The following is a 72,089-nucleotide window of genomic DNA, read 5'->3' as shown; positions in this document are numbered from 1 at the left end:
TTGGAGATTCAATAATGCATTGCTGACAGATTCCAACTTTAGGAAAGAATTTCAATTGAAAATAAATGATTTTTTTCAGACTAATGCTTCAGAAGAAATACCTCTGGAAAAATTATGGGATGCCTTTAAAGCCACCATGAGAGGACACATAATTTCATATTCAACATATATTAGAAAACAGCTAAATAAAGATTTTCTAATCTTAGAACAAAATATTAAAGAACTGGAGTTTAAATTAAAAGCAAAATGGGAACAAAATACCTTTCAGACTCTTCTAAAAGAAAAATATAGATACAATGAGATTTCTTCACAGTTGGCCAGGAAAGAGTTGGTATCCCATAATGCTTTGTATTATGGAAGCTCGAATAAGGCGGGAAGATTACTAGCTAATTATCTTAAAGCAAGAAAAAAAGAAGAGTAAACATAATGGTTATTGCAGATGAGAATGGAATAAATCAATCTCAAATTGGAAATATCTTAAAACAATTTTTGAAATGTTATAAAAGCTTGTATTCTTCTGAGCATTATTCAACTAAGGAGAAAGATGGTTTAGAGTTTTTACAGTTGATTGAGGGGCCTAAAATTCCTGAACATATGAAAGGAAGTCTCAAAGCACCTATCTCACAAAAAGAGATTCAGATGGCTTTAAAGTCCCTTAGAGTTGGATCCGCTCCGGGAGGTGATGGATATACGGTAGAATTTTTTAAATCCTTTCAAATTACCTTGTTACCTCATCTATTCAATTTATATCAGTCTCAACTATATAAAGGTTGTATTACAGGTACTATGGCAGAATCTTTAACAATAGTTTTGCCAAAGCCAAACAAAGATCCTATGTTGGTTTCAAACTATAAGCCTATCTCTTTGATTAATGTGGATGGAATATTGTTAGCTAAGGTATTGGCTTTACGTTTGAACAAGGCTCTCCCTTATATTATTGGTATGCACCAAACAGGATTCGTTGCTCAAAGACATTCTTCAAATAATACCAGATTAGCTTTTCATATGTTAAACTTAACAAAAGAAATGAAGGATCCGGCCTTCTCTGTATCCTTGGATGCATAAAAGGCATTTGATCAAGTAGAATGGACCTTCATGTATCAGGCAATGGATTGGTTTGGTATTGGTTCTGGATTTATACAAATGATTCAATCCTTGTATAGTTCCCATTCTGCTAGATTATATATAAATAATACTTTTTCAGAAAGGTTTTGTTTAAAAAGGGGAGTTAGACAGGGTTGTCCATTGTCTCATTTGTTATTTGATATTGTTCTGGAACCTTTACTTTTAGCTATTCAACAAGCAGAGGAGATAAGGGGTATTCCTTATGCAGTTCGAGAATAAAAAATATCTGCATATGCAGATGATATTTTGATTCATTTGAGAAATCCTGAATCAACCATTCCACATTTACTGGATTTGATAGACAGATTTGGAAAATTCTCTGATTATAAAATAAATTGGAATAAATCAGAAGTTCTTCCACTAAATGTACATTGCGTAAAAGGATTATTTGATTTGTTTCAATTTAGTTGGAAGGAAGATGGAATAAAATATTTAGGTATTTGGATAAAAAGTACATTGGAAGAATCAATGAAGGTAAATGAAAAATCCTTATTGTTGAAGGTTACGGAATTGTGTGAGCAATGGAATCCTTTACATTTGTCTTGGTGGGGGAGAATTCAAACAGTAAAGATGATTTTGCCTGTGGTTTGTTACCAAATGGGTATGTTGCCAGTTTATTTTCAAGGGTCCTTTTACAAAAAAATTAAATAGTATACGGTCAAAATTTGTTTGGCTTGGGAAAAAACAAGAATTGCTTTAGTATCGTTACAAAAACCAATTGTGGAGAGTGGGGTAAATTGTCCCAATTTTTATAGGTATCATCAAGCCTATATAATGCGTCAAGGTATGTATTGGATCCTCCCTGAGCTTATGGAACATCAACCGGATTGGCTATATCTTGAATGGAAAATTATGTCCCCTATGCGACTATCACATGTACTAAGTATCAGATTACCTAGATATGCTAAGGACAACATAATTTTATTGGATACTTGGAAAACAATTAAATTTATTGATAAATTAACAGAGATTCCAATAATGAATTCTACTTTACAGTCCTTATGGTTAAACTCCAAGATTCAAATAGGCGGTGCTGGGATCACTTGGAAGAATTGGATGCAGGCAAATATTAGGAAATTAGATGACGATATATCTAATGGAAAACTGCTTGAGTTTTCACAACTGCAGCATTCATTTGGCATTTCAAAGTCTCAACAATATAGATGGTTTCAGTTGAAGCAGGCTATTCAGAGTGGGTTCCCTGAATGGAAAATTTTAAAACTTATTTCAGCTTGCAGATCCTTTGCTACCAAACAGATTTAGTAGGATATCATGCTGCCCAGTGGAACAAATTGATTAATGGATTTTTAAATAAGAAGTCAAAAAATAGTCTTAGAGACATGGCATTGGAGTATCGAGATAAAACAGTATATTTCTGTATCTCGTTAGCCACGAATTTGGACTTGGAGGTTGAAATGTACAATGTCAGCATCTATGAGACAAACATGGTTATTTTTATTGCATAGGAATTTTTGGATCCTAGTTTGGTTAAATAAATTAGATAATTCTAAATCTAATAGATGTTGGCATTGTCATATTGATATAGGGACTTTGGATCATCTGATATATTTTTGTCCATTCATACTTAGTTTTTGGAAGTCAATTTGGGGACAAATTAATCTTATTCTTGAAACATCTATCCCCTTGACATATGAGGAGATAATATGTGGAACGATTCTTCATGTTAAATCCACTTTAGATAAAAATAAAAGTCACCTTTTCATGATTTTGACAGAAATAGGGGTTCAAATGATTACCGTATTTTCGCGGATATAACGCGCGCGTTATACGTGATTTTACGTACCGCGCATACCCCTCGCGCGTTATATGCCTGAGCGCGGTATACAAAAGTTTTTAAACATAGTTCCCACCCCGCCCGACGCCCGATTCACCCCCCCAGCAGGACCGCTCGCACGCGCTCCCACCCGCACCCGCATCCACGATCGGAGCAAGAGGGAGCCCAAGCCCTCTTGCCCGGCCGACTCCCCGACGTCCGATACATCCCCCCCCCGGCAGGACCACTCGCACCCTCACCCCGAAGGACCGCCGACTCCCCAAAAATATCGGGCCAGGAGGGAGCCCAAACCCTCCTGGCCACGGCGACCCCCTAACCCCACCCCGCACTACATTACGGGCAGGAGGGATCCCAGGCCCTCCTGCCCTCGACGCAAACCCCCTCCCCCCAACGACCGCCCCCCCCAAGAACCTCCGCCCGTCCCCCAGCCGACCCGCGACCCCCCTGGCCGACCCCCACGACACCCCCACCCGCCTTCCCCGTACTTTGTGTAGTTGGGCCAGAAGGGAGCCCAAACCCTCCTGGCCACGGCGACCCCCTAACCCCACCCCGCACTACATTACGGGCAGGAGGGATCCCAGGCCCTCCTGCCCTCGACGCAAACCCCCCTCCCTCCAACGACCGCCCCCCCCCAAGAACCTCCGACCGACCCGCGACCCCCCTGGCCGACCCCCCCACCCCCCTTCCCCGTACCTTTGGAAGTTGGCCGGACAGACGGGAGCCAAACCCGCCTGTCCGGCAGGCAGCCAACGAAGGAATGAGGCCGGATTGGCCCATCCGTCCTAAAGCTCCGCCTACTGGTGGGGCCTAAGGCGCGTGGGCCAATCAGAATAGGCCCTGGAGCCTTAGGTCCCACCTGGGGGCGCGGCCTGAGGCACATGGGCCAAACCCGACCATGTGTCTCAGGCCGCGCCCCCAGGTGGGACCTAAGGCTCCAGGGCCTATTCTGATTGGCCCACGCGCCTTAGGCCCCACCAGTAGGCGGAGCTTTAGGACGGATGGGCCAATCCGGCCTCATTCCTTCGTTGGCTGCCTGCCGGACAGGCGGGTTTGGCTCCCGTCTGTCCGGCCAACTTCCAAAGGTACGGGGAAGGGGGGTGGGGGGGTCGGCCAGGGGGGTCGCGGGTCGGTCGGAGGTTCTTGGGGGGGGCGGTCGTTGGAGGGAGGGGGGTTTGCGTCGAGGGCAGGAGGGCCTGGGATCCCTCCTGCCCGTAATGTAGTGCGGGGTGGGGTTAGGGGGTCGCCGTGGCCAGGAGGGTTTGGGCTCCCTTCTGGCCCAACTACACAAAGTACGGGGAAGGCGGGTGGGGGTGTCGTGGGGGTCGGCCAGGGGGGTCGCGGGTCGGCTGGGGGACGGGCGGAGGTTCTTGGGGGGGGGCGGTCGTTGGGGGGAGGGGGTTTGCGTCGAGGGCAGGAGGGCCTGGGATCCCTCCTGCCCGTAATGTAGTGCGGGGTGGGGTTAGGGGGTCGCCGTGGCCAGGAGGATTTGGGCTCCCTCCTGGCCCAATATTGTCGGGGAGTCGGCGGTCCTTCGGGGTGGGGGTGCGAGTGGTCCTGCCGAGGGGGGAGAAGAATCGGACGTCGAGGGGGGGCATCAGGCTTTCAGAATGGGGACAGGACTTCAAGGGGGGACAGGCAGATCTTCAAGGGGGACAGGCAGACCTTCAAGGGGGACAGGACTTCAAGGGGGGACAGGCAGACCTTCAAGGGGGGACAGGACTTCAAGGGGGACAGGCACGGAGAGGCGGGGCAGTGCACCGAAAGTCAGGGCGGGTGAACGGTGAGTCGGGGCAACCAGAGGAGAGTCGGGGCAGTGCACCGAAAGTCAGGGTGAGTCGGGGCAACCAGAGGAGAGTCGGGGAGGGCGAAAGGAGAGTCGGGGTGGCCAGAGGAGAGTCGGGGAGAGCGAAAGGAGAGTCGGGGTGGCCAGAGGAGAGTCGGGCAGCATGCGCGTTATATGCCTGAGCGCGGTATAGAAAAGTTTTTGTACATATCATCGTGATTTCTGCGCGCTATACCCCTGTGCGCGTTTTACAATGGTGCGCGTTATATCCGCGAAAATACGGTACATATAATTGGAAAAATCATAATAGGATTAATTTCAATTTTTGGTGTGCAACTGTGTGTACAACGTATAAATATGAAAAGATGATGGCAGAACGTTTAGGTATTAGCAAGTCCTTTAATGAGATATGCAGTCCATTGCCTAATTTTATTATGTTATAATTAAAATTATGATTCTCCTTTTTTTGTTAGATTCCTTTACACATCCAGGGAGTGTGGAATATTTATTTGGAAGAGTAAAATTATTATTTTTTTTATTATATTGATAGCATATAGATATAATATTATTGTTTATAACTAGGATAAGAAGGGGAGGAAAAATTGTTTAATGTAATAATTGTGGTGATAACAATGTATTTTCATACAGTTTTTCTGATTCTTCAATTGTATACATTATAAAAGTTTGAAATGTCAATAAAGATTTACAAAAAAAACCCCAAAAAACAAGGGGAGCTGTGAATCTATTGTTTATCTGATGTGTGGATCCACATGTTATACTCTGGAGAACCCAATGGTCTAAATCTCCATTCCCTAAGAGCAATTTATAACTATTATTTATTTATTAAAAACTTTTTTATACCATTTACAATAAACTAAATGGTTTACATCAATAAAAACATACATAAGATAAAAACAAACCATATCATAAAATCTACACAATAAAATAATTTCTTCTCTTCAATTGTCAACTAATAAATGTTTCAGTATTGCTCCATGGTGCAACCTCACCTTGGGTATTGGGTTCAATTCTGGTCACCTTATCTCAATAAAGCTATAGCAGAACTAGAAAAGGTTCAGAGAAGATAGACCAAAATGATAAAGGGGATGGAATTCATCTCGTATGTGGAAAGACTAAAGAAGTTAGGGTTCTTCAATTTGGAATAGAGACAGCTGAGGGGAGATATGATTGAAGCCTACAAAATTCTGAGTAGTGTAGAACGGGTAAATGTGGATCAATTTTTTACTCCATCAAAAATGATAAAGACTAGGGGACACTTGATGAAGTTTACAAGGAAATACTTTTAAAACCAATAGAAGGAAATATTTTTTCACAGAGAATAGTTAAGCTATGGAATGCATTGCCAGAGGATGTGGTAAGAGTGGTTAATGTAGCTGGTTTTAACAAGATCTTGGAGAAAATGTCTATAGTCTGCTATTATGATAGACTTGGGAGAAGCTACTGCTTGCCCTGGATCAGTAGCATGGAATGTTGCTACTAATTTATTTATTTATTTTGTTATTATAATTAATTAATTAATTAATTATTATTATAATTTTTTTTTTTTTTTTTTGGAGGGGGGGTGCCAGGTACTTGTGACCTTAATTGCCCACCATCAACACAGGATACTGGGCAAAATGGACCATTGGTCTGTCCTAGTAAGGCTATTCTTATGTTCTTATTTAGTTGAAGTTCATATTAGAGTACAAGAGGTTGGCCCAATTGCCTAGGAAGTTACAATGGACAGTTTGACACAGACATTCAATAGAGTTGCTGTTATAGGTAGATTAGTACATGTATTAATACAGTTAGGTCATAGTTACATAGTTACAAGTTCAAGTAGATCATTGTTGGTTCATCTTTATGTGCCAGGAGTTGAATTAGACCAGGGATCTCACAGTCCCTCCTTGAGGGCCGCAATCCAGTCGGGTTTTCAGGATTTCTCCAATGGATATGCATTGAAAGCAGTGCATGCACATAAATCTCATGCATATTCATTGGGGAAATTCTGAAAACCCGACTGGATTGCAGCCCTCAAGGAGGGACTTTGAGACCCCTGAATTAGACAGTTTAGAAATGGACTTATACAATTACCATTTCATTCAGTTCAGGGTTGGCTCCCTGTCTTGGTATAGAAATTCTTTTAAAAGTTTTCTGAACCTCAGTTAGTGGTCACAAGATCATGTTGGACATGGTTGATGGTTCCAGCTTTTTGCTAATTAATATTGGATGGATAAGGTAATTTGCCTGGTAACCTTTATATTGGTGCATGCAGGTGGTATAGCAAATAAATAATAAACTTGAAACTTGATACTTAAGTGGAAAAGATTTCTGGTGGAATATCTGTTGGAAGGTGCCATGGAGTAGGATAATAATAATAACTTTATTTTTCTATACCGCCATAGTCAAACTGACTTCTAGGCGGTTCACATAGAAAGAAGGCTGGACAATCAGCGAATTACAAAATGCAAGAAAAAGGATGTTACATAGTAAATTGGAGAAGCATGGGGAAAGAATATATGAGAGAAGAAAGATGTTACATAATACATTGGGGTTGAAAGGGGAAAGAATACCTGAGAGAGGTCATCTGATTAAGCAAGGAATTTGTCAAATAGAGAGGTTTTAATTGATTTTCGGAATATGTTGTAGGTCTGTCTGACTTTATTTATGTGGTTTCCCAGCCAGGATTGCTGTCTGTTTGCCAACACTGTTAGGTAATTGGGGGCATTGCCTGTCAGGAACCTAAATGCAGTGATGCCTAATTTAGACTTGATCCTTGCAGTTCCTGGAGGAAAAGTCCAGAAACTGCTGTTGAGAAAGACATGGGAGAAGCCACTGCTTACCTTGGTACTGGTAGCATGGAATGTCACTACTATTTGGGTTTTTGCCAGGTACTTTTGACATGGGTTGGCCACTGTGGAAACAGGATACTGGGCTAGATGAACTATTGGTCTGACTCAGTATGGTTATTCTTATGTTCTTATGGAAAAAGGGTCCTTATTATGTTGAGGGGATTCAAGTGAGTGCACAGAACTTGAGGGGTCTTGTTATATGAAGGGGGCCCAGATGAGGGATTGGAACATGATGGGGACAGGTCAGGAAGGAGAGGAACAGGGCTAGGAGATGCAGGCTACTACCTGGAAGCTATACAAATGCCAGCTTTATGTATTCAGTATCAGAACCCTGCATAGTTAAGTGACAAAAGTTAAGAAAGCCATTTGTGCATCCTATTTGGTAGCTTATCTATGTAGGATGGTGCTACTGACTCAAGGCAACATGCACAATGAGGAATCCACACTGTGATGTTTCACAGCAGAGTACAAGAGTGACTTGCTGTTGCCCTCTATGCAATGTCCAGCTCCACTATGTTTCTGCTGCCCAAAATGGGGCCCCTCTGCCTTCAGCTCCTGGTATTCTTGAGCAGTGTCCCATCCAGGTATTAACCAAGGCTGACCCTGCTTAGCTTCTCATAGTAAGGGTGGGCCTACTCAGGGTGGCCAGGCTGTAGGCTTGTTACTTATGTAGGAGCCAGCACTAAATATTTCTGGCACCCGGTTAAGACTATGTCCCAGAACATCCCTATCCTGCCCAGATTCAATATGGCTGGTTAGTATTGATATTTAGCAAAACTGCACAGTTAACTGAAACTGGCCAAACTGATTAGCAGCTGATGGCCACTTAAGTACAATTTAATCTGCAGAGCCTATCCTGCATGCTTAAATTGCATTGAGTATTGGGCCCTTTATTACCCTTTGAAGTTTTTCTACCTCTGCTATTTCTTTTTGAGATGCAGCCATGGGATTTTCATAACATTGGGACTCATACTTCAGCCATTCTCTTATAGACTTCTCTTATTTCTTACTAAATAATTCCATGACACCATTTAAATGGGCAAAAGTTGGCCGCAGCTTTATTTATCATTATATTTTATATTAACTTCATAACTTTCTTGAACATACAACAAAGACCCAAAGTTTACAACCATTTTTTGCAGATCTATCTCCAGGAGATATCTGGTATCGAAACTAGCTCCATTATCTCCAATCCTCTTCTCTTATAACCTCTGTTGACTTACGGTGTCGTCAAGTCACCACAACTCGTGGCGGTGCCGCCCATGAGGATATCTTTAAAATTCATCTTAAACTTCAATCCACTTTCTTATAAATGCTCTTCTCAAGACCCCACCCCAACATCAGCTGCAGCCTCCCCACAAACCCCACCAAACCTGATATTCCCAGAAACCCCCAACCCAAAATCTAATGGGCTGGGAGAGAGTGAATTGCTAAACTCTCCTGCACTTCACTCCAGCTCTTTTCGCACATAACTTCCTTTCCCCGCCAATTCTCTTCAATTTTCCTTGGTCCTTTTCACACTCCTCCTACTCCCTTCCTTCCACCATTCCCCATTTGTTCCTGTCTCCTATCCATCTTAACCTCCTTGTTGCCACCTAACTCTTTATCACTCTACTCCCTCCAACCCCCACCCTCCCAATTCCTTTATATCAATTGCCCTCTATGTCATCCAGTGTTATTAGCCACCCAGTTAAAGCTGTGTGGCCTTTTATACTGAAGGTGCAGTTTCACCGTGGAGTGATGCAGAGGCATTATGATATTCTATGTTTTAAAATATTTCTTCATTTTCAAAAGGCATTTGCAACTCAGGAAATTAAGAGTCACAAGATAGGAAACTATGCCTTTTTCAAAATTCCAAACTTATTAAAATGCAAGAAACAACGATTAAAACTAAACTGCTCAGTTAACCACATGAAAAGGTTACCAGTGAAGTATCTACCGTAAATGGTCTGTATTGGGACTTGTTCTGTTTAATGTATTCGTAAATGATCTGGAAATGGAATAGCAGGAAGTCTGAACTCACTGAAGTCATATTCTCAGTTTTGTTATCTCTCTTTCTGAATAACAGGCAGCTTTCTATATGCTTTTTAGTAGCTGTGACTGTAATTTTTTTTTTCTTGAGTGGTGACATAATGCAGAACTCAGAATTTTGAATCTGTAGTTGGAATTATTTTTTCCCTATGTGCAACATTCTCAGTTCTCTCTCCTTTGAATATTTTTGTATCATCTGCAAGTCTGATCACTTCATATATCATTCCTATCTTCAAAGGACAGGCAAAGCCTTTTCAGACAATGCAGATCCCAAACACAGAGCAATAGGGTAGTCTGAACTAGCTGGAGCCTTATAACTTTAGACACATAAAAATAATATCACATTCAGGTAAAAAAAATAGTGACAGCAGCCTGTAACAAGTCTTCGAAGGGCCACTGAAAAGTTCTCAGCCTAACCAACAAAGTTGGGGCAGTTTCCATCGAGGGTTATACACTTTGTCCAACAATTTTCCACTTTTTTCATTACCATCAGAAAAATACAGAACAAAAAAAGTGGAAATTTGCTGGACTAAGTGTATAGCCCTGGATGGAAACTGCCCCAACTTTGTTGGTTGGGCTGAGAACTTTTCAGTGGCCCCTCATAGTTTGAGGATGTAAGAGAAGCAAACTACAAGGGGCACTGCTATGATTCTTGTTCTGAAAGGTGGTATAACAAGGGTTTAATAAATATAAAAATAAACATCTAGTGACTCAGCCTATTTTGGATGACGATGCCATCACACATGTGCCCTTCACAGTGTGGCTTTTAGCTTTTAGAAATACTTTGCTTAATGCTGTTCACCCTTTGTTAAATTGCCACAACGCCAATTATCATAAGTTATTTAATAGCTCCTTGATACAGGCAGACAAGACGAAACACATTGGGTTACAGTGCAAGATCAGACATGTTAGAGGCTGTTGTCACCATTTGTACCTGAATGTGATATTATTTGTATGTGACTAAAGTTTTAAGGTCCCAGCTAGTTCAGACTACCCTGTTGCTCTGTGTTTGGGATCTGCCTTGTCTGAAAAGGTTTCCTGTTCTTTTGATATAGGAATGACATGTGAGGTGATCAGATTGCCATATGATGCAAAGTTATTTAAAAGGGAGAGGGTTTGCAGAATGATCTTGTGAGACTTAATGTGGACAAGTGAAAAGTGATGCACATAGGGAAAAATAATCCCAACAGCAGGTCCAAAATTATGAGCTCTGAGTTCAGTGACAGCACCTAAGAAAAAAAATGTAGTCACCATAAATAATAGAATAGAATTTTCAGTTCAGTGTGCTTCATTATAAGTACTTGGAACATCTAGACCAGTGGTTCCCAAACCTGTCCTGGGGGACCCCCAGCCAGTCAGGTTTTCAAGATATCCCTAATGAATATGCATGAGAGAGATTTGCATACCTGTCACTTTCATTATATGCAAATCTCTCTCATGCATATTCATTAGGGATACCTTGAAAACCTGACTGGCTGGGGGTCCCCCAGGACAGGTTTTGGAACCACTGATCTAGACCTATAGTTCTGGTCACTTCATCTTAAAAAGGATATAGCAGAACTAGAAATGGTTCAGAAAAGGGTGACAAAATGGTAGAGGGGACAGAACACTTCCTTTATGAAGAGAGTTTAATCAAGTTTGGGCTCTTCATCTTGGAAAAAAAGACATGTAAAAAGGGATATGATAGATGTTTATAAATTAATGAGTGGGATGAAATTGTTTAATAGGGAATGATTGTTTAACACATAAAAATGAAAAGAAAAAACTCCATGAAACTAATGAACAGCAGCTTGAAAACAAACCATAGATTTTTTTTCCACATAGGCCCTCTTTTACTAAGCTGCAATAGAGGTTTCTACCACAGCCATGGAGGGGCATAATCAAAAAAACGTTTAAGTCCCCTTTTGGCCTAAGCCCCTAAATGCTGAAAGTAGCAGCAGGGAAATGTCCATTCTCAAAAAAGTCCATCCAAAATGAGTTTATTTTTTAGAATGGCCTACTTCTACGTTCAGCAGTTTAATCACCCAGACCACCACAATGTCTAACATTAAAACACATTCCCAACCCCAAATCGCACAAGTCCCAAACGCTGAAAACAAGACCTTTTAGAATCATGGCAGGAGAGATGCCCAATCTCTCCTGCCGAGGCACACCCAAGGAACCACCCCCTCGACAACACCAGCAGGCGTGATCCCAGGCCTTCCTGCCAAGGCGTACCCCCGGAACCCCCCACCCCCCAAAAACACCGGCAGGAGGGAGCCCAGGACCTCCTGCTGAAGATGGCTTCCCACCCCCTGTGAATCCCCCACCCCAAAACAACCCACCACCATCCTATACCTCCTCCCTACCACCCTGGACCCCCGCACAATGACCTTAACATTGTTCTGGCTGGCTGAGTTCCCGGTCCATCCGGCAGGTCTGCCATCCTCAGAATGGTGGACCTGCCCCTTCCCAGTGCTTGTGGGATGCACCGGGGAGGGGCCTAGGGCCTGATTGGCCCAGGCACCTAAGGCCTGCCCATAGGAGGGGCCTTAAACATAGAAACATAGAAATAGACGGCAGATAAGGGCCGCGGCCCATCCAGTCTGCCCACCCTAATGACCCTCCCCTACCTTTACCTTGTGAATAGATCCCACGTGTCGATCCCATTTGGCCTTAAAATCAGGCACACAGCTGGCCTCAATCACCTGAAGTGGAAGACTATTCCAGCGATCAACTACCCTTTCAGTAAAAAAGAACTTCCTGGTGTCACCTCGCAGTTTCCCGCCTCTGATTTTCCACGGATGCCCTCTTGTTGCCGTGGGACCCTTGAAAAAGAAGATATCTTCCTCTGTCTTGACGCTGCCCGTGAGATATTTGGCCCAGTTGCCCTAGTCCCCTCCTATGGTTTGGGCCTTAGGCACATGGGCCAACTGGAATTGGCCCAGTTGCCTTAGGCCCCTACTATGGGTGGGGCCTTAGGCACATGAGCCAACCTATCCCATGTGCCTAAGGCCCCACCCATAGGATGGGCCTAAGACAATTGGGCCAATTCTGGTTGGCCCAGTTGCCTAAGGACCCTCCTATGGATGGGCCTTAGGCACCTGGGACAATTAGGCCCTAGGCCCCTCCCCAGTGCATCCCACAATGTACCAGGAAGGGGCAAACCTGCTATTCTGAGGATGGCGGGCCTGCTGGCCAGCCGTACCAGGGACCCATCCGGCCAGCCAACGTTAAGGTCAGTGTGGGGGGGGGTCTGGGGTAGGGGGATTGTTTGAGGAGGTAGGGGGTTCATGAAAGTTGGGGGCCATTTTCAGAAGGAGGACCTGGGCTCCTTCCTGCCGGTGTTCTCTGGGGGGTTCCGGGGTTGTGCTTAAGCAGGTGGGCCTGGGCTCACTCCTGCAGGTGTTGTCATGGGTGGGGTGTTCTGGGGGTGCACCTTGGCAGGAGGGCCTGGGATCCCTCCTGCTGGTGTTTTCGGGGGGTGGGGGTGTCGGGATGCACCTTGGCAGGAGAGATTGGGCATCTCTCCTGCTGGTATTCATGGCAGTTCTTGGGGGGATCGCGATTACGATCATGGTCGTGGCAGGGCGTGGGCAGGTTGCTGGGGCTGTTGAGCTGATTGCGGAAGCCGCAATCAGCTCAGCAGCCCCTATTCGGAACTTATACCTGTTTTTACTTGGTCTAAATCAGGGGTGTCCAACCTGCGGCCCTGTGAAGTATTTTGTGTGGCCCCGGTTGAGGGCGATGCAGTGTTTTCCTTTGCTGCCTCTGGGTGTTTACTGTCTTGCCGGCTCCCTCCTGTGTCTTACTGCAACGTTTGCATGTTTGTGTGGCCCCAGAAACATTTTTTTCGGCCAATGCGGCCCAGTGAAGCCAAAAGGTTGGACACCCCTGGTCTGAATCAAAACATATAAGTTCTGACTGGGCAACCTCATTAAAGTTTTGGTTATACTTGCAGTACGACTAAGTCTAGGTCGGCGCACATCCCGCCCTTTCCCCTCCTCCAAAACACCTCTTTTCACAATAGGCATTTAGAGGCAGGGGAAAGGCAACAAGGAGGAAATAACAGGCTACACTCCACCTAGAACATGACAGGGTGAACAAAGGAAAATATCCAGAAAACTCAGCAGCTCCTCGTAGTTACAAACAAGCCTCAAAGACTCAACATATATAGACACCAGCATGATAACCACAACTACTATGCTCTCAACGAGTACAGAAAACTATAATTGGCTTATAAAACCAGGAGAGAAAAAAGAGCAGCACCACAAGAAACCTTTTTCAAAGAAAAAACTGTCTGCTCAAAAAACAAACAAACAACTGGTTTAAAAAAATCATCCCCTCCCAATACCATGAAAAACTAACTTATTTATAATAACATACAGAGCGCTCAGAATATTTTCAAACAAAAAATAGTACAGTCACTTAGCTGTATTGCGTTGGAGAGAGGCTTGAAATATATCTGCTAAATTTCCAGCACTACCACATCCATACGTTGATATCTTCTTTTAAGCCAAAATCCTTTTCCACAAACTTCAGAATGGCCAAACTGCTCACATTCCTCGACAAGGGCCTCTTGTTTTGCAGGAAATCCCGCTATGTCAGGAGGTTAAGCTGAGAACATTTGTTATGCCATTTTCATTTTGTTTTTAAACACAAAACAATGGGGGGGAAAAAAATCACAATTACAGATTTTTATTTGTGTTAACAATTTTTTGCACAATACAGCAATATCAAGCACTTAAAAGTACATCTTTGCACACTATCAATAAATAAACTACTAAAGATATTGCAAATGTTTCATTTATTTATTTTTCAAAAAATTTCTCCGCTTCTGGATTACAGTAAAACACACATAATCAAATACATATTGACATATCACAACAAAAAACATCTCATCAAACACCTCCCCACCAACCCACAACACATCTGCTAAAAAATATCACAAAGCTAATAAAAAGCTTTAACAAACAGATAAGAAGCTCCCATATGTTAAGCACTGAAATAGGCATCGTTCAACGCAATTCAAGTAAAATTGGGTGCTGTTTAGTTAATCACGCTAAGCGGCACCTACTTTGGAGGCGCCTAATAAATAGGCTAGTTCTAGGCAAAATTAAAAGTTAGGTGGCCATGCGAGTGCTTAAACATGCTTAAGAGCAGTGATTCTGTGACAAGGCACCTAACACGAAGCCACACCCATGCCTAACATGCATAGCGCCTATTTTTATGATGGCCGCCTAAATTTTTAGAGGCGCCTTGTTACAGAATCGCTCTTTCTTGATAGGCACCTAAGTTTCAATTATTGCTGATTAACAAGTTTAATTGAGCTTGTTATTCAGTTTAGATAGGCGCTTATCTAGGTGGGCGCCTCCAAAATAGGTGCCTAACATTAGACACCGGTTACAGAATTTGGGCCAAGATGTCTTTTACAGAATCTAAAATATCCTGGCAATGCATTCCACAAATGTAAACCTGCTACCAAAAAAGCTGTTGCTTGTGTTTTCTTATAATAAGTCTCACCAAGTGCTTCAATTGATAACCTCATTGCAGACTGAGACCTCAATGGTCTAAGACAATGGTTCCCAACCCTGCCCTGGAGGACCACCAGACAGTCAGGTTTTAAGGATAGCCCTAATGAATATGCATGGGACAGATTTGCATGCCTGCCATCTCCATGATATGCCAATCTCTCTTATGCATATTCATTAGGGCTATCCTGAAAACCTGACTAGCTGGTGGTCCTCCAGGACAGGGTTGAGAACCACTGATCTAAGAGATATATATTTGTTCAATGCCTGCGTTAAATACCAAGGAGTCACCCCTTAAATTGCCTGGTGTACAATTTTCAGAACGTATTACTCAATCCTTACTTGAATTGGCAACCAGTGTAGATGTTTCAATAATGGCGTAATATGATATTGTGTTAGATGCCTTCTCCTCTCTTACTCCTCATGATATGGGCTAACAGGAAATTATTTTTAATTTTTTTCATTTTTATATGCTTGTTTACTACTTATATGTTACTAACACTCCCTTTTACTAAGCCACAACAGAGGTTTCTACTGCGGCCCAGAGCATCCAACACTGCCCATCTGGGTAGCAGTAGATGGACATTGTTGGAGGCGGAAGATTGCGTTTGATGCGACAACAGTGACAACATTAGATTTGTACCGTGCAGAAGATAGGCCTGACAATCTACTTCTGTATTCTGCCACAAAAGCTTGGTGATATCATCAAGTCACTAGGATTTGAACATGAGTCGATGGTATTTAACAATATTAAAAATTTCAATTAAAAATTCACTACTAAAGAATAATGGACACTATTGAGCAATATGGCTCACTTTTAATGATGATGTCCACAAAATGAAAAAAAAAAAAAACCCTCAAATTGAAAAATCCTATTAACAACCTGGAAAACTAAACAAAAAAAAATGTTGGTCTGCATACACAAACATTCAACATGATGGAATGGGGATATGCACCATATAAGCTACTCACAGCTGTGGGTTGAACTAACCCTAGTTATTCAATACCAGGTGTGGCTTCTAGTATCAAACATCTGGATCTCAGTGGTCACCAAGAAGTCAAATGGGCATCAGCCAACATTCAGACCCCCAGTTAACTTTAGCAAATAAGGGGCTCCTTTTACAAAGCTGTAGCAGTGAGTCTCCTGCAGCAAATATACCGAAACTCATTCAGTTCCTATGGGCGTTGGTGCATTTGCCATGGGAGAATCCCTACTGTGGCTTTCTAAAACAGCCCCAAGGTTAGGACTGCCTTTTTGCCGGCAATAAAAAAAGCCTAACACATCTTTGTAAAGGGGGGCAGGTGGGGGGGGAGTAAGTGCTACAAAATATCATATGCTGGGTTGCTCAACAGGGTTTAGCCATGGAGGAGCTTAAACTCTCTTGAATATCAGACAGATTGGATTCTTTCGAGGTCATCCATTTGAATTAGTAAACAATTAACAAGATCTGCTTTCAGTTTTGTTTGCTTTAAGTTGTTTTTTTTTTAGTTCAATCATCTTTATTGAAAATTTTTTAATATACAGAACAATCGCCCACCTTGAGACTGCTTTAAGTTTTAGTACTTCTTGATATTCACCATAAATGTTATTTTCTAGCACATTCTTATCTTGGTGAACCTGTCTTTTGGTTAAAAAGTACTTTTGTCACACTATATAGAATATGTTGTGAAATAAAAGAAAACCACATAAATCTTTGATATGATTGAGATTTGAAGACAGCAACTGTGAAAACAATGTTTAAGAAATAGATGGTTTTGTTGAGTTCAGGTTTTCTTAACACATGAACCTTAGGCAGAATCACACTTTTTTTTCCCCTTAAAACAGCTCACCCAACCATCATCAGAATGAGTTCTCTTGAAAAGAATTGTCACATCAAAAATAAAGAGCTTTGAAGAGCCTTAGGTTCTGAAACTTTTGATCCAACACATGTTGTCCACAGGCTTTCTTAAAGATATCTCTGAGATGGGAAACATCCTTTGAGCTCCAGATATATATCTGGAAAAGAGGTCAGGAGGGAGCACGCTCCGTCATAAAAATTGGAGCGTATAGGTCATTTTCCCACAATATGATTTATTTTCAAAGTTTACCACTCATTTTCTGGTTTTTACTTTTTTTACTTCTAAGTATGTTATGGCCATTTATCTTTCACGTCACATGTTAAAAATAGGAATCCCTATCTTAATAACTGGAGACGTATAATTTTATTTTGCTGGAATAAAAATTCATTACTGTACATACAGTTGTTTTAATATTCAAAGACAAAAAGATCTCAAATTGCCATTTCTTCTTTGCAGAAAATACAATACTCCAATGTGTTAAAATTATTGGAGTTTACTTATTTAACTCCAGTACTGTAATGCAATTATCTTGCTGTTCTTGGCAATGGCAAAATCTGTCTATTAACTGTTAAGGGTGCCCCATGTATGTTCTCGTTTATGGTATATGTATATAAATATATATTTGGTATCTGCTAACTGGTAAATAAGCATGTGGATAAAGGTGAGCTGGCTGGATTTTCAGAAGGCCTTTGACAAAGTACTTCATAAATGACTCCTGAGAAAATTAGAAAGTTATGAGAGAGGTGGCAAGATCCTATTGTGGATTAAAAGCTGGTTAAAAGATAGAGGAAAAAGAGTAAGGTTAAATGGTCAATATTCTGAAAGGAAAAGTTGAAATTGTGGGGTTTCCCAGGGATCTGTGTTAGGAAATCTGATTTTTTAACATATTTATAAATGATCTGAAAACAAGAATACAAGGGGGCCTTTTATTAAACCTAAAACTAATCACCCAGCAGTATATAAATATATAATGAAAAACAGAACTAAATACTGCAAATACCTAGCAGTGCACAGTAGTATTAATAGTCCAGAAAGTTGAAAGGACTATGGCCTCAGAATCGGAGCCCACGCATAACAGTCACAGACTGGAAGTGATCTGCGCGGTGTATTTGCTCCTGCTCCAATCATCGGCCCACACACCTGCAATTTTTTAAAGATTTTTTTCAAGCATTTAAAAGAAATTACCACCCCTATGGGGTTGTATGTAGATAAGTGCAAGCCAGGATATATATATAAAAGACCAAAAAGCAACTTAGCTTTATAATTAATTGTACAGAGAAGAACCGTCACTAGTGTTCATATGCCGACGCGGCCAGCGTTTCGCGGAACTTTACTGATTTAAGTCGTCCGCTGCGTCAGGGCCACCAGGACATTCAGAAAAATCAAGGCTTCACTGTAAAAATAAAAACAAAATAACCAAAGTCAAAAGAATTTACTAAACAAAAAAATAAGACGACGCCGAGGCAAACTGTGATAACAGCTTTCACAGTTCCTCCTTCCATGTCGGGCGCTTCCGCTGCTGTGGAGAGGGAACTCCACAGCTTGGACAGCGAGATGTCTCTCTCGCTGAGCCCACGAGGACCGCATACCCCTCCCATCCCAGGAGAATCTTCGTCGCAGAGGAATTGGCAAGAGGGCTCCCCCGGAGTGTGGGGGGAGGCTCATTCACTCTCCGAAGTGAACCCGGAAGTGAAACACACAGCAGACACGCTGACTCCGATGTTGGAGAGTCAGCGTCCTGGGGGAGAGGAGCCATTGGTAACCAGCGTCGGGGAGGCTGTAGGAGTTCAGAATTCCATCGCAGGAGCAGGAGCCGTACCAAAGCCGGCCGGTATCCCCCTCCTCGGACCGTTGGTGAAACCACAGGCTGTTACCCTGGATTCTATCTGGACTGCGATAGAGAATTTGCACCTGGTATGTTCTAATTTTCTTACTACAACTCAGAATTCTACTTCCAGGATAAGCTCCCTAGAAACTATTACCCAGCAACACCAAGTGGACTTAAAAAAATTAGATAAAGAAACAACAGAGACTAAGAATTTAATTTCTAAACAAACAACAGATAAAATGATGATTTTGAGGAAGATTGAAAACCTGGAGAACCAGCAAAAGAATTTAAATTTGAGGATTCTTAATTTTCCGGTTGCCAAGTTCATGTCTCCTCAAGAACTGTTTAAGAACTTTATGTTGAATGTTTTAAATGTACCTGAAGTAAGTCTTCCTCCGATACAAAGAATTTATTACTTAAAACAAGTGCAGAAAGAAAAAGCCTTAGTGGATGAAAATGCTCAATTAGATGTTTCCGCTATTCTGCAATCTTCTGATATTGAAACTCAGGGAAGAGCAACTTTATTGGTCTCGTTGGTATTTCTTCAAGACAAAGAGATGTTGCTTAAATTATATTTTAATTTAAAGCAGATTACATATTTGGGAGAAAGGGTATATATATTTCCTGATGTTTCGAGGTGGACACAATCTAGGAGGAAAGAATTTCTGCTATATAGACCAAAGGTGATTGCTTTGGGGGCAAGTTTTCAGTTGCGATTTCCTTGTAAATGTTTTATTTCCTATCAAGGAAGTAAATATATTTTCTTCGAACCTGCCCAATTAGGTTTTTTCCTTGAAGGTAAAGGTATCTCTACACAGTCCGAATGATAAAGGTTAATAATGCGGTTGATTTATTTTGGACAGGATAAGATCAGGCTGCTCTACTTCTTTATTTCTATTTTTCTTTTGTATATTTCCCCTTTCCCGAGGGGTTTTTATTTCATCTTGTCTCTTCTCTCCAGGTTGTGGACTGTATTATATGATTTATTTTGAATGTTTAAATTTCGATTCTTGGTTTGTATTATGACTAAGAGACAATATTTCTGTATTTCTTTAAACATCTTTGTATATAGGATGTATTAAAATGATAAATAAAAATAAAAAAAATAAAAAAAAAAAAAAAAAACCGTCCTGTTCGCCAAATTCATTGACTAAAACTGTCCCCTCACTCACTAGGACTTCCCCCCTGTAAACGCCTTTTTCTTCCTCTCAAGAAGCTCCTCTCATGTATTCAGGTATTCTCTACCCATAGAACCCCAATCAACATGTAAGTACTAAAGTATTCAGGTACTCACTAACCATAGAACTCCAATTAATACGTAAGTTTCCCTCTTAGATTATTGTTTGTATTTAGACCCATTGTATGGTATTGTACTTAGACTCATTGTATTGTATTGTATTTAGACTCATTGTAATGTATTGTATTGTATTGTATTGTATTTAGACTCATGGTATGGTATTGTAAGTTGACTTATTGTACTGTATTAAGACCTTTTGTTATTCGCTGAATGTCCAGCCTTCTTACAATGTAAACCGCCTAGAAGTCGCCTGACTATGGCGGTATAGAAAAATAAAGTTATTATTATTATTATAAGGCTTAAAGGCTTTAGTGCAGGGTCATATTTTATTTGGCAGATTAAGATCTCAGGGGGTAAATTCTCTATACTGCGTCTAACCTTAGGTGTGCTTTAGACGTCCGAAGTAAGTGAATAATTACGGAGTTAAGGGTCTTAATTAGTGTTAATTGGGAAATAGACGTAGCTAGACGGCAGATAGACGTCCCCAAAAGATAGGCGACGGACTGACGTCTGTAGAAAGCATAGTTGCGTCTCCAAATCTGGATGTGGGCATTCCGTGGGCATGCCCTAGGCGTGACAAATGGAGACGCTAGATAGGCGCTACCTGGGCGACGGACTGCGTCTAAATATCGTGTATCATGTAGGCGTAAGAAACCCTGGTCTAACTTGGATTTCAATGCAGTTTCAACTTTCGTAATTGCGGCTCTTTGTTAGACGCGAGGCAGACATCTGCTGTGTTTTTTCATCAATAATTCCAATAGTGAGTTTGAATAGGTAATTTTCATCTTTTCTCTGTCCTAATAAATATAATGACACCATATCAATAGAACACATTATATTGCATGGATAACAAACCACATTTCTGCCCAAACAATAATATAATTTACACATGGCTTTTACAACCCCCTTTTTTTTCTCAACAAACAGCACTGCAATCGGCTCTCTTTTGAAAGCAAAGAAAAAACAGCAAACACATATCATTATTGCACATATTATCAGCACTTAAAAAGAGAATAAACAGATACACACCTTAACATTCAGCTTCCCTCATTGCAAAATGGAGGTCTTCAGCTGCATAAAACTGACCTCATTGTGACCTCATCAATCTGCACCTTCAATGTAGTATGCCACAATTAAAAGATGTGCTGGGTGTAGAACTCACAACCTCTGGATGTGAGTTAGGAGCACAGGCTCCTAACACATAGAGCTACAGCTGCTTCTACTTAGGTCCATCTCACCACCCTTTCATATAATACTTGACTGAGCTGCCTATGCTCATTAGCTATCATATCACACTCAATTCAAAGAAAGCATTTCTGTCTCAACAGGTTAATTCGCCTCATCTGACCTCTCAAGGTCACTGGTTTGACTCCCACTCTCACCATCCCTCTTTTGCACTGCTACCTATTAGCTCTCAAAGGAGTATTATATATATGGTGGACTTTGCTGTTTTCATGGTTGTTGGGATGGGGGAGGGGGGGTCTATGATAACAGAGAACAGGCTGCTGAGAATTCGTGGAGATCATTTTAAGGATCAACTCAAATAAGTTTAAGCAAAGGAATGCCTAAAGATTTGGAAGGTTTTCTGGTAGAAAACAAATATCAAATATGTATTAAGGAATTGCAGCACAAATGACGCTGATCGTTAAGGGCAAAAAAACACCACTTTTCTGGGTATGACACCTAAACGGAACAGATTACTTACAGTCATACATCCATTAGTACAGTGCTTAGAATGAAGATTAGCGTGTGAGCATGGTCTGGGTTGGACATTAGAAAAATGGAGCTCCACCTCACATGTATTCAACCATACTTGGGACTATAGGTTTGGGGCTCAGTGAAAGCAGCGCTTTTAACCATTAAGCTACCACTCTTTTGTCTCAGCCTACTATGAGATTATAGCTAAACTCCTTTTCCCTTAGCACTTCACTAAGATATGATATGACAAGGGAGCCAGAGATGTTGGAGCAAAAGGTGCTGTAGCTCATTGAGTAAAGGCACTGTACCAATCTTCCGGGCTTTGAGGATTCAACTCCCAGCCTGTATTTTACTTGTGGCATATCTACCTTCCAGAAGCACCTTGATTATAACATGAGGGGTTTATGCTGCAGGAGTGTGTTGTTGGGGTGTTGCAGGGGTGTCTAGGATGACAGAGAACATTCACTTGCATTTTCAACAACGCATTTGAATTTCTTAAGACGGAACCTTAGTGAGCCGGGGGAGGAAGGTCACCGCAGCCTAGCACCTCAGATGAAAAGGTTCATTTTTTAGGGACCGTGTAAGTTGATCTGGGACAGTCTTCAGCGACTCGGAGCCCTCCTCCCGGCTGGGCAGAAGGAGGAGGCTTTGGCGGTGGTGGTTTTGGTGGTGAGTGAGGGCGGAGGGGGGAGTCGCTGGCTGTGCTGTGTGTCAGCGAGTTGCCTGGCTGCTGCATCTGCACTCCTGCTGGCCACAGACCTACTGATCACAGAGCAGAGATCACAGAAGCACGCAGGTAAGTGTGCATGCGCGGCTAGGGTTTAATTATATAGGATATACACCTATCGCATCTCATTTTCATCACAAACACATTAGCGAGACTATACATAATACATTACAAAGTTGAGCTTGGGTTTGATAAAATAAACAGCCAGACCGGGCCGGCGTGGGAGCCCTGCTCCGCCCCCCCGATCCCGCAGGAGGACTACACAGTTTAAAAGACACAGCGCCGCCATTACCAGCCAGACCGGGCCGGCGTGGGAGCCCTGCTCCGCCCCCCCGATCCCGCAGGAGGACTACACAGTTTAAAAGACACAGCGCCGCCATTACCAGCCAGACCGGGCCGGCGTGGGAGCCCTGCTCCGCCCCCCCGATCCCGCAGGAGGACTACACAGTTTAAAAGACACAGCGCCGCCATTACCAGCCAGACCGGGCCGGCGTGGGAGCCCTGCTCCGCCCCCCCGATCCCGCAGGAGGACTACACAGTTTAAAAGACACAGCGCCGCCATTACCAGCCAGACCGGGCCGGCGTGGGAGCCCTGCTCCGCCCCCCCGATCCCGCAGGAGGACTACACAGTTTAAAAGACACAGCGCCGCCATTACCAGCCAGACCGGGCCGGCGTGGGAGCCCTGCTCCGCCCCCCCGATCCCGCAGGAGGACTACACAGTTTAAAAGACACAGCGCCGCCATTACCAGCCAGACCGGGCCGGCGTGGGAGCCCTGCTCCGCCCCCCCGATCCCGCAGGAGGACTACACAGTTTAAAAGACACAGCGCCGCCATTACCAGCCAGACCGGGCCGGCGTGGGAGCCCTGCTCCGCCCCCCCGATCCCGCAGGAGGACTACACAGTTTAAAAGACACAGCGCCGCCATTACCAGCCAGACCGGGCCGGCGTGGGAGCCCTGCTCCGCCCCCCCGATCCCGCAGGAGGACTACACAGTTTAAAAGACACAGCGCCAACGGCGCGCCGCCGTTCGGCGTGCCGACGAAGGCGCACGACAAAGGCGCCTGCGCCTTAGTGGGCGCCTTCGTGGAGCACCCGAGAGGAGCAACGGAGAGAAGCACCAACGGACCTAAGAGACGTGAACACCTACACCTCGGAGACCACTCCACCAGACCTCTGGCCTACCTCCACCATAAGGTAAGGAGCGAAAGATCCCCCGCTCCTCCCACCACAGCCAGAACTCTAAGAGAAAACCACTCCCTATACCTAACAACCCGAACACTCCAAACCAGACACCAAACATGAAGCCCTCCCGAAATACACACAAAATAGCAGCCATCCTAATAATCCTCCTCATTTCTAGCTGGAATACAACAGCTAACAATCTACCCACCACAACCTCAACCGCAAGCACAACCAACTTCCAAATCCCCAACAGAAGAACACTCACTCCAAGTTACCCAAACCTCCACACCAACAATCAACAACCCATCACTGTTATCCGGAGAAGAAGACCAACACCCCCGAAAACAAAACCTCAAACAACTACCACAACACTCATATACCCGGAAACAACTTACACTCCACAGACCAACACGACCTCCCTTACATGTGCCTATGTCAACATCAGATCTCTAGGACCCAAAACAGAAAACATAAAAAACTGGATAACAACAGAAAAACTTGACTGCTTATTCCTCACTGAAACCTGGCTAACCTCAGACACAGACCCTAGAATAAAAGAAGTATGCCCACCAGGATACAAAATAACAGTAACCTGCAGAGAGAAAAAAAGAGGAGGAGGTCTAGCAATAATATTCAAGAACACCATAACTCTAAACATACTCGAGAAAGTATCCACTCCACAATTGGATTTCCTAGCGTGCCAACTCACAAACACAACACTAAAAAACTCTCTAAATTGCCTGCTCTGCTACATAACACCTGGAAACTGGACCACAGTGAAGCCCGAATTTGAAAACTTCATCTACCAAAACTCACTAACAGCTGACTACAACCTCATACTAGGAGACCTAAACCTACACCTAGAAGATCAAACCTCCACACCAGCAAACAACTGTCTATCCTTCCTCAACGCATTATCCTTCAAGATCCTAAACCCACAAACCACTCATGAAAAAGGTCATCAACTGGACATTGCAGCATTCATGACTCACCAACCAACCAATCAAGAAATCCAAATTCCTAACGGAACATGGTCCCCATCCCTATGGTCAGACCACTACATCTTTAACTTCAACATCAACTGGACCAAAACCAAACACACACCTCAAACAAAAAAAACCACATACACCTCACGCAAACATATCGACCCAACCATCTTCTGGTCAAAGATAGACGAAACCATCCAAGACTGCGACCCAAAAAATTTCATCTCCCACTGGGAAAATGTATCCACCAACACACTTGATAATCTGGCACCCCTACAAACCAAAACCAGAATCAGAAGGAAATCAGACCAATGGTTTGATAATGAACTACTCCAACTCAAAAGACAGTGTAGAAGACTAGAAAGAAAATGGAGAAAAAAGAATCAAGAACAAACAAAAACCGACTGGAAAAAAATCAACAAACAATACAAAAATCTACTAAAAGACAAGAGGAAAAGTTACTACACTAAGCTCATAGGCACAGAAACACAAGATTCCAAAAAAATTTTCCAAATACTAAAAGAATTAACAGACACCAAACCATACACTACCACCACCAACACACCTCCACCATCACCCACCATCTTAGCAGAACATTTCAAGAATAAAATCACCAACACCAGAGCCACACTCATACTCAACCCATCCAACCAAAATCCAATCACAATCCACTCCACAGGAAAAGAGGCAATCGCAGCAGACAGAACTTGGTCTCAATTCCCAAACATAAAATGGCCAGAATTTAACAAATTATACAAAAAATACAGCCATGCCTCCTGTGACCTCAACCATTGCCCCTCATATCTCCTTACCACCTCTAGTATAAAGTTCCGCACCATAATTCTACAATGGATCCAATTCACGCTCACAGAGGGCACATTCCCTGACAACCTCAGCGAAATTGTCATCACACCAATCCAAAAAGACCCAAAGGCACCACAAAACCTCCCTTCCAACTACAGACCTATAGCCTCAATTCCGCTATATGTCAAAATTACAGAAGGCCTAGTAGCCAAACTCCTCACCAATTACATAGAGGACCACAACCTACTACACCCCATGCAATCAGGATTCAGAACAAATTTCAGCACAGAGACACTACTAGGCTCCCTCATGGATACCGCCAGACAACAACTTAGTATAGGGAAAAAAATACTACTTATACAACTGGACCTATCGGCAGCATTCGACCTGGTAGACCACAACATCCTTCTACAGATACTAGATGCAATAGGCATCTCAGACAAAGTATACTCCTGGTTCAAAGGATTCCTAAAACTCAGAACCTACAGTGTAAAATCAAACAAAGAAAAATCAGAATCCTGGTCAAACCCATGCGGCGTACCACAAGGATCTCCACTATCCCCCACCCTCTTCAATCTATACACTGCCTCTCTAGGAACCCATCTGGATAATCTAGGCATAACATCCTACAGCTATGCGGATGACATCACCATCCTCATCCCATACGATCATTCCAAACCTACCATGACAGAGGAACTTCACCAAACACTGGAAGCAGTCACAACCTGGATGGAAAATCACAAACTTAAACTCAACCAAGACAAAACCAAATTCATCCTCCTAGAAAACGACAGGATCCAAACCACAACCATCCTAGACATAAACGCAACCAAATATCCCATCCAAACAACCATAAAACTACTAGGCATGACCATAGACAGATGCTGCACAATGCAGCCACAAATAAACAAAACAACTCAAAAATCATTCGCAATCATGAGAAACCTGAGACAAGTCCGAAAATTCTTTGAAAGCACACAATTCCTACTTATAGTACAATCCCTAATACTAGGAATACTGGACTACTGTAACATTCTCTTCCTCCCATGTCCGGCAACTACGATAAGACAACTCCAAACAATCCAAAATACAGCCTTAAGACTCGTCTATTCATTGAAAAAACACGACCACATCACCGAAGCCTACATCAACTCACACTGGCTCCCAATCCAAGAAAGAATCCAATTCAAATTCTACTGCATATTATTTAAAACACTACACGGAGACAGTCCATCATACCTGAACAATCACCTCATCCAAGCAACCAGCACCAGACACAGAAAAACGCACTCCCCATTCATACCCCCCCCATCCAAAGAAGTGAAAAGAACAAAACTACATGACGGCCTCCTAGCCACACAAGCTGCAAGACTAGATAACCAAATCTCCAACCTTCTGATGACCACCCCAGACTATAAGACGTTCAGAAAAGAAATAAAAACCACACTTTTCAAGAAATTCCTAAGACAGAAATAACAACGCAACCACTAAAAGCCCTCAAGATCTTCATATTACCTCTCTAGCTATTCTCTACAATTCATATAATTCTGTTATTCTGTAACTCTTTAATTCTTTATTCATTGTAATTCTGTCCTTAAACTAACCTTTTGTAATCCGCCTTGAACCGCAAGGTAATGGCGGAATAGAAATCCCTAATGTAATGTAATGTAATGTAATGTAATAATTTTGACTCTGTATTACATTTATTGAACCATACTTAAGAATATGGGTTTTGCATCCGTGACAGCGGTGCTTTACACCATTGAGCTACCAGTCTTTTGCCTCAACTAATTGTGATATGATAGCTAAGTAGAGTATACTTTAGCACATCACTAAGGTATGCTATGACAGGGGAACCAGAGACACTGGCGTAAAAGGTGGTGTAGGTCAGTGAGTAAAAGCACTGTATCGATCATCCGTAGGTTGTGAGTTCAACTCCCGGCTTTTCTTTTACTTGTGGCATATCTACCTTCCAGGTGCACCTTGATGATGTCACAATGAGGTCAGCATTGTGCTGCTGGCTACTTCCTCTTCCTGTGAACTAGAAGCCACATTCAGGTCTGATCTGTGTTTTGATTCTGTTTGTAAGTTGGGCCAGTGTAAGTTATGGGATTTACATTTGTTCTGAAGAATGAGCTGATTGTAGCAATGTTTTAAGACCAGGAGAGTGTTCTTTCGAGCAAGATATCACTTCTAAACTATCCTCTCTGAAATAATGTCTCTGGGAAATCCAGAGAAAGCTTATTGGATGACTTAGGGTGCCTTTCCTGCTAGTCTTTGTGGAATTTAAACGAAGTTTATAAGAAGTCTATATGGTGTTCAAAGTCCTATCCTTTCCACTTCTAATAGGAGGTGAGTATGACATTACTGTACAGCTTTCTGTGTAGCATACATCTACCGGTTCCCACCTTCCATACTGATAATGTAAGTTCAACACCCACTCGGTACGTTTCATCTTCTAGTTCTCCTTTGAAACATAACATATTTTTTTACCTTGTATTAATGGTAAACTGTACAATTCTGATATCCTAGAGGAAAAAGATACAACCCAGCAGTGTTCCCTGTCTGCCATTCCCTACCTCACTGATATTGCCAGATCAACTAATATATAGTTTACAAAATGGTATACTGTGTTTTGATTATCCTTTTCATCATCCTATACTTTGGGTTAATTATGTGAAAGCTTACAATGCTGAATGACTGATAATAAATCAGTAAAGAGTATAAAAAAGTATAATTAAAAAAAAAAACACAAAAAAAACATCGTATCGACGTCTACCTGGCGTCTAGGAAGGGTCCATTGGAGACGGTTCAGAAACCTGCATCTATCCTGCGTCCAGCGGTTGTAGAGACGTCTACCACACGCATAAGCACCATTTGATTGACACTTGCGTTTTCCAGACGTCTAAAGCACGCCTAAGTTAGACGTAATATAGAGAATTTACCCCTCAATGTCTGAATCTTTGAAAATAGTGGGTACAAGAAGAAATGAGATGTTTTCCGTTTTAGCTCCTGAAACTTGGAACGCTCTGCCACTCTATATTAGAAAAGAAAAGGACCTCATCTTATTTAAAAAACTCTTAAAATCCTTTTTATTCAATGATGCTTTTATTAACTAATGATCTAATTATTTGTTGCTTTTTTGCCCCGTCCTTAAATGTTTTTTACCCTTTTTGTCTCTTCCTTCTTAGATTAAGAAAATTGTAACTTTGCCCTCTCTTTCCTAGTGTATCTAGTTAGTCATGAACCTCTTAAGTTTTAATAATGTTTGTTATATATATTATTGTTTTTAAAATGTGTTAAAATTTGTTTTATGACTGTTTGTTCACTTATTAGATGTTTTAAACTGTACATCGCTTAGAAAACTCTGTTTATAGGCGATTTATCAAATAAAATTGAACTTGAACTTGAATCAGATAAAGAATTAACTGTCTCTATTTCCAATGAGGGACAGATTTTATATAGTGTGACCAAAGTTGCATGCAAATCTTCAAATGGGACCTGGCCAGGGGAGGAGCGCTATTCACCCAATCATGCACAACCTAGATGCAGGTAATTAGGCCAGGTTTTCATTGGCCTAAATGGTTACACCTAAATATTAATCATGCATATAGGCTCTAAGTATGGTTCTATAAACTGTGCATAACATTGGAGGTGTTTTATAGAATTGCACTAAGGGCCAGATTCTATAAACTGCAATTAAATTGGCAGGCACCTTGAAAAAATCATGCTTAGGCACTTGCAGAATTGTGCCTTATGGTACCTATCACAAAATTTAGGTGCTGGTAATGTAAGCCAGGGTTTTACTGGCCTACATTGCAGGTGCCTTTTTCAGAATCACACCTATCTTTAACTCCACCCCCCAAACATGTCCATTTAGGCGTTAAGCATAAGAACATAAGAATAGCCTTACTGGGTCAGACCAATGGTCCATCAAGCCCAGTAGCCCGTTCTCACGGTGGCCAATCCAGGTCACTAGTACCTGGTCAAAATCCAATCCAATCCTTAGCCTTATACACTGGGTAATTCCCCAGTTAACAAAAGTTTACTTAAAGTAATATTAGGGAACAAATAGTTGGACAGGAAAGTTCATCTATTACCATCTCTTATTTGTCTTCTAAAAAAAATTTTTTTTTAAATATCTTTATTCAAAACGTGACACAATCTCAATGGAGACAGGAGTTGCTTTTCCAACCATACCCAGTCTGGAAGATTTTCCATGAGTTTACCCTGACGTATTATATAGGCTTGATGGTACCTATAAAAATTTGGAAAATTTACCCCACCCTCCACAATTGGCTTTTGTAAGGATACTAAAGCAATTCTTGCTGCTTTCCCCAGCCAAGTTTGTAAGAATACTATTTAATTTCTTGTAAATAGACCCCTGAAAAAACAATGGTAACATGCCCATTTGGTAACAAACCACAGGCAAAATCATCATTTTAACCATATGAACTCTCCCTTACCAAGACAGATATAATGGGTTCCATTGCTCACACATTTTTGTGACCTTTAGCAATATTGATTTTTCATTTACTTTCATCATATCTTCCAGTGTTTTATAAATCCAAATTCCTAAATACTTTATATCATCTTCCTTCTAAAGAAAAGGGAATGAATCCAACAATCCTTTTTGACAATGTACATTAAGCAGAAGAATCTCTGATTTACTCCAATTTATTTTATATCCTGAAAATTTTCCAAATTTTTCAATCAAATCTAGTAAATGCAGAATGGTTGTTTCAGGATTCCTCAAATGAAGTCATCTAAAAATTTATTGAACAGATATGTTTTCAGGGTTTTTCTAAAGCATGTCAAAGAGGAAAGTCTAATTTCTGAAAGAACATCATTCCAGATTTTTACCATGGTAAATGCCAGAGAATGGGAAAGCCTACCTAAAGTTTGAATCCCTCTAGTAGAAGAGATTACTAGTTTAAATTTATATATGCCTCTAGTAGAAAGAAGTCGATGAGAGTTGAAAGAAAGGGGAAATAATGGAGAAAAGACCCCATATAGACTCTTAAATACTACATTGGCACATTTGAACTGAACCCTTCAATATACCGGGAGCCAATGCAACGCCCTAAGGAGTAGCAGTATTCCATGGTACCAATCCAGAGCAAGCAGTGGTTTCCCCCATATCTTTCTCAATAACAGACTATGGATTTAGCACCTACCTTTTATAGAATCAGGTAGGTGCCTATCAGCCAATTAATATTTTTTTCCAATTCTGAGCTTGTTAAAGCTTGTTTAGGTAATTAATGTAAGTGCTGATTTAGGTACCTAGCTGCACGTAACAACTTAGTTATCCTTTATAGAATCTGACCCCATGTGCCTTCTTTTTTTTAATATAAATCTTTATTCATTTTCAAAACTAATACATAGTGCCATGAAGTATACAACCATTAATAATCAACATAAGCACTTAAATTCCATCAATAACATTACAGAAGAGAAATATCCCCCCTTTCCATCCAACAATTCAATCAAGAAATAAACCAGAAAGTTATCCCCCACCCCGTCCTGGATATATACAAAAATAAACAGTAAATTAAATAAAGACAATTATGTTGAATTAACAAAGGATGTCAACGGCCCCCACACCAATTTAAATACTTTGCTATTCCCCCACATTTCCGCATTCATATATGAAGTGCCTTCTTTTTTGATGGAGACTTTTTAGACGTCATAAATAGAATGCAGCTTTTCGATTTCCAGAAGTTTATCCAAAGCCTAAGGAGAACAGTGCACACTTTAGTGGCTAGCATTTATCACAGCGCTGTATAATGATCCCATTTTGTGTTTTCTCATGATAGCCCTACTTGCTCCAAGGTGCATATTCCAGATATAGATGCTGATTAATAATATCTACAGTAGCTATTATGTGGTTAGAAGCCTACTCTAGCATATCAAGAAAATATCTACATGATCGGAAGTATAAACCCATTATTGGTCCCTGAACAAAATATGCAAGCTTTCAACAGTTCAAGGGTGACTTAAATATCTGAAGTGACAAACTGGTTGACTCATACTTAATAGAGAGAGCAGGTTATAATCAGCTAGAGCATGATTAATTGCAAGTAAAGTAATAGTCTCCTCTCTCTTTTTCTAATTTTTAATGGAAATACAAATTGAAACTTAACCATAACACTATTAGTGGGCATCAAGTGAGTGATTTACACTTAAATGAAAAACATACTTTGATGGTATTACTAAACTTGAAAAGCTTGATATTACCAATAAAAGAAAGATGAAGATCAACTTTGAAAAATAAAAAAGAGGGTGCACTGTCATTGGCTTTCTCATTTTTCAACCAGTAAAGATCACAATGGATCAGATTCAGTAAACGTCAGCTAAATTTGAGCACTATAAAATTAAAAAATCAGCGCAGAGCATTATAATTTACAGAGTGCTCCAAGTTGAGAGGCTTTTATAGAAAAGCACTTGGAGCCCATTCCGGCACCCATTTTTTATTTTTTAAGAAAATGTATTCTATGGTACTGTAATTTAGTTTTAATTTTGGAATTGTAATTGTATTTTGCATTTTGCAATTATTTATGTTTATTTTTATAGAAACCGCTTTGTTTAAAGGCGGTATATGCATTTTTTAAATAAATAAATAAATAAATAAATTTGGTCACCTGAAACCTAGTATAAATGGCAGTTCCCAACTTTTAGCAAAGAAGACAGTGGGAAAGGAGAACGAGCACTCCGCAAGAGCCAGCAATATGAAGAAAAGTCTTATTTATTTCAATGTGGGATATATAGTAACATGGATCCGACACAGTACTGTGTTTCGGTGAACATAAGTGCCTGCATCAGGGGTCACTGTGATATGGGATCCACAGATCAAAACAACTCCCTTGTTAATGTGTGAATCTGAGCAAACAAAGCACAATGTAGAGTATGTACATTGTGCTTTGTTGGCTCAGATTCACACATTAACAAGGGAGTTGTTTTTGTTTTTTGAAATCTGTGGATCCCATATCACAGATTCACACATAGGAAGGGAGTGTTCTTGATATTTTCCTGTCTAGTTTGGTGACTGCTATTGAGGAATTGTATAACCCTTTATCATTACTAGAATGCCTTGTACTGAAGGTTTCACCTCCCTTAGATGTGAGACTTTTACTAATTTATGTTCCCTCTCCAATAACATGATCATCCTCCTCAGCATTCTCTGATCTAATTTTATTATACTCACTTCTTTCCTCACCACTTCTTTTATTGGGGGATTTGAACATTCATCTTGATATGCCTTCTAATTACCTCATTAGCAAATTTCTGACTTTTCTTGATGATTGCTCTCTCTATCAGTTGGTTTCTGGCCCTACTAACTCTGTTGGGCATCTGTTGGACGTGGTTATTACTAATTTGTTCTTTTATTCCAATATTTTTAATCTCTCTACTATGCCTGTAACTTGTTTAGTTTTTTCTTGCTAGTTCAATTCCTCCACTATCTGCTGCTTCAGCACCTTCTCCTTGTAAATACGTTGGAAGCTTTCAGTCCTTAACCATAGAGAATTTCTTTAATAACTGTGTTATATTCCCTGCTAATTATCAAAAAATTGACCTATGTGACCAGGTTAAAATCTGGAATAACACTCTTTGAATAGCTCTTGACATCACTGCCCCCCCTAAAATAATTTCTCCTTCTCGCCGTTCATCCCAGCCTTGGTTTCACCCAGGGCTTTTGCTTGTGTGATATCAACTACGAAGTGCTGAATGTTCTTGGAAAAAGATCCCTACAGTGTCTGTTCTTGCATGATTCAAATTCCTTTCAAAGTTCTTCTCGTCCGCTTTAAGGAATGTAAAACATTGTTATATATTTAGGATTTTGAAGCAAGATCTGAACAACTTCCAACTATATTGGATTTTTTAATTCTCTTACCAGAACATCTTCTATTTATTGAACATATATGTTTTCAGGGTTTTTCTAAAGCATGTCAAAGAGGAAAGAAGTCTGATCTTCTGAAGGAAGATCATTCCAGATTTTCACCATGGTAAATGCCAGAGAATGGGAGTCTACCTAAAGTTTGAATCCCTCTAGTAGAAGAGAATAGTAGTTTAAATTTATATATGCTTCTAGTAGAAAGAGGTCGATGAGAGATGAAAGAAAGGGGAAATAATGGAGAAAAGACCCCATATAGACTCTTAAATACTACATTGGCACATTTGAACTGAACCCTCCAATATACCGAGAGCCAATGATCAGGAGTAGCAGTATTCCATGCTACCAATCCAGGGCAAGCAGTGGTTTCCTCCATATCTTTCTGAATAACAGACTATGGACTTAGCACCTACCTTTTATAGAATCAGGTAGGTGCCTATCAGCCAATTAATATTTTTTCCAATTCTGAGCTTGTTAAAGCTTGTTCAGGTAATTAATGTAAGTGCTGATTTAGGTGCCTAGCTGCACCTAACAACTTAGTTATCCTTTATAGAATCTGACCCTAAGTGCCTTTTTTTAAAAAATAAATCTTTATTCATTTTCAAAACTAATACAACCTCTGAACAATCTTAATGCTGAATATTTTGCCCAAGGCTCTCATGATAGGATTACTTATTTTTGCCAACATTATCATTTTCCTCCTCTCCTTCTGATCTCTCCTCTTCCATTGACATGGCCATTTAATAGAGTTGCTAATACAGGTAGATCAGTACAGTTACTAATGCAGTTAGATCATACTAATAGTAGTAGTAGTAATACAATAGACTCTCAATAAATCCAGCCCCAATGAGGATCGATAGATGCTGGATAAATGTAGTTTCAGGTTGATTGAGAGTTACTATTAAAAATAGGCCTAACTAATACTATACCTCATACTATGTCATACCATAAACTATCATTGTTATGGATATATTGAAACCCTCAGTTCAATGTGCGGCAGCTGCTAAAAAAGCAAACAGAATGTTAGGAAATGAATTGAAAACAAAGATGAAAATGCTATATTGCCCTTGTATTGCTCTATGATACGGCTGCACCTCGAATACTGTGTGCATTTCTGGCTACCAACTCTCAAAAAAGATCTAGCAGAATTAGAAAAGGTACAGAGAAGGGCAAAGAAAATGATAAAAGGGATGGGACGACTTCCCTATGAGGAAAGGCTAAAGCGGCTAAGGCTCTTCAGCTTGGAGAAGAAACGGCTCAGGGGTGATATGATAGAGGTCTATAAAATAATGAGCGGAGTAGAAAGGGTAGTTGTGAATCGCTTGTTCACTATTTCCAAAAATACTAGGACTAGGGGACATGAAATGAAGCAACTAAGTAGTAGATTTAAAACAAACCGGAGAAAATATTTCTTCACACAACGTGTAATTAAACTTTGGAATTTGTTGCCGGAGAATGTGGTGAAATCAGTTAGCCTATCAGGGTTTAAAAAGTTTTAGATAATTTCCTAAAAGAGAAGTCCACAGGCTATTATTGAGATGTCTTGGGGAAACCCACTGCTTATTCCTAGAATAAGCAGGACAAAATCCATTTTACTACTTGGGATCTAGCTAGGTACTTGGTACCTGAGTTGGCCACTGTTGGAAACAGGATACTGGGCTTTGATGGACCTTCAGTCTGTCCCAGTAATGGCAATTCTTATGTTCTTTATATTCCAGATAAGCTACCGGACATGTGGTAAGCAAAGCATGGCCATACTCAAGTATGGCATGCTAAGTTTACACTTCCACCAGAAATTGATTTTATTTTCATTTTTATTTAAAGTATTATAGTACTTCTTTGATATTTTTTTTTCTGGTTGCTTGAGAATTCTGGTTGCTTGAGTTCCGGAGTTCCGGTTAACAAAGTCTACAGTATTAACTTATTGCTAGTTAATGGCTAGTAAGCTAATTTATGCACACATCTTTGAACAACATACAAATTTCAGCACCCAAATTGGAACACCATATATAGAATCTGGGAGAATATGCATTCTATCCCATGCACTTAGAGGGGCATAATTTTTTTAAAAAAACACATCTTAAATCCCCTTTTGGCCTAGGCCCTAAACGCTGAAAGTAGAAGCAGGAAAAATGTCCATTCTAAAAAAAAAAGTCCAAAAGGAGGTTTTTTTAATAATGGCCTGCCTCTACGTTCAGCTGTTTAAATGCCCAGACCACAACTATGTCTACACTAACAACATATAATCAACCAAAAAAAAGCCTAAGTCCCAAACGCCCAACACAAGTGCTTTTAGGCGAAGTCCTTCACCTAAAACCTGGATTCTGTCAAAAAGAACACCGGTTACAGAATCCACCCCCCCCCCCCCCCACAGCAACGATCGCGGCAGGAAAGATAGCCAATCTCTCCTACTGTGATCCGCCACCCCCGATCGGATCAGGCAGGATGGAGCCCAGGCCCTTCTGCCCAGAAACTCCCCATCCCTCCTGACATGATCGGGGCAAGAGGGAGCCCAAGCCCTCCTGCCCCAGTGAGCCGCGATCCCTCTGACAACATTGGGGCAGGAGGGAGCCCAAGCCTCCTACCCTGATGAAACCCCCTACCCCCACTCCCTCTAAGATACGGGCAGGAGGGATCCCAGGCTCTTCTGCCCTCGTTGCACCCCCCCATGATCACCCCCCAAACCCCTGCTCGCCCCCCCCCCGATACCCCCCCGGTACCTTAAGAAAGTTCAACAGACGGACGGGTCGCAATTCAATCCATCCGGCCTGATTGGCCCATGTGCCTCAAGCCCTGCTCACAGGTGGGGCCTGAGGCACCTGGGCCAACCAGAATATACTCAGTTGCCTTAGGCCCTTCCTATGTGCGGGGCCTTAGGCACATGAGCTAGGTTGGGCCCATGTGCCCAATAGGCAACTGGGCCTATTCCGGTTGGAAACAACCACACAAATCGCATTCCTCACTTATTTAGGGTTCAATTACAGGATGGCAAGAGAGCTTTCAAAGCCATTCAAATCTGTATGAAAAATCTATTAAAATGTCCTGCTTTGGCTCCTCTAATTGCCTCATTCTTAAATGTAGCTTGTTTGCTTGTTGTTGTAAATCTTACTAAATAAATAAATTATAATTAAATTAACTTATAAATTCCATACATACATGCTTTCTATCAGGCAATAAATTACTTAATATATCACTCAACTTAAAAATAACAAAATCAGTGACTCTAAAAGATAAAATCAAGTGAATATAGCACATCCTCAATTGATTAGATATGAAAATGACTCCCGCCTCCTTATCGTAGTTAATAAAGCATATATAAGCCCGAGCCTCTTCAATTCTTAAACGCTGGATCATCAAACTCATACCAGCTAAACTTGATATGCTTTGGGGGGAGGGGTGTCCTGAGGGACAGGCAGCAATCTTGGTTTGGTCTGGGGTGAGGGAGACAGAAGGGGGCCGCGGAGAGAGACAGAAAGAAAGGCAGGCAGGCATGGCGCCACAGAGAGAGACAGAAAGTAAGGCAGGCAGGGGGCCACAGAGAGAGAGAGAGAGACAAAAAGACAGGCAGGCAGTTCACGAGAACGAAAGACAGACATACATAGAAAGACAGTGGGCAGGGAGAAAGACAGAAAGCAAGAAAGACAGACAGATGGGGTCAGGGAGAGAGACAAATAGAAAGAATGATAGACAGACAGGGGGTCAGAGAGACAAACAGACAGCCAGTGGCAAAGGCGAGAGAGACAAAGAAAAAAAGACAGACAGACAGCGGCCAAGGAGAGAGAGAGAGACAAAGAAAAAAAGACAGACAGACAGACAGAGGCCAAGGAGAGAGAGAGAAGGTAAAAAAAAGACAGAAAGAGAGCTAGTGGCCAAGGAGAGAGAGAGAAAGAAAAAAAGACAGACAGAGAGCTAGCGACCAAGGAGAGAGAGAGAAAGAAAAACAGACAGACAGACAGCGGCCAAGGAGAGAGAGAAAAAAAACCCCCAAAAAATAGACAGCCAGCGGCCAAGGAGAGAGAGAGAAAGAAAAAAAGACAGACAGCTCACAAGGTAAGTTTTCATTACATTTTGTGATCTGTTAAGTCTACACATCTATTCTAGGACCCGTTAGTCTAATGCAGTGGTTCCCAACCCTGTCCTGGAGGACCACCAGCCAGTCAGGTTTTCAGGATTGCCCTAATGGATATGCATGAGAGAGATTTGCATATAAAGAAAGTGATAAGCATGCAGATCTGCCCCATTCATTAGGACTGTCCTGAAAACTTGATTGGCTGGTGGTCCTGCAGGACAGGGTTGGGAACCACTGATCTAATGGGCTTAAACACTAGTTGTCATATAAATTAGAAAATCATGTTTTTTAAATGAGTTTTTAGATTTCTTTGTACAGTATTCGAGTATTTGGTAAAGTTATATGTAGTATGAATTATCAATTAATTATAAATAATGTATTAAGTTTATAGAAGTTTTTAATACAGTCATAAGGGTGTCAATATAGTATGCTATAATTGGTTTTTGAAATATTGTTCTTGTATTATGCAGAGCTCCTCTGTGAACCCTTGAGAAAGCCCTTGTGGGTGAAACGGGTCCCGTCGGGGCATGCTAGAGACTCTGCATTAAAAGGATAAGTAAAAAAATAAATGCTGTTGTTTAGTATTTATTTTTGAGAAGTATTAGTAAGATATACAACAACAAGCAAACAAGCTACATTTAAGAAGGAGGCAATTAGAGGAGCCAAAGCAGAACATTTTAATAGGTTCTTCATACAGATGTGAATGGCTTCCTGTAATTGAGCCCAAATAAGTGAGGAGTGCGATTTGTGTGGTTGTTTCCAGTTTGCCTCACTTTTTCATCTTCTCAATCCTATTCCGGTTGGCCCAGGCGCCTCAGGCCTCACTTGTGGGTGGGGCTTGAGGGGCCTGGGCCAATCAGGCCTAAGGCCCGCCATTCTGAGGATGGCGGGCCTGCTGGCCGTTCGGACTTGGAACCCGTCCGTCCGGCCAGCTTTCTTAAGGTACTGTGGGTGTCGGGAGGGGGTATCGCAGGGTGGGGGGAGTCTGTGGAGTTTGGGGGGGCTGAACAGGGGTTTGGGGAGCAATCTGCTGTGTGGGAGGGGTGTGACGAGGACAGGAAGGTCTGGGATCGCTCCTGCCCGTATCTTAGATTGGGTGGGGGGTAGGGGGTTTCGCCAGGGCAGGAGGGCTTGGGTTCCCTCCTGCACCGATTGTGTAGGGAGGGGTGGGGAGTTGCCGGGCAGGAAGGCCTGGGCTCACTCCTGCCCGCTCCGATCATGAGGGGGGGGGGGGGTGAATCGCAGGAGGAGAGATTGATTATCTCTCCTGCCACGATAGTGATCCCAAGTGTCGTGGTTGGCGGCATTTCAGGATCATTATCGTGGCAGGGGAGATGACCTGTTTTGACTTGGTCTAAATCAAAATATATAAGTGCCGACTAGGCAACCTGTCAAATGTTTGTTTATACTTCTTATGTCTAGGTTGGCCCACCTCACGCCCTTTCCCCTCCTCTAAAAACATCTCTTTTCGATCTATGCATTTAGAGGCAGGAGAAAGGCCTAAGCTGGTTTTAGATACATCTAAAACCAGCTTTAGTTATGGGTACCTGGACAATCAGGCTTTTTGATAGTCCAAGTATCCATTTAGGCCACTGTGTAGATGTTTGTTTTTTTTTATTATTATGAGCCCCTTAGGACTTACAATAGCCACCTCCATGTTAGATAGGTCTGTGTATTGGCTTCAGTACTAGAGACTAGTTGCTAATGAAGAAGAAGCTGCATAAATATGTGTGGGTAATATGCAGAAGTTTTCTGTGAATGTTAGAGGATTCTCAAAGTACATGCTATTGAAGGTAGGTCGAGAGGCATTAACCCATTCCTAACTGCAAATATACTAAAAACACTCCGGTATATTTTATATTTTCATTTAAAATCGCTTCATCTAACTCACATCCACTTTCTCATTACCTTTTCTTTCCTCCACTTTTGCTTTGAATAAAGAGTGGTGATGTGCTTGCCGCTCAGTACTGGTCCTATTCTAACTGCTGAGCTCATGCTGGGTGTTCCTGCAGGGAGATGGAACAGCAGGAGAACATATAAGTGAAACAGAGTGCTTTAGGGATTGCATTCAACTGATGGATAAATAATCACAAGAGAGGGAAACAAAATTGTACAGGAGAGAAATCAATTTATTACTAAATAAGCATAGAAATGGAAAAATCTTTTAGAAAATATGTATTATGCTTCAGGTGTCTAAAAAAGACAATGGTTGCCCTTGGGTAGGTCTATGCAAACAGAGAATTTACTTTTTAATTTGTCACTTGTTCTTCTGAACAAGAACATAATTCCTCAATTTATTGTTTGTAAATGGCCCTATTCACGCATATGTTTTCTCTCTTTTTGTGCTCATTTTTAATAGAGTGCCTATTGTGACTTTCATACACCACTCAAAAATGGGTATGTGTCCATAAATACTTTAGTGAATAGGAAAATATGGAGAATAAAATTATTATTTTTTTTTTATTGTAGATGCCTTCCCCTTGTAGATTCCTCTTCCTTCTGTGTTGCTTTAGAGACATCGGGGTATAATATGCATCCACATATTCAAAATAAAGGATATCCCTGTGCCTGAAAAACAGGCAAAGAATCCAGTTATGCTCAGGATCTAAAGTAAATGTCACATTCAGAGTTGCAGCTGTAGCAATATTATTGTCTGAGTCCTGCAATAATACCGTCAGCTCTAAACTGTCCTGTGAAACCTGGAACTATTCCAAGTTACATCCTTCTGCCTCCAGCTTTAATTTTAAAATATAGATGCTACGGTCTGACTATATTTTATATAAGAAAAGCTGTACTGATCCAAGCAAGGTCCAGAGATCCCAGTATCCTGTTTGCAATAGTTATATGTACTGGGCAGATCCTAAAATGTAGATGTATTTCTCATAGTTCATTTATATGGATAAACAATGGCTCTCTCAAGTCTATCTAACTTTAAATGGACTTTTCTTCCAGGAACTTGTCAAAACTTCTTTTGAATCCCTATTTTTTAGTCACCTTAACCAACAACAATTACAAAGATTAGGGGACACTCGATGAAATTACAGGGAAATACTTTTAAAACCAATAGGAGGACAGTTTTGTTCACTCAGAGAATAGTTAAGCTCTGGAACACATTTCCAGAGATTGTGGTAAAAGTGGATAGCGTAGCTGGTTTTAAGAAAGTTTTGGCAATTTCCTTGAGAAAAAGTCCATAGTCTGTTATTGAGAGGCACAGGGGAAGCCACTGCTTACCCTGGATCGGTAGCATGGAATGTTGCTACTCTTTGGGTTTTGTCCAGGTACTAGTGACTTGGATTGGTCACCGTGAGAATGGGCTACTGGGCTTGATGGACCATTGGTCTGACCCAGTAAGGCTATTCTTTATGTTCTTATGTAAATGTTCTAGCAACAGATTTCAAAGCATATTATAATTTGTTTCCAATCTGATTTTCATCAGTTTCATTAAATGTTCACCCATTTTTTAAATTTATTTGGCAGTTTATGCAACGGTTCCCTAATTAACCCAGAGCTAACAAAATGCCTCTGGTTGGTGGGGTCAAGCTTCACCCTCAGTTACTCCCCCAAAGTCTCACCTTTGATTTTAATGTTGTTATTTCTTTTTCTTTTTCAATGTCCACCATCCATCTTCGCTATGCATCCTTATCCATCCCATCAAGCGTTTCCTTCTGTGTCCCTATCCCTATTTTATCTCCACATTTAGCATCACAATTTGTCCAAACTGGAATTTTCTCTCTTTGCCCCTACTCCTCCATGTCCAGCATTACCTATCGAGAATGTGGTGCAGTGGATAAAGTTACAAACTCAGCATCCTGGCGTTGTGGGTTCAAGCCCATGTTGCTCCTTGTGACCCTAGACAAGTCACTTAATTCCCCCATTACCCCAGGTGCATTAAATAGATTGTGAGCCCACCAGGACAGACCGGGAACAATGCTTGAGTACCTGAATAAACTCATGTAAACCGTTCTGAGCTTTACTAGGAGAACAGTATAGAAAATTGAATAAATAAATATCCTGCTCCATGCCTAGCATTGACCATCTATTACATTACATTACATTACAGATTTCTATTCCGCCATTACCTTTCAGTTCAAAGCAGATTACAAAAAGAGTTATGGAAGAAGGGTTACAACGTTAGATCAGAGAAGGTTTCCAAGAGAGGAAAAAGTAGGATCTGGGGTTAGGGATGTGATGGTAAGAGGGGGGTTAAGCTTTATCATGGTATTAAGCTTTATTAAGGGATTTCTTGAAGAGTATAGTTTTTATTTCCTTTCTGAACATCTTGTAGTCTGGGGTTGTTGTCAATAGGTTGGAGACTTGGTTGCCTATCTTCGCTGCCTGAGTGGCCAGTAGTCCGTTGTATAGTTTTTTTTCATTTTACTTCTTTGATTGGGGGGTAAGTGAATGGGGGGGGGGGGGGGTGTTTTTCTATGCCTGGTAGAGGTGGTTTGGATGAGGTGGTCGTTTAGGTAGGTTGGGCTGTCTCCATTTATAGTTTTAAATAGTATACAGTAGAATTTAAATTGTATTCTTTCCTGGATTGGAAGCCAATGAGAATTGATGAATGCCTCAGTAATGTGATCATGTTTTTTCAATAAATAGACAAGTCTCAGAGCTGTATTCTGAATTGTCTGTAGTTGTTTAATCATTATTGCAGGGCAGGGGAGGTAGAGGATGTTGCAATAGTCTAGGATACTTAGGATTAGAGATTGTACTAGGAGCTGAAATTGTGTTTTTTCGAAGAATTTTCGGACTTGTCTAAGGTTTCTCATAACTGCGAAAGATTTCTGTATTGTTTTGTTAATTTGTGGTTGCATGGTGCAGCCTCTGTCAATAGTCATACCTAGAAGTTTTAGGGTGGTTTGCAAAGGGTAGTTGATAGAGTTGATTTCTAAGTTGGTTATGATTGGGAATTTGTTATTTTCTAGGAGGAAGAATTTAGTTTTGTCTGGGTTGAGTTTCAGTTTGTGGTCTTCCATCCAAGTCGTAACTGTAGTTAGAGCTCTGTGTAGTGTGTCTGACATTAAGAGCATTGGTTGGTCGAAAGAATGAGGATGGTGATGTCATCAGCATAGCTATAAGAGGATAGGCCTTGTTTCCATATATCCATTACTATGCTCTCTCCATGCACAGCATCTTTTCTCTATGCCTCTGTCCCTCCCCATGTCCAGTTTTTTCCATCTCTTTTCCTATCCTCTTCCAGTACTCACCCCATGACCAGCATCTCTCAATCTCTCTCTTTCTTCAATATTGTCCCTGTTCTCCTTCCAGTACAGAATCTCTCTCTCTCTTTCACTCTCTTTCTTCATCTTTTTGTTGGTACAGCATTGATCTCCCTCTCTCCCCCACCTTTCCCCTCAGTATGTCTGTCTCGCTTTTCCCTCTGCTCCCTCTGCGCTCAGCAGGGTTCAGCATCTCTTTTCCTCTCTTCTGCACTTCAATCTCATTATCCTCCCACTGCATCCTTTCTCCCCTCCCCACATCTTACATCGCTCCCTTCATCTCTGTCTCCTCCCTGGGATGGGCATCCCTCCCTCCCTCTTTCCCCCCTCTCTTGCTCCAATATCTCTCCCTCCATCTCTCCATCTGCATATCCAGCATCTCTTCATTCTCCCCAGGGTCCAGTGTCTCTCTCTCCATTTCCTATGGCTCCAGCTTCTCTTTCTCCTACTGCTCTATTTTCTTTCTTTCTGTCTCTATTCCCCTCTGCCCTCCCTATCTGTAGGTTTGGCATCTTTCTCTTTCCCTCTACCGCCCTCATATCCTCCACAGGCAGCTTTCTGCTGGACCTGGGGACCTTCCATCTGATGCATCACCACCGGTGATACGCTTGGACAAATACCATCAGGGTCTGGGGACCTTGGGAAGAGTCTGATGTTAACCTTGGGGGGGGGGGAGAGATAGGGCCTATGATCATAGGGGTTACTATTATTAAAAGGAAAGGATTGTGTATAGAGTAGAGGAGCATTTTAATGGCACTGGACAACAAAGGTTTTCCTTCTTCAACACATTCAGGTGTATCTTACAGATTTTTGGCTGCTGATCATAAAAATCACATTTAAAATTACATATCACATACTATTTTAACAAAAAAGTGCATTTTTACAATTTCTTGTTATACTTTCAGCCTAATGCAATTAATAATTAATAACTGACGCCAAGGCATTTTTGTTGGTTCACAGATCAGACACTTCATCAATGATGAGAGATTTGAAGATCTGTTAGACGGGTCAGATAAAATTGCCTGGAAAGCAATCAAGGATGTTGTTGAGAATTTTCTTGGCAGTTACAGAGCACCAAACTCTATTCAACTGGTTGAAAAATTTCTTAGAACATACCAAAATCATGAAGATGCATTTTTTATATTCACACTTGGACTTCACCCCCGCAAATCTTGTTGTAGTCAGCGACGAACATGGTGAAAGGTTTTACCAGGACATTGCCATTTGGAAAAAAGATATCAGGGCAACTGGACTCCATCAATGCTGGCTGAATACAAAACACGTCAGTGGACCCCAAACTAATATGCCCCAGCATATCAGCATTCATTTTCTCATATTTATAAGTTAAACATAAGCTCGCCCACCATAAAGGAAATCTAAGGTGATCTCTATTCTTCCAATTGCGAGTAATCATTTGCATGGCTATCCTTGTCATAATAAGGAAAAGCCGGCATTTATAGCGGTCCATGGGGGGCTTAATAGGCAATATTGTTGCGCTGACTATTGTTGGACACTGCAATAAGATGCATGGGACACTGAGTACAAATGAAAATCAACAGTTAAACACTTTTAATCATGCCGAACTATCACAGCGTATCAGAAACTTTGTGCATTAAGACATGTTATAGTCAATTAAAGATACCATCATGTTTCTCAAAATTCATATGTGATACAGTCAGTGGGAAATTATATTTGCGTTTATTTTGAAGGGGGTCTATCATAATTACTAGCTTGTTTTAAGGAAGCAAAACTTTTGGAAAAAATTGTTGTCCAGTGTGGTTAGAGCAGCAGGCTGAAAAACAGGGAAACCAGGGGAATCTCCACAATAGTTTCTTGTGACCCTGAGCAAGTTACTTATCCCTTCATTGTCTCCGCTACAAAACTTAGATTGTCAGCCTACTAGGGACAGAGAACTTGTTCAGTATATCATATGTAAACTACTTTGGTTGACCCCCTCTTTTTTTGCAATTCATCATATGTGGTTTTTTTCTTGCTGCAATTCACATATTATTATTTATCAAATAACCCTCTCCATGTATTTCATGGCATGGTTTTGTCTTGTCCTATCCAATAAATCCTAATTGGGGGCAATTCTACAGTAATGCATTTGTATGTATGTATGCACTTATGTAGCTCCTATTTACTATAATTTACTATAATTTAGGCACAAGCATTTATGCCAGCCATATAGCTGGTATACATGCCAGAGGGATGTGCATAACTTATACTATTCTATAAATCATGCACGTGTGAATCCTATCCAGACTATGGGGCTCATAATCAACAAATAGAGACATCCAAAAACCATCATAAGTTGGCACTTGGACACCCTAACTGTTGGGACATCCAAGTGCCAATTTTTGAAACCATCTTTCTGGATATCATGTGAGGCATTCTAGCTGCTGTGCATCCAAAACTCCAGGGGTTGTGCTGCGAGGCGTATTGTGGGCAGATTTTTGATGTGCTTAGACTTGGACATCCTGCACCTAGAATTATAATCAAACATTTCCCAAGACATCCTGGATGGAACTCAAACATTCTGAGCTAAATCTGTTTTACAAAGCTAAGTGCCAAAAGGTATCCAAAATGAACAGATCACCTCTGGAGGGATTAATTTATGACCCCACCCCCCAATCTGCGGCAGTGGTAACTAACCCCCTCCCATTCCCCCCTAAAAAAAATCTGAATGAAGCAGTACATACCTGTCTCTAGAACAGCAGTATCATACAGGTTTATTAAGTAGCATGGTGGATGGTCTAATGAGCCATAGAGAGGAGGACCCAAGCCCATAAGCCCATCTAACCAGTACATTTATGGTAGAAAGTGTTAGCCAACCAAAATCCTACTATAATGCCATATAGGTGCTACCAACAGCCATAAGGGCTATTGGAGTGGTAAACAGGTAGATGTAGTATTTATTTATTTAGTCACTTTTCTATACTGTTCTCCCAAGGGAGCTCAGAATGGTTTACATGAATTTATTCAGGTACTCAAGCATTTTCCCTGTCTGTCCCGGTGGGCTCACAATCTAATGTGCCTGGGGCAATGGGGGGATTAAGTGACTTGCCCAGGGTCACAAGGAGCAGCGTGGATTTGAACCCACAATTTCAGGGAGCTGAGGCTGTAGCTTTAACCATAAATTATAAGGTTATGGTGAGATGTAGACATAAAAGAAATGAGGAATTGGCTAACATACCTGATCCTTGGGGAGAAAAGTCTAAGGAGATGGGGCAAATCTACAGATTAGTGAATAAATAATGGACATCAGTATGAACCCTTCATAAGTGAATGAACGTAAACCTCTGGCTCAGGCAATATCTCAAGAGGTGACCAGCACCAGACTGCAGTCTAAATGAGAATAGCCTCATACATCATATAGTCCATATTTGTCTGAAAATGCAAACTGCATTCCACAATGTTATATTCATTGCTGCATGTATTAGAAAACCATATTTTCTTCACAAGGTGTGTTTTTAGGGAAAGGATGTATGTGTTGCCCATTTAACCCCTTTTCCTTGGTGCAAAAAAGTCTATTCAGCTTTGGGAGGTTGTGGAATGCAGTTTGCATTTTCAGACACATATGGACTATATGATGTATGAGGCTATTCTAATTTAGACTGCGGTCTGGTGCTGGTCACCTCTTAAGATATTGCCTGAGCCAGAGGTTTACGTTCATTCACTTATGAAGGGCTCATACTGATGTCCATTATTTATTCACTAATCTGTAGATTTGCCCCATCTCCTTAGACTTTTCTCCCCAAGGATCAGGTGTGTTAGCCAATTCCTCATTTCTCTTATTATTTTTTGGATATTATTGGCTATTATCCATTTAGGGTTTTTACTTGTGCTGAGATGTAGACATGACATGACCCATAGGATAAAAGAAATCTTTTATCCTATGGATCTCACGGCGACAAGAGGGCACCCGCTAAAGCTCAGGGGGGGAAGATTTAATGGGGACACCAGGAAATACTTCTTCACCAAAAGGGTAATTGATCGACGGAATGGTTTTCCACGTCAGGTAGTTGAGGCCAGTACCACGCTCGACTTCAAGGGACGATGGGACCGTCTGGTGGGGTCGCTCCAGAGGAATGCTTAAAAATGGATTCTCAAGGAGGGAGGGTTCTTGAGTGGGCAGACTTGTTGGGCCGCCGGCCCTTTTCTGCCGTCACACTCTATGTTTCTATGACACCCTTTATGTAAGTTCACAGCAGTGCCCTCTGAAGTGCCCCACTGCCCTATTGGCATGTGGTCATCCATTACAATACTGGGCCTTCCCACATCCAAATGATCTAGATTTGAATATTTTCAAATTGGACATTTCAGTGTTTGAAAAAGGGGAATGCAGTTAGGCATCCTAAGGTTGGATGTCCTGGGAGCCAAGATATCCAAGTAGATGATTTTTTTAAAAAAAAATTTTGGGGCGGGATGTCCAGCAGTTTCAGAAATGGATATTTCTCCACTCATAACTGAACATCTTTTTAAAAATAGCACTTGGCAGTTATAAGTGCACACATACATGCATATTGTAGCAGGGAGTAGCGACAGCAGGCAGCTGGACCCTAATCCTCAGCGCTGAACCAGCTGAGTGGTTTACTTGAATGGCCAAGGGTATTGCAAACTCAAAAGGGAACACAAAAACAGACGTGCAAAAATTAAAGATGATGGCTTTCTGTCAAACTTTATGTATTGGTGCTGTTCAGGCAGTTCATTATAGCCTTTGCTAATTAAGCTTAAATCATCCTTATAGCATTTGTGCCTTTGCACTAAAGCTTTCCTAATATTGGCAAAACTAGTCACTGAGCTTATAACTGGAATTGTCTGAGCTCAAAGAGAAGGCAAACCTGCCTGGCTGTATCCCTCATGTTTCTCAAAACTGCTTGGTGAGCTTCAATTAAGATGAGGGCTTTATCTTTCGGCTTTAGTACTGCTGCAGCCATGCTTGTTAATTAGAGTGGGACAGAGTTAAGGATTCTCTTCCCCCACAGTAAATCTTCTTATGGGAACTGAAACTGCTCTGAAAAATATCAGCTTTATTCTCCAGTGTTTCTCACTGTAACACACATTTAAACTATACCACCTTCATTCCTTATGCTTTAGTCCCCCGACTCCCACTGCATTTCTTTATCCCCCAACAAACTTATTGTATCACATTCCCCTTCACTCATGCACACGTCACACTCTGGCTGAACATCACTTTCTCCAGATAAAGAAACTAGGGCTAAATCTTGCCCACCTGCTGCTTAGGTTAAATCCTGACCAAACCTTTCTGTAACGCTAGGTTTAGGAAGTTTCCTTGCCAGAAGTCTTGGGTTAGCTCTGGTTCCTCCAGTAGTTTGACCTCCTGAGGACAATAGGCTTCTGCCCTGTATCAGGAATGAAATTTTGATTGGGAATATGGTTACCATATGGCTCCAGAAAAAGGAGGATGGATTGAGACATCTGGGTTTTACTTCCATTGAAAGCAATGAAAGTAAAACATGGATGTCTCAATCTGTCCTCCTTTTTCTGGAGCCATATGGTAACCTTAGTTGGGAATGGAACCGTTCCTCCTTATCTTCTGTTCTCCTGCCTGTTTATTTATACCTGAAGGGTCAGCTACAGTTCTCATTGGCTGTTCCTTAACCAGCCTGCCTGCTTTGAATAAAGTTTTCCCCAGTGTGTTCTTAGGTGTAATTGTTTCCACCCTACCCCCTCTCTGGAGTAGAAATGGGCTTTGGAATAAACTGCTGACTCACAGTTTCTCAGCTGAAGGTAAATAAGCTTTGTTTACAGGGATGTCTCTGACTTTTGAAGCCTCATCTTTAATCTGAGTGATGTTCTTACTGGACTTATTTTTTTTTTTTTAAGTTCGAAGATTATATTGATTTTAATATACAGTAAGTACAAAAAAAAAGATGTTAACGAGGCAAGATACAGATACGTTGTACGTATAATACAAATTGGGGTTTCATACAATATTATCTATGTAATACAAACATACTACACTGCTGGAAGGATCTCTCCCAGATGAATTATAACACATGGTGGAACACGGTATGCCTTACAGTGAAATATGAAAGTGTGATAGCAGAAAAACACAGATCCATGTTCTCCTATGTGAAGATTTGGAGTTCGGTCAATACCTTTTGCAATCTGGTTGATGGCATTCAATTATTGAGTCATGAACTGTGCTCCACAATAGATATTCCCCTATGTTATGGCTCATGTTTAGACCTGTTGCCGGATTATAATCTAGCTGTACCTTGCATGTTCTAGTGGTTGTGGCTGCGCGTTTTGTTAACATTTGTCTCTTATATACTGGGCTTAATTTTAGTGACAGGGCTTGGCACAGCCTGCACCCTAGGCAATTTGCTGACTGTGTGCTTTTCCTTGTCATAATATGTAACATTAGTTTAAACGTTTATATACATAATTCGTCTATACATGTTAGTTCCGACTTTACAGAATTATCCTCTATAATGTTTGGTGTCCTATAATACCAGATATCGGGCAGATGTTTTTGTGAGATATTTTCAATGCATAGCAATCTGTGATATTGTCTATAGATATTGATTTCCCTGACATTTATTTCAGCGATTTTTGAAACTCACTATTAATTTTAGGCATTTAGGCCTTGTTTCTATAAAAAGCATCTGCCATTAGGCACCCAGATCAACCATGTAGGCATCTACACTGAGGCGTATACCCAGACCTACCCATAAAGTAGGCCTGGTTAGGAGCAGAGTTTGGGCTATGATTGTGTTAGGTGCCAGTGGGCACCTACTTTAGACACTGGTATTTTAGGTCATGAAAAACCTGAGCTAATATACCAGTACCTAAGCCCTTAACACCTACAGGCACATGACTTGAGTTAGGTGCTGCTAGGTGTAATTCTATAAACAGCACCTAACTTTGAATGCCACACAGTAGGTGATATTTTCCTAGGTGCCTACCAAGTTAGGCACTATTTAAAGCAGGGGTGTCCAACCTTTTGGCTTCCCTGGGCCGCATTGGCTGAAAAAAATGATTCTGGGGCCGCGCAAACGCTGCAGCAAGACAGAGGAAGGAGCCGTCAAGACGGTAATACCCTGGGGCAGCAGAGGAAAACACTGCATCGCCCTGGTCCGGGGCCGCACAAAATACATCACGGGTCCTCAGGTTGGACACCCATGATTTAAAGAATCAAGCCCTATTTGATTATCGCAGTTAGATTTTGGACGTCTTCCGGACGACATCTAACTTTAGATTTGGATGTCATATCGAAAAGGCACCTCTAAACTGTGCTTTGAAATATTTCTGTTTCTGGACACTCCAGCACAATATAATGTAAGAATCCATGTTTTGAAATGATATGCTTGATGTCACAGTGGCACAATGTACAAATGCTTTCTAAATAATGAGAAAAATGATTAAACTTAGTGCTACTGATCAATTATGCACACTTATTGAACATCTCAGAGGGTGTCACTGGTTGACATTTGACCACTTTTTATGATACCTCAATAATTGCAATAATTACTATCGTAGGTTTCTGTGGTTTTGTGCTTTGCTTGATGTGGCTTTAATATTCCCTCTGACTCATATTTAGTTTATGTGCAAAACTTCTTTTTTGCATGTTTCTGATTTGACTTCTAAATTAACCTTACAGCATTTTGGTGGTGACATTAGAAGAATCATTTGTGTCTGAGTATACTTCCAATCAATGGGGAAAGGAAAACTGAAGTATATATTTTCTGTTCCTAAAATATAATTTTAATTTTTCAAAGACATTAAAAAACTATTATATAGGTCTAAGAAAACTATAACATGCATGGCTCAGTCATAAAAAAAAATATTAAGAAAGATTGCACACCTATTGTACGTACACTTTGTTATACTAACACTCCTTTAGTAGCAGTATAACATATCAAGGAAAAACATTCATTTCACAAATAATACATCTGCTTAATGAAAATATGAAGTTTAAGACTATTCCACTCCTCCTAGGTTAAAATTCATGTCATCCCAAACTTGTAGCATTATAGAATATTATCTTAAGTTTGCAGATGTGTACCAAACTTTCACTTAGAAGCTAGGCCCCTTCATTTTATTTCGGAAAGTTCTGAAAACTTTCTTGTTTACGAAACACTTTGGAAACTACTTCCATGTCCTATGGTCACATTCTTAGGACAGGGGATAAAGATCCTGATGTAGATTCTAGAAACTGGATATATTATAATTGGAAATTATAATTGTAAATGTATTTAAGTGTTTTTACAGAGTTATATGATTGTATTATATCATGCACTTAATCATGGCTTTAAAATGAATAAAGAAATTAAAAAAAAAATATTGTTATAACGCCAAATCAAACTTTGTGGCAGTTTACAATACATTAAAAGGGTATAACATAAATGGAAATTATCAAGACTAAAAACATAGAGTAAAACCAGCAAATTAGGAACAAGACAAACAAAATCATTAAAACAGAATCACAAGCAATGATGAAAGAGGTACTTCCTGAGCTTAGGGTCATCCACTAGGTATAGAAACTCCTCAGTCTTCTATAGTTCTACTTCAGTGGTTCTCAACCCTGTCCTGGGATCCCCCAGCAAGTCAGGTTTTCAAGATATCCCTAATGAATATGCAAATCTCTCTCATGCATATTCATTAGGGATATTTTAAAATCCCAACTGGCTGGGGGGTCCCCAGTACAGGACTGAGAACCACTGTTCTACTTGCTTCTTGATAGCAAAGTCAGCTGTTCTTGCTAAAGCAGCAGTAGACCTCGATGTGGTAATTAGAAAAACATGCCTGATATTGCTATGTTGACAGCAATATTCTGAGATATTCTCTAAGAACATAAGAATAGCCATACTAGGTCAGACCAATGGCCAATCAAGGTCAGTAGCCCTTTCTCACGGTGGCCAATCCAGGTCACTAGTACCTGGCCAAAACCCAAGGAGTAGCAATATTCCATGCTACCAATCCAGGGCAAGCAGTGGCTTCCCCTATGCAGGATAGGCACAGAAAGTGGTGTGAGAAGGAAGGAAACAGAATAGTCTCCAAAGCACCAGCAATTGGATACACCAGGTAATCTGTAAGAATTAGTGTATCATATAGGCTCAAATATAAACCAAGATTTTGGGGTCAAAAAAGTGATGTAAAAATGGGGGTCTTAGCTTATATTCAGGTCATTGTCCACCTGCCCCTGCCCTCCCGGACTTATTGCAGGCCTCCATTGTGCCTTCCATATAGCTTGGTGGAGTGGGCCGTGACAGGAGGGAGCCCTTCCATCTCTGTTCAGTCGACTCTGCCATTTTTTTTTTTACCTCCTTCCCACCTCCCCCTGCATACCTTTTTGAATCCCTGGTGGTCCAGCGGTGTACCAGGCGTGAGCGAGCTATCCTTGCTTCTACCCAGTACTGAGCCATTCGCTGAATGGCTTCTCTGAGTTCTCACGGAACTCGTGAAAACTTGAAGCCATTCAACGAGTGGTTCAGTACCGGACAGCAGCAAGGATAGCTCACTCATGTCTGGTATATCGCTGTGCCACAGCCTCAGCAGTCTGAGGTTTTGGGTTCAAACCCCACACTGCTCCTTGTGACCCTGGGAAAGTCACTCAATCCTCCATTGCACCAGGTATGTGGGCAATTGCCCCAAGATTGTGAGCCCACTTAGATAGATAGGGAAAATGTTTGAGTACCTGATTGTAAACTGCCTAGATAACCAGTATATAAATACCTAAATAAATAAATAAATAAAACTTAAGGCGGCCATTCAGGGAGGGGCTCAGCATGGGGCAGGAGCACAGAAAACTTACTCCTGCCCGGTACACCACTGCACCACCAGGGATTCAAAAAGGAATGTGGGGGGAGATAAAAAAAATTGACAGAGTCGGCCGGAAAAGGAGATGGGAGGAATCCCTCCTGTTCTGGCCCACCAGGCCATATGACAGACCCGGTGGAGCCTAGGAGGGAGGGAGGGGGAACAGGGTGGAGAGCCTGGCAAGGCAGGGAGGGAGGGAGGCTGAGTGAAGAGCCTTGCAGAGAGTGATGGGGCTGAGTGCAGAGCCTGGCAGGGGAGGGAGTGTATGTGTGTGTGTGGGGGGGGGGGCAGGGCACAGATCCTGGCAGGGCACATAAATATTAACCACCACCCCTCACATCTTATATTCGAGTCAATCTTTTTTCCTTCTTTTTTTGGGGGAAAAGCATGCCTCATCTTATACTCAGATCAACTTATATTTGAGTATATACAGTATATTAAGAATAAATAAATATGCAGAGAGTGATGGGGCTGAGTGCAGAGCCTGGCAGGGGAGGGAGTGTATGTGTGTGTGGGGGGGGGGCAGGGCACAGATCCTGGCAGGGCACATAAATATTAACCACCACCCCTCACATCTTATATTCGAGTCAATCTTTTTTCCTTCTTTTTTTGGGGAAAAGCATGCCTCATCTTATACTCAGTTCAACTTATATTTGAGTATATACAGTATATTAAGAATAAATAAATATACCTCCCAAAGCAGAACTTTGTGGCAATGCATTCAGAATGTTTTACATTGGTAATGACTTTCTTATTAGTATATCCTTATAAATGCTTATTAAGTATTTAGGTATTAAGTGCTCTTTTTTTTCTCTCCAGAACAATTGAGATCATTTATAGATATGAAGAAGTTAGTTTCCGGAAGTAATTAGTTGGTTAGATAATAAAGAAAGGAAACATTGGTTAATGCTAATTCCTGATTTATATTCCTGTATGGATTTCCTTATCCTAAGTTGTTCCACTCCCCCTACTTTTTGTGGTCTAATAAGGACATATGAGAAGCAATTATAACATATAATTGCTATTTCATGATTCCATTTATTTTTTTTTCTCCTTTGCTTACGATGTTCATCCATGTTTCATGAGCAAGGCTACTTGTGAAATTTTTATTTGAAATTATAAATAAAGAATTTTAAAAAAAAGAATATATATCCCATGAGGACATATTTCAAACTCACATATGTCTTAACTTCAATCCGCCTCTGATAAATGCTTTCCTCTAGGCTAGCCACTACCCCCAGCTGCAACTGCTCCCTCCCTATTCTATACCCCACAAAAACAACTACCAACCCCACCCTATGCAAGTAATCTCCCCTACTCAAACCCCAATGGGGTGGGAGGGAGGGGAATGCAAATCCCTTATGATCTTCTTCGCCTTTTACCTCCCCATACCTCACGAGAAGCGGTGCGGGACCAGGCAGGCAGCTTTGTGTGCCCTCGGCCACAAGAGAAGAGTTCTCGAAGGCAGTCACGTCCAATGAGGGAGGACACAAGAATTTAATAAAGGTACGGGTGTATGATTTTAATAGGTACGGGGGGCTGGGGGGCTGGCTGGTTGGCTGCCACTACACGTGCCTACTATTAGACATGCCCACCACTAGATGTGCCCTGTATCCTGTCCCGGCCTACTACTAGACCACCAGAGGGGAGACAGGGTACTGGGCACACCATTTGGTTCAAAACTTTTTTCTTGGTTTTTCCTCTTCTACAGATGGGTGCGTCTTATGGTCAGGTGCATCTTATACAGCGAAAAATACAGCAATTAATAGTAGTAGTAGTAGTAGCAGCAATTGCCACAAAAAGTACATTCATATCTGAAGACTGACAAATGTGAAATAATAGGGCAATTCTAAAACACAATGCCTCCATTTATACACCTCAAATATGCTCAAGTAGAAGACTATTCTATAAAGGATGAGCATGCATTCATTTATAAAATACATTTGCAACTTAGTATTAACATGCCTAATATTTAGGTGCTTGTACTTAAACCAAAGGTCTGATGAAAAAGAGGGTACTTAAGTGCATTCTGTAAGCTCTGCATGTAAGTGAGAGTCCTATCTACAGTATATTCTGCCCAGGCTGTACCCTGTGTATGCTACCTTTGCAAATATAAGCCGTGCAAGTTATTCATGTTGGTACATAATAGCACTTAGGAAGCATGTTAACATATAACATAACATAACATAACATAACCTAAACACAAAAATGTATTTATAAACCACAATACCTTGCAGATCAGTGCGGTTAAAAAAATAAGAGGACTGAGTAATTCACAGAATCATCAATTTTCTAAAAATTTAACAAATAGATAAGCTTTTAATAATTTCCTAAAATGCAAATAAGAATTAGAATTATCTAATAATCGGTGAAAGTCAACATCTCAACTAGCTTCTTGAAATGAAAGTAAACGGTGGAGATATTGTTTAAATGAGCAGCCTTTTACAGAAGGAAATGCAAATATAGTTGCAATATGCAATGAACATCTAGATCCTGTAAAAGTAAAATGGTTAAGGTAATTAGGGTCAAGCACCTACTCTAGCTCAATGACTGGTGTAACTTGTAGTCAGTTAAGTGCATAACTGATAGTATTCTATAACCTGAGCACATAGGTAATAGACACGACCCTAACTTGTCCATGCCCCTCCATTTCATGTCTCCTTGCATTTGCACACTATAGACTTTGGGCTAGATTTACTAACCTGCCTGAATCGGAACAATCTGTTTCCAATTTGGGCAGGTCTGACTGATTCACAAATCAGTCATATTCAAATGGGGGTGATCGGAGGAACGCCCCCATTTGTGAGCAGGGATCCAAATGTGAGATCCCCGCTCATGCGCAGACCCTGACAGTAGTGACAGGAGAAGCAGCATCCTGTCACTGCTGTCAAGGCTCTGCCCCGATCTCTCTTGCCTGCTCACCCTCACTCTCCTGCTCCCCCGACTCTCCTGCTTTTTGGCCCCCTTCCCCGCAGTTTGAGCCCATGGTTTAAAAACAGGGCTGCACTGCAGGGAACAGTGGCAGAGAGTAGGAGAGTTGGGGGAGCCAGAGAGAATAGTCCACCTACTGGCCCGACACCCCAGTCTGGCCCAGCCCCCCCACCCACCCCCCCCCGTACATACAATTCGGGAGCAGGAGGGGTACTCAGTCCCTCCTGCTCCATTGGCCTCATTCCTGACCAGCCCCACAATCTCACTCCCGACTGGCCCACCACAGGTTGGGACCAGCCCACCCGCACCACATACCTTTTATATTGTTGGGAGCAGAAGGGTTGCCCATTCCCTCCTGCTCCTTACGGCAAGGCTCCTCTTCAGGAGCAGGAGGGGTGCCCAGTTCCTCCTGCTCCTAGGCCTAAATCTTCAGGAGCAGAAGGAAGAGCGAAGTCCTCCTGCTCCTGCACTCCCGCCAGCCGCTGCGCAATAGCGACCTTAGCCCACACCCCCGCGTATCATCTGATACACGGGGAGGGGTGTAAGGCCTTGATTGGCTGAGGCACCTCAGGTTCCTCCCTAGGAGGAGTTCGAGGCACCTCAGCCAATCAAGGCCTTGGGCCCCTCCCAGGTGCATCAGATGATGCGCTGGGGCATGGCCTAAGGTCGCTATTGCACAGCGGCCAGTGGGGGTGCAGGAGCAGGAAGACTTTACACTTCCTCCTGCTCCTGAATATTGAGGCCTAGGAGCAGGAGGGACCGGGCACCCATCCTGCTCCCGAAGAGGAGCATTGGCCTAAGGAGCAGGAGGGACCAGGTAACCTCTTGCTCCCAACTATTTTAAAGGTACGGGGAGGGAGGTGGATGCAGGCAGGTCAGCCGACCAGGGGTGGGCCGGTCCAGGGTGGGCCGGTCCAGGGTGGGCTTCCAACCAGGGTGGATGGTCAAGGGTGCTTCCAATTTTTTGGTGCCAGGGGTGGGTGGGCCATGCCATGCCGTGCCGGTCGCGGAGAGGGAGGGTGAAGGCCATGTCAGGAGGGGGGAGGGAAAGTGTCATATTGCAGCATCGGCAATGTGAGGGGTTTTTGTTTGTTTTTTGAAGTGCTTATGGCAGGAGGGAGTTGGCATCCCTCCTGCTTGGGAGGAGTGTTTGTGTGTGGGGGGGCCACATTTTTTTAACAGGCCTGCCTGTCTTTTATTAATTTTTCTTTTATGGGGCAGATATTTTGCGTGTGTAACACATGCAAAATATCTGTGCCATGGAAAAAAAAATGAATAAAAGACAGGCAGGCCTGTCAAAAAACCTACAGACCTGTCAGGGAGAGCGAAGAAGGAATGGGAGGCTTGGGCACTTTGAGTAGAGAGTTGAGCATGGCAAAGAGACAGTGAGGGTTGGCACTGAGAGTTAGCTAAATGATTGTAGTAGTCCTGCTTGGTAAGCGAGAGAGTAGATTGGAAGGACGTGAGCCATTGTGTCCACCATCTTACTCAAAGTTTTTTGCAAGGGTGGACACAATGGCTCTGGGGGATCCTTGATAAAGCAAATTGTTGCGAAACATGTCGGATCATGTAACCCAGTAGCATGATAAGCTAAGTATACAACTTATTTGAACATTTTTAAATAGAATAATCTCAAGGAAACTTCTAAAAAGAGCACGGTGGATAAAAAAGTTTAAAAGTTTAAAAATGTTTACTTAAATAAGTGCAAAAAAATAATGTGAGCCAATGAGGAATGAAAACACCGGTATTCCCACCGATATTGAACACTACTAAGGGTAGAGGAGGTGTGCCTGAGGCCACATTTTGTTACATTTGAAATATATGAGAGTATGTTTAACAATTTGTAATTCTACAGAGGGGAACGTTGGATATTTTGGAGGTTGGGTAAAGTATTGGAGAGTTGTGTTATATGATTCCCAACCATAAATGAAACAGATTTAAATAGTGCCATCTTTAGTGTGAGTGCAGAGAGTAAGAGTCCAACACCGCCTCCATGACTATCGGGTGAGGCATGTGTGAGAAAAGGTACTCTCCATGACAAAGGGCAGCAGCTGAAGCAGAGTCTTCAGGGCAGATCTAGGTTTCAGTTAGTGCTAGAAGGTGGAGCTTTTTAGAGATAAAGAGGTCATGGATGAAGGTAAGTTTGTTGGATACAGAACGGGCGTTCCACCGGGCACATGAGAAGGGCAGGGAGGAACAAGGGAGGAGAGGAACAGAAATAAGATTTGTTAGATTGTGGTGTGATCCCCATAAGTAGACTGAGGGCTGATTGGGAGGACCGGGATTAGGATCGATGTCCCAGCAGAGAGCAAGAGGAGGAGTAGAAGGATACAAGCGAGTGTGGGAGAGGCATGGGGGCTACGCCGTGGTGGAGATGCATATAAGTAGAGTGTAGTAGCTGTAAGGCTGAGAAAAGGGCGGGGAAGAAGAGAGAGGGTGTGGTGGTAAAGCTGAAGCGTAACTGGTATAACGGTTGGAGTTTAAGTGGTTTAAGATAGGGGGAGGAGATGGGAAAGGTCAGTAGCTAACCAATTAGTACCAATAATTGGATGCTAATACATTATTGGTGCCAATTGACAATTAGAATTTACATGTGCATCTTGCTAGGTGCATTCTATAAAGATGTGCATGAGATGGGAATGGGCGGATCATGGGTATTCCAAGAATTTGTACACACTGTTATAGAATATGCCCAATCCACACCTAACTTAGCCATGGCGATTTACACCAGGTTTCAGATGATGTAAATCCTTGCATCTAAAAGTTAGGCATGGATCCTGAGGTGCTATTCTATAAATGGTGCCCGATTCAGAGTCCCATTTATAGAATAGCACTTAACGCTTTTTTTATTATTATTCAGTGTCGTAGATCTTCTACAGCTTATAAACTGTCTATCCCTTCATTTAAAGGTGTTCAGTCAAAAAGTCAAGTTTCCCATTCTTGTTCTTTTCTTTTTATTATTCTATGGAACAAATTATATATCAGCTTTAGACTATGTACTACTTAGCAAAAATATATTTTTTTTAAATGATTAAAGACTTTCCTGTTATTTTGGAATAGTTTTCTACATAGCATAGGAATAAGGACTTGTATACTGCCTTTTTGTGGCTTTGGCATTCAAAGCTGACATTCAAAGCAGTGGGCACTGGAGGATTAAGTGACTTGCCCAGGAGCAGTACTGGGATTTGATCTCACAAGCTGTGGGTGCAGAGGCAGCAGCTCTACCAGTGAGCCACACCTTCCAGCATAGTCATATAAATGTCAATGTAATATGTAAATCTTAGGGCTCCTTTCACGAAGCCGTGTTAGCGGCTTTATCACACCTTTATAGCACGCTAACCCCCGCGCTACCCGAAAAACTACCGCCTGCTCAAAAGGAGGTGGTAGCGGCTAGCGTAGCTGGCAAATTAGCGTGCGCTATTATGCACATTAAACCGCTAACGCGGCTTCATAAAAGGAGCCCTTAATGTAAACCACATTAAGCCCTTTTTCATTGGGTTGATGTGTATATAAAATGAAGGAATAGATTAGATTAGATTTTTCTGTGCCATATATAGAATTTTGTCCTAAGTGGATAATTGTGTGCTCTAGTTTATAGAATAGGGGTAAGCATGTATATTTGCTAGTATTCTAAGCATTTACATGCTCAATGCATGTGACTAGACTACAGACTTGCACCTCTGCACATGTTTCAGCAAACAGATGAATGTGATCATGTTTACAAGAGGAGTGGAAGTAGTAAAGGTGTGATGGATCCTCCTCTTGAATATGCCACATATCAAACATTTTCTATGAATATTCCCTAAATAGCATGGCTATTTGGCTGTTCCACATTATTTTCTTCCCTCCCCCTCCGTGACCTATATTAATTTGAGCAGTTCTATTCCATTGTGAATATCATCCCAGGAAGTTTACGTGGCTTCAACATTTCCTGCCACAAAATTGCCTGACTTTTATCAAAAAATAAATGGTGCATAAAAAGCACATAAAAGTTCAGTTAATAAGTCCCAATGTGTTCAGGAATATATTTCAGCTCAGAAAATGGAGCTATATTTTAGTCAGTGGAGACCTTTTAAATATGTTTCCTCAGTATTCCTTTTAGCAGGTTAATTAATTTCTTTATCATGTGTACAATTAAGCAAGGGTCTGTGAGATGTAGCATTATTCGACTGTTCAATATTTTCCCAAAATGTACCCAAGTCATCTGGCCAGGTTTAATTTTTTTACATTTACTTGAAAAGAGGCATTACCTTTCCTAATATATTATTCCATTCTTACCATTTTACCATTTTTCACAAAACATATTTTTTATATGAAAAATATCCTAGTAAATATGATTGGATTCCTCAATATTTTAAGAAAGCTTCTGTCAGTATTAATTATCCTATTTCTGGGTAAATGAAATAAACTCTAATCTTTCCTCCTAATATTCAAAGTAATTTAAGTGGGCAAGAGAGGTTCCAACCTGCTTCAATGGCTCTTGGCTACCCATCTGCAAATATTCAGTGGCAGTTAATCAAGCAGTGATACTGAATATTGACTCTGAACAGCCATTTAAAATAAGCAGGACAGGGCCTGTACAGGAGGCAGCATTGGAGAGGAGTTGGCAGATATGTAGGTGCAATATTCCATTCCTGCACCCACATAGCGAAGCAGGTGAATTTAGGACAGTTTCAGAACTGAATATTGGATGGGACACATATAAAAAAAATTCTTTGTTTGTCTTTAATCCCTCATCCTATCCACCCTTTCAAGGTCCATAGCCCACGTTCCCACAGGTCCATTATCTATCCCTAACTCAGGAGAGGCTTCCTTGGGCCTGCCTGAAGTCCTTGGTGGTTCAGTTGAGTGATGGTGGGCGGAAGAAATCCTACTTGCTCCTGCCCATAATGGCTACCTTGACAAAATGGCTGCTTTGACCTCTACAGGCAACCACACACTAAAATTGTTCTCATTTTTTCTGAAGGGGGAGTGTCAGGGAGCATTTCTGTTTTAATCAACACAGGATTACCATATGAGTTCTAAACTGCTCAGGCAGTAAATTTTATTAATGGTTGCTTCTTGACGGCAACATTAGCACTTAGCCATTAAAACAAAATAATGGAAAATCAGCCATTTTACAGCTGCAGCAAAAATGGTGTTAGCACATGAGAAAAACTCATGTAAGGGCCTACTTAAGATACTTTTTGCTGCAACATGGTAAAAGAGCCACTTAGAGCTCCTTTTACTATGCTACGTTAGCATTTTTAGTTCACGCAGGATATTACCACGCGCTACGCGGCCAGGTCAATGCTGGCGTTAAGGTCTAGCACACACGGCAATTCAACATGCACTATTCCATGCGTTAATGCCCTAACGCAGCTTAGTAAAAGGAGCCCTTAGCAATTTTCCCCATTGGGGTTAGTTCTAAAAATGAAACCAGAAAAGTATCATCTGATCCATAGTTGTGTAAAGGATTTTATCGACCCTAATCTGTGCTCAGTTAAATATGCTTCATTTGATCAGGCAGTGGCATCAGTAGCATACCGAGGGTAGGAGGTGCCCTGGGCAGTGGTGTCCCTCCTGCGTCCTCCTCTCCGCCAACACCCCTGCTCCTTCCGCACCACACTTGTACCCTCCCTTCCTACCCCATACCTCTTAAAATCTTTGCCAGTGCAAGCAGCTTCTCCAGCATTTCATTGTTTTCCAATACACTCAGACTCCTTTTACTTTCTGGGGTTCTGATTTGAGAGACTATATTTGACAGAGTTTAGTGGCTTGTACCTGCTCTGAAGAATTTGACACCTTTTTACATTGGTTGTGCAGTGTGTGGCTAGTAGTTCTAATATAGGAACCCTTTTACTAAAGGGTATTAAGGAATGGGGTAGGAATGGGTATACCACCTTTTGTAGTTATAGAACCACATTCAAAGTGATTTACATACAGGTACTCTAGTGTTTTTCCCTATCTGTCCTGATGGGCTCAAAATCTGTCTAATGTACCTGGGGCAGTGGCAGATTAGGTTTCAAGTTTCTTTTTTTTTATATACCATCTATAAAAACAAGTGTTTAAATGGTGTACAATATAAAAAGATTAAAGAGAACAATTAAAACAGGTAAATAGAAACAATATTTTATAAAATATTAAAAATACTAGACGGATTCACATTGACGTACATGGAATAAAAGGGAAGTTGGGGAGGGTAAGGTTTTTTAAAAAATACATTGAAGTAAAATTAGTAGAAAAGGAAGGTAAATGGGGAGTGGTAGACCATTAGGATGGGGATCGCTTCAGAAGAAGCATTATGATGTTTCAAGGCTTCACAATAGTTAAAGGTTTGAGAAGCGGAAGCTGGTACTAGAGAGTAAAGGCGTCTTTCAAGAGAAAAGTTTTAAGTTTGGCTTTAAATTTTTCAAGAGAGTTATCTAATCGAAGATTTAATGGGAGAGCATTCCACAGACAAAAAAAAATGGATTTGCGAGTAGTATCGTAAAACAGTTTGCGTATTGATGGTATGGAAAGTAGGCTTTGATTGTTAGATCAGAGGGCCCTGGATGATGAGTATGGAATCAAAAGTTTATCTATGAACGCCGGTTGGTTAGAGTTTTTTGTTTTAAAGGTGAGGAGGAGTATTTTATAGGTGAGGCGATGAGTAATGGGTAGCCAATGTGCTTTGTGGAGAAGAGGAGTGACATGGTCAAATTTTTTTTGCATGATAGATTAATTTGACAGCAGTGTTTTCCAATAGTTGTAAAGGGCAGATTTCTTTCTGGGTTATACCTTGATGAAGAGCATTGCAAGTGACTTGCCCAAGGTCAGAAGGAGTAGCACAGGATTTGAACCCACTACCTTGGGGTTCTGAGGCTGAAGCTCTAACCACTGCACCACACTAGCCTTTCAAATAGGGTGTAAGTATGGGAAAATAGCAGGCTATTGTAAAATGTATTAAAGCATTTTAGGAATTTTGCCTGTTTGTACATGCTAACTCAAGTGTAAGCTAATTTTTCAAACTGTTTTTGGAGGGGGACATGCCATGTGGAGAGAATGGGCACGGAAGCATTAACCAGCTAGTGTGTTATGATTAGCCATTTTAACTGGCTAACACAGAATTAACTTGAGAGGACTGCTGTGTTAAGTTTTTACAGATATCACATGCTAATGTAAATACTAGCATGCAACCTGAAATTCAAGAAATGGAAAATGACCTATAAAAGTGCTGTATTAAACCTGGACTCAGCACACAGGAAAGTCCCAAGTTAGAATGAGTTAAGTCCAGATTTCATTGCACTTTATGAGAAAGGCCCCATAGTTAGGGTTATCAGATTTTATGTCAGTAAAATCTGGACCCCCTAGACACGCCCCCAGAACCGCCCAGTTCTACCCATCCTCGCCCTGTTATACCCCAGCTTTGCCCTGACTCCACCCCCAGCCCCACCCCCACTGCCTGTTCGTCAGGAAGAAAGGCATCCACGCATGTGCGGATGTGATGTGATGTCACTGACATCACCACATTGCATCCATGCATGCGCGAATGTCCCCTCCTGATGTGATTTCTTTTCAAAATCCAGACAAAGTGCCGGGTTTTGAGAAGCTATCCAAACCCCCGGACCAGGAAAATTTCCTCTTCATCATGGCGTCCCACCTTCAAGTTTACCAAGGGCTCCCTTTAAGACTTTAGAAACCTCTGACCCCCTATTCATCTTCAAATGACATGAGAGGGATAGTTTTTTCTCCCTCTTCAAGTCTGGGCAATCTCATTCAAACTGTCCAAGCTTGCCATAGTAATAACACCCCATAAATGTTGAATCCCAGGGTGGTGTCCATAACCGTCCCTGCCTAAATTATCTGCCTGCACTGCTTCCCCTAAATCCCCGTCATCCTCTTCCTCTACCTCTGCCTGTTTTCCACCCCCTCCGTTCACCCTGTTTATCTACATCGCCTCTCTTCTTGACTACATCATCTACTACAGAAATCATTAATTTCACCTTCTACCTTTATTTATCCTCCTCTCTTTTCACGAATACCTTCTGTGCCTCCTCAATAATTCGTCCAAGAGTTTATCACTCCACCCTTCTAGTTTCTACACCTTTTTTCTAATATCAGGCCATGTTTTTATGACAAAATGCACTTTTAGTAAACATTGAGCTACTGGATCATCTGGGTTCATGCCTGAATATTTTCTCATTTGTTCCCGTAATCTCCTCTTTTTCTTGCTGCAACTCAAATGCTTTAGTGAAATTCTGGGATTTAGGAGCTGTTTCATTGATCCCTGATATTATGAGGTCCCTTAAAACTTTTATATTAGCGTGATGTTCTGCAATTTGGTTACTCCAATTAGGAACTGCATTGAGAAATGTATCCTCCCCATTGGTCCTTCCTGTCCCTCAGGATGATTATTCTGCCACTGTATCAGGGCATCTCTCCTAATCATCCCTTGTTCATCTCCCCTGAATAAAATACCCAGGATACACATCATTTCTTGCCATGTATAAAAATTGGATCCCAAGAACTTGTCAAATTGTTCAACTAACCCAATGGGATCCTCAATTAAGGATTCATATCCTTTTTGAAACTCATCACCTCTTTACTAGTTAATGGGGAGCTAATGTATCCAACTCTGCCTTCTCCTATTAGAACTTCCCTCAGCGGGAAACTCTATGCCACTCCTTCCTTTCTTTTCTTATGAGAGTACACTCCAGAGGCTAAGGGATAATTGTCCAGATCTTCCTGACACTACTGTAACTCCTTTTTTAATCTGGGAAATAGCTCTACTGTCTCTTCTGGAGTAGTTGGAGTCACAGGAGGAATCACTAGGACTTCCCGCAAATAGTGGATAGCCTCCTCCCCCTGTGCTTCCTGTGCTCTATGGCTTCTATGAAAGTTATATGATGGGGTAAAAATTGTAGAGAATCCCATGAGCAGACCCCTATTTACTTTTTTTTTCCTTCGTTTGAATAGGGAAGAATTTCACTCTACCTCCTACCCAGTAGGAAACATACTCTGCTTCCTTCTATGAATACGGCGTCTTGTGATTCACACAGGAATATTTAATTTCACAAACCCAATCTTCCTCCACATCATAATTTGGCCAGAAGATAGACAGAGGTCTAATACTCTCCTTTGTTCAGACAAAAAAAAAATAAGTGATCATCTGTTTCTTATTTTTCCCTTTAATGCAAGACATGTCTTCCCAATACTTCAACATCCTCCTTAAGGGGCTTTCTGGAGGAATGCTTCCAGGGTCTCTTCCCCTCTTCACTTTGGCTTAGATCCTGTTCTGTTCCCTCATGACACCTCAAGGACATAGCATATCTTTTGCTTCGCCTGTATTACCCGCGCCCCTCACAGGACAATGGAAATGCAAATTGGGACTCTGCACTTGCTTTGTGCCTGACACACGTCTCACTCACACAGTTGCAAGGTATTCACAGAATGTTTTCAATCACCAACGTAATACTAAACAACCTAAAAGTTCTTACCTTGGTCCTTGCACACATAGTTGCCTTGTTGTTTCCACATGTCCACTTATTTTTTTCTGCTTTATCCAAGCCTTTCTTTCAAACAGGTCTCAGGATACTGTTGGGAGCTGTGAGACCGCTGAACTCAGCGGGATGCATCTCCCTGCTGCTCAATACCGCAAGTTGCAGCCACTGATGATGTCATCCTGGATGAGACCCCAAACTGTATGGAATGAAGACAGAGCTCGTAAAGAAACTTCAAAAAGTCTTGTGATAAAGCAGAATTTTATTGTCTCTCTGGCCAGAGAGGGTATCCAAATTGCACAAAAATGGCAAAGTAGGCACACAGAGCTCAGTACATTCATTCAAGTTAATTCAAGTATTTCTTAGTCCCTCCTGCCTGCTTACTCATTGTTTAAAGCAATAGCACTTATTTATGTATTTTAGGTATTTATATATTGCCTATCAATGTTATCTAAGTCAGTGTTCTTCAACTGCTAGTCCGTGGATCAGTGCTGGTCCGCAAAAAATTTCTGCCAGTCTGTGCAGGGCTGGCGAGATCGATGAGCTGAAATTTCCTGCCGGTTCGTGCAGGGCCGGCGAGATCATGGTGAGCCTCCAACAATGGCTTTTTCCCCCTCCTAGCAGCTCTCGGTACTTGCCAGTACAGTGATTCACTTAGGCAGCCTTGGGGCTTTTACTGAATCAAGGCCATCCTCTGATGATGCAACTTCTTCTTTCCTCAGAGGCAGCGTGACCCATCAAAGGACCCAAGGCTGCCTTAGTGAATTGCTGCACTGGCAAGTACCGAGAGCTGCTGGGAGGGGAGAAAGTCACTGTTGGAGGCTGGTAAGGAAAAATAAAGGGACAGCTGCTACTGGACCTGGAGGGAGGGAGAAGGAGAGATGCTGCTGGGATGGGAGGTGGGAAAGGAGGCTGGGAAGCTGCTGAACAAGGAAAAATAAAGGGACAGCTGCTACTGGACCTGGAGGGAAGGAGGAGAGATGCTGCTGGGAGGGGAGGAGGGAAAGGAGGCTGGGAAGCTGCTCGACAAGGGAAAATAAAGGGACAGCTGCTACTGGACCTGAAGGGAAGGAATAGGAGAGATGCTGCTGGAAGGGGAGGAAGGAAAGGGAAGGGCAAAGAGTTACTGCTGGACAGGGGGAGGAGGAAATGGAGAAGGAAAAAAGGAAGGAACAGCCGGCAGGGAGATTAGAGGAGGGGAAGGGGTCAGGGTGGAATGGAGAGATCAGATGAGGGAAAGGGGAGAGACAGGAATGAGAAAGTAAAGAGATTGATGCTAGGAATGGAGGTCAGTAGAGAAATAAGCAGAGAGGGACAAAGATGCTAGATCTGGTGTAGGAGAGATAAAAATGAAGAAAGCAGTGAAGCTGGGATGAATCATGTAAAAAGGAAAGAGGGGATGCAGGCTGGATGGAAAGGGGAGAGGGGCATAGAAAGAAGACAGATACCAGATGGAAGGGAGAGAGGACAGACAGTGGATGGAAAGGGCAGATGCTGGATTGAAGAGAGTGAAAAGAAGATGAAAGCAGAAACCAGAGACAACAAAAAGTAGAAAAAATAATTTTATTTCTATTTTGTGATTAGAATATATCAGATTTGAAATATATATATCCTGCTAGAGCTGGTGTTAGACATAACTTGGGACTGCAAAGCCCAGGAAGTGCTTCTTTAGCTTCCAGCTGGCTTAGGGTTCTCTCTGACCAGGGGGCAGTTGCCCTAGTTGCACTCCCCTAACACTGTTCCTGTCATGTGTGACTGGGTATTCTGTTAGCATGATATTTATGTGTAGAATTCTGTAATAATTTGGCTTATTCAGTTTTTTTGATAGTAGGGGATATGTGAAGGGGAGGGGAGGCAGGGGTTTTGTTGATCCTTGCTCTGTATTATTTGTATTTATAAAATGACAATAGTACAGAATATTGTTTCTTTTTATACTTTAATAAAATACATTCAATATAATCTTGTACGGATGGGATCAGTTGGTTTGCGGGGACCGAGTTTGCGGAGACGGGACAGAAACAATTTTTTGAAAAAAATTTCAGTCCTAGTAGTTTGCCGGTCCACAAAATAACTCTTTTATTTCTGCCGGTCCATAGATGTAAAAAGGTTGAAGAACATTGATCTAAGTGGTTTACAAAAAGGTACTCAAGCATTTTCCCTATCTGTCCCGGTGGGTTCACAATCTATCTAATTTACTATACCTAGGGCAATGAAGGATTCAGTGGCTTGCTCAGGGTCACAAAGAGCAGCATGGGATTTGAACCCACAACCTCAAGGTGCTGAGGCTGTTGTTCTAACCACTATGCCACAACCTATCAGATGCTTCCTTAGCTACTTCCATGCTCTCCACTCCTGTTTATCTCACCCATTACCCTTATTCTTCAGACCTCCAATCCTATTTACAATTACTCATACATTGGCACTTACTCCTCCCCTCACATGCTCACCCCTCATGCTATATGCTGCATCCTTCGACTAGTCACCTGAACAAAAGCCCTTTTGATTAATATTACTGATCTATCAAGTTCTCTGGTCACTGATGGCATTGTGTTCACACAGTTACAAAAATTATCCCATGAATGTTCCCCTCCCCTTATTGCCTCTGAAATCATCAGCAACTCTTAACACCTTTATATGCAAACAGTATTAATACAAGTTTCCCCCTACTGTTTCTATGTATTATTACACTGCAATAGTTAACATCAGTTGTTTGTTTGCAAAATATATTAGTAATTCACTCTATTATATCATTAAGTTATTCCTTAAAATTATTTCTTGCTTCATTTCCCACATTACCATCTGTCAATTAAAGAGTTAATATATTTTTATTTTTATTTAATAAATAAGAAAATTAACATACATTCTTAGAGATTCTGAAAATATATACCACAACTTTTAAGTATATTGCATCATAAAAATAATTAACAATTATCTCCATGTTACAAGCAAAATACCAAGAAGAAGAAGTGGGGAGGAAATTTGCTTTTTGCAGCGCATCTATGCATCAGTACTTTTGTATTGTTTAGCATTTCCACGTATCTTCCACCCTAGGACTATAAGGGACCCCTGAAGAAGACTTTCTTGTCGAAACACGGACCGTGTTGGGTCCAACGCTTTCAACAGACTAGGTCCTTAAGGTTTTTATGTGGATTGCTATGTTGATTTTCTAATAGTCCATATCAAGAACATTGTCTCTCCACTGTGTTTCTTTGGTTTCTCTTGGACTTTTTTCTCTGTGGATTCTCCAGGGTCAATTTCTTTGAGCTTGGGAGAAAACAGTACACATCAACCAGCTCCAAGTACCGCCCATGGAAAATGATAGGCCTTCCCCTCTCTGGTGCATCATGTAATGCACGGGGAGGACCCTGCATGCCTGCATGCAATCTTGGCAGTGCATTGATCGCTGTTCCACAATCATCCAGAGAATCAGCCAACAGGTATTACCGACTGACTTTAGTGTATTTAGCCCTAAGTCCCTTTTTTTCAGATGGAAGCAACAGGCATAATCCCTCTCAATCCAACCAATCCCTATACAACATTTCTTTCATATCTAATCTACTCTTCATCCGCTCCCAAACACTCTCTGACACTACCCTAACCTCAGACCATACCCCAATCCCTCCACCCTCCCTCAATAATTTTACTCATTCAGTGTTGTGACCAGTCAGGCTCCGTGCCTGCCAAGATCCTTTTGGGTACTGGGAGGAACAGGGACAGGAAACCCAAAAATGGGGTACCCAGGGCCCAGCCCCAGCATTATTTGGATCTCTCAGAGCCTACTAGCAACCCAGAGTCGGGGGTTGGGAAAACTTTTCACAAACCTTAGGAACACAGCAGAGCTAGGACCCATGAGGGTAAAGGAAGACTTGAAAGCAAGCAGAGGTCCTATTATCCAGGTCACCAGCGGGGGAGTCAAAGTGAGGAATAGCTTCTTGCTGATTCAGGTAGATCAGAGCATGTCCTTCCCCTTGAATAGCCAACAGTACTCAGCAAGCTGTTAGGCAGGATGGGGAGGAATCTGAGGACTCTCCCTAATGAGGAACTACCTGGCTCAAGCAAGGGTAATGGCTGTGTGCCCATGGAGGTGGAGGAATCTGGAGCCCCTCCAGAATTACCAGTAGCTGATGAGGAGACTCCCATGGAGTTACAAGTGGAACTGCCTGCTGAGGAACTGTGTGGAGCCACAGAACCAATGGATGTGGGAGTGACAATCAGCTCTGGTTGAGCAAAGACTGTGAGTTTATTTACTATCTCTTTTTTGGCTGGGTTCTTTACCTGCTTCCAGTCATTTTCCAAGGACTTACTGGACTGTATTTGTCTGGAAAGCTAAGAGTGTGTGGGAGGAGAAGTTTGTTTCCATATGGGTGGGAGTTTGAAAGCTGTTTTTGTATGCTTTTGAAAGGCAAACTTATGACACTCCTCTTTTGCCCAGCCCTGCTACATTTTAGGCTGGAGGCTTTATTTTTGTGTTTGCACTAGAGATGTTGGAGTGAAATGGCATATCTCTAGGAACTGATTTTGAATGCTGTGAACTGTACTTACCTGAGCTCTGCTGTGGTGCAGACTTGGGAAAAAGAAACTTTTGTATAAGCAGCCCTGTGAGAGAGTTATCACAGGGAGAACTGTTGCACTGAGAGGGAAATCCTGAAGGTTGCCAGAGTTTTCCTCTGGCCATTTTGTTTTGAACATTTATTTGTTACATTGAACTGAGCCATTTTGATTCATTGAGCCATTCTGACTTGATTTTGAACAGTAAATTTCTATTATTGCCATTCTACAACTGTGTTATTGATTTTTGATTTAGTTCCTTACAATCCTGCAGGGTGACTGGTCTGAGTCACACGCCAGTGCAATTTTGGTTTGTAGCCAATGGAGGCACTGCAGAGTCCCAGTCTAGGGCTCTGGTGCTGACTACAGTGTGCTCAGTTGATGTTATTAGCCCACTGATTACCTCAGTGGGTCTCCCTAAATTTTGTTGTGATTTGTTGAGGGAAAGAAAGGGAATTTTGCCCATTATTATGTCTTATGCCTATTGCCTCCATTGGAGGATTGAATAGAGCTGATCCTGAGGGTTCCTATTAGGTCAGCCTCCAAACCCAAGTACACTCCTGAGGGGGCTTTACACTGGTTACTGTCAGGGATATGATGTTGATTTCAGTAGACCTTGATCTAATCTAGTCTAATCTAAATATTGGATTTATATACTGTGTCATCTCCCAAAAGGAGCTCAACCCAGTTCACATAAAAATCGATAATCGAAGTGAAAGTAGTTAGAACTATTGAAATAACTATGTTGTCACAGATTTACTCATCATGGCATATCTTATGTTTTCACATGATTATTCTTCAACTTTATAAGAACTTGACTGGTTAATGCTACAAAATGCATTAATATACTTATGGATAAAAACGGACCATCTAGTATTGATATTTGCTAAATGAATTTTTAACTTTCTGGGTATTTTAAAGACTAATATATATTCCTGCATCTTGTTCCACCTAGTAAAGAGTTCATTCTGTTGTCAAGTCTATGTCACAGAGACCTGATCTTTAATTAAATTGTTTACAATTTATTGCCTGTACCAACAAAATAATTTAAATATTAGAGGCTTTGGTAATGTAAAGCTGATTTCTAATGCATGCAATAAAATATTGTTATAAGCAGCCATCCTAAACCTAATTGAATTTGAGAAATCATTATCAAGGAAATAATAAATGCAGTAATGTAGTTTAATAACATTAGTGTAACCTAACACTGTTAGAAGCTCCAAATACGAGGTATACAACACAACCTACAGATGAATTAGCTGTTCTTAAATTAAGCAATATTGTAGTCTGTAATGGTATGACATTCTTTTTTATGGCCATAGCTTGGGTTATAATGTGACAGAAAAAAATGTAATGTTTCCTAAATGACAGTTTTTAGATTTGTGTTGCCTGAGGTAGTCCAGCTGAACAATAAACTATAATTTGATTGATGGAAAATTGAAGTGGTTCATCTAACTTGCCAGTCTGTCTTACCCACGGCTTTGGTTTTGCATGTATGATGATGTATCACAGTTTTAGAGATAATGTTGTTTGTATTATACATGAGGGGTTTTTTTTTTTTTGCACATAAAAATGAAGACTTCATTACACAGTAAAGATCAAAATATGTCATGGATTAGCAAAGAATCAAATTTATTTGGGGATGAATTTGGAGAACTAAATGTATTCCTTTCGTGAAATCAAGTGATAAATAACACGCACGGCATCAGTGCATACTTATTTTATGGATAAATCAGCCATATCAGTGGGTAAAGAATTATTACTTTAAAGGTATGGTGACACAAGCACCCCAGAGAAACCAGAGCATAGTAGTCTCTCTTTCCTTCCAAATTAATGCTGCAGAATAATAGGTGTGTCAGCAAAAATTCCCTTGCAAAAAAAAAAAAAAAAAATTCTTGAGATACATTAAGATGCTGTTAGAGGGGGAGAGGGGAAAGAGCACAAAAGAGTAAGAGTAAATTAGTTTTAAAAGCATATGTTTCAGTTATCAAGATAACATTCCGTGGTTTTCTGTACATTACTAATGCAGTTACAGTAATGTTCATACAATTACTGTTTACTGTTATACTTGCTATGTGGCTCATCATACAGCAATTATGATGTGATGACTGCATGGTGCAAAATAGTAGGGGTTTCAGAGAAATAGAGCTAGCAAAAAAAAAAAAAAAAAGATCATTCAGTTCACATTTAATACAAGGAAAATTATTAAATTCCATTTTCATTGTAACTTTTGTTTTATTGCCATGAAGAAATGTCTTTAACGTTTTGAATATTATTTTTTCTTTTCCATTTTCCTGTTAGTGAATATTCATTATTTTTTTTAAAAAAATCAAAATTTACATATAAAAACTAGCATATTTTGTAAGAATAAAATGAGCACCGAAAGCTACAGAAAGACTATATGAGGGGCCGCTGAAAAGTTCTGAGCCCAACCAAGAAGAGAATGATATGGAGCCATGAAACTTACAACTTATTCCTCACTTTTCTTATAAGTTTCATGGCTCCACATCATTCTTTTCTTGGTTAGGCTGAGAACTTTTCAGTGATCCCTCCTCAGTGGCGTACCTAGGGTATGTGGCACCCGGGGCCCATCATTTTTTGACACCCCCCCCCCCCCATGTAAAATTTTTTTTTTTTTTTTTTTTTGCAATAACCATGAAATGGAATAAATGGTCAGAATAGAAACAGGCAGTGAAAATTTTCTTTTATTGAACCTCATATAT

At 41.5% G+C, this 72,089-nt stretch overlaps 1 long non-coding RNA gene across 1 annotated transcript; it reads right to left on the bottom strand.

Annotated features, from left to right (window-relative positions):
- Window positions 1-31,053: 31,053 nt before the first annotated feature.
- LOC117353440 lies at window positions 31,054-65,005 on the bottom strand. The gene is made up of 3 exons (XR_004537940.1): window positions 64,816-65,005; window positions 39,327-39,424; window positions 31,054-31,191 (listed from the first exon to the last, which is right to left on the bottom strand). It is a non-coding gene; the product is annotated as an uncharacterized LOC117353440 (long non-coding RNA).
- Between the last annotated feature and the right edge of the window lie 7,084 nt (window positions 65,006-72,089).

The sequence above is a fragment of the Geotrypetes seraphini genome, chromosome 2 (assembly GCF_902459505.1).
Source record: "Geotrypetes seraphini chromosome 2, aGeoSer1.1, whole genome shotgun sequence".
NCBI lineage: Eukaryota > Metazoa > Chordata > Amphibia > Gymnophiona > Dermophiidae > Geotrypetes > Geotrypetes seraphini.
Note: the sequence above shows the minus strand (reverse complement) of the source record. Positions and strands in the feature narration are given on the sequence as shown.